The sequence below is a fragment of the Serpula lacrymans genome (genome assembly GCF_000218685.1).
Source record: "Serpula lacrymans var. lacrymans S7.9 unplaced genomic scaffold SERLAscaffold_3, whole genome shotgun sequence".
Taxonomy (NCBI): Eukaryota; Fungi; Basidiomycota; class Agaricomycetes; order Boletales; family Serpulaceae; genus Serpula; species Serpula lacrymans.
The window spans coordinates 314,539-382,901 of NW_006763292.1; the positions used below are offsets into that span (position 1 = coordinate 314,539).

At 42.6% G+C, this 68,363-nt stretch overlaps 11 protein-coding genes across 11 annotated transcripts; 6 read left to right on the forward strand and 5 right to left on the reverse strand.

Annotated features, from left to right (window-relative positions):
• Positions 1–16,350: 16,350 nt before the first annotated feature.
• SERLADRAFT_445810 (uncharacterized protein) lies at positions 16,351–20,103 on the forward strand (the record flags this gene model as incomplete). The annotated part of the gene is made up of 14 exons (XM_007314335.1): positions 16,351–16,476; positions 16,615–16,751; positions 16,806–17,571; positions 17,636–17,762; positions 17,816–17,867; positions 17,918–18,051; positions 18,101–18,205; positions 18,263–18,334; positions 18,395–18,521; positions 18,568–18,848; positions 18,908–19,114; positions 19,165–19,231; positions 19,285–19,352; positions 19,411–20,103. 14 exons carry the CDS (start codon positions 16,351–16,353, stop codon positions 19,836–19,838), a joined length of 2,697 nt encoding a protein of 898 aa, XP_007314397.1.
• Positions 20,104–26,231: 6,128 nt separating this feature from the next.
• On the forward strand, positions 26,232–28,403 carry SERLADRAFT_434065 (uncharacterized protein; the record flags this gene model as incomplete). Its single annotated transcript, XM_007314336.1, has 3 exons — positions 26,232–26,525; positions 27,337–27,833; positions 27,911–28,403. The coding sequence occupies 3 exons, from the start codon at positions 26,232–26,234 to the stop codon at positions 28,401–28,403; spliced, it is 1,284 nt and encodes a 427-aa protein (XP_007314398.1).
• A 525-nt stretch (positions 28,404–28,928) lies between these two features.
• On the reverse strand, positions 28,929–32,550 carry SERLADRAFT_359763 (uncharacterized protein; the record flags this gene model as incomplete). Its single annotated transcript, XM_007314337.1, has 10 exons — positions 28,929–29,462; positions 29,516–29,706; positions 29,764–30,151; positions 30,204–30,404; positions 30,452–30,910; positions 30,958–31,182; positions 31,237–31,446; positions 31,499–31,753; positions 31,804–32,100; positions 32,151–32,550. 10 exons carry the CDS (start codon positions 32,493–32,495, stop codon positions 29,100–29,102), a joined length of 2,934 nt encoding a protein of 977 aa, XP_007314399.1.
• A 12,170-nt stretch (positions 32,551–44,720) lies between these two features.
• SERLADRAFT_405847 (uncharacterized protein) lies at positions 44,721–47,168 on the reverse strand (the record flags this gene model as incomplete). The annotated part of the gene is made up of 6 exons (XM_007314338.1): positions 44,721–44,780; positions 44,836–44,962; positions 45,289–45,801; positions 46,188–46,432; positions 46,617–46,670; positions 46,761–47,168. The coding sequence occupies 6 exons, from the start codon at positions 47,166–47,168 to the stop codon at positions 44,721–44,723; spliced, it is 1,407 nt and encodes a 468-aa protein (XP_007314400.1).
• Positions 47,169–47,910: 742 nt separating this feature from the next.
• On the reverse strand, positions 47,911–48,834 carry SERLADRAFT_434073 (uncharacterized protein; the record flags this gene model as incomplete). Its single annotated transcript, XM_007314339.1, has 6 exons — positions 47,911–48,160; positions 48,228–48,275; positions 48,321–48,529; positions 48,583–48,645; positions 48,697–48,721; positions 48,782–48,834. The coding sequence occupies 6 exons, from the start codon at positions 48,832–48,834 to the stop codon at positions 47,911–47,913; spliced, it is 648 nt and encodes a 215-aa protein (XP_007314401.1).
• A 2,070-nt stretch (positions 48,835–50,904) lies between these two features.
• On the forward strand, positions 50,905–52,291 carry SERLADRAFT_434074 (uncharacterized protein; the record flags this gene model as incomplete). The annotated part of the gene is made up of 6 exons (XM_007314340.1): positions 50,905–51,006; positions 51,046–51,465; positions 51,521–51,597; positions 51,653–51,860; positions 51,923–52,096; positions 52,157–52,291. 6 exons carry the CDS (start codon positions 50,905–50,907, stop codon positions 52,289–52,291), a joined length of 1,116 nt encoding a protein of 371 aa, XP_007314402.1.
• Positions 52,292–52,672: 381 nt separating this feature from the next.
• SERLADRAFT_434075 (uncharacterized protein) lies at positions 52,673–54,499 on the forward strand (the record flags this gene model as incomplete). The annotated part of the gene is made up of 8 exons (XM_007314341.1): positions 52,673–52,829; positions 52,885–53,151; positions 53,205–53,245; positions 53,301–53,675; positions 53,732–53,845; positions 54,133–54,209; positions 54,258–54,350; positions 54,406–54,499. The coding sequence occupies 8 exons, from the start codon at positions 52,673–52,675 to the stop codon at positions 54,497–54,499; spliced, it is 1,218 nt and encodes a 405-aa protein (XP_007314403.1).
• Positions 54,500–56,531: 2,032 nt separating this feature from the next.
• Positions 56,532–57,029, forward strand: SERLADRAFT_434076 (uncharacterized protein; the record flags this gene model as incomplete). Its single annotated transcript, XM_007314342.1, has 1 exon — positions 56,532–57,029. One exon carries the CDS (start codon positions 56,532–56,534, stop codon positions 57,027–57,029), a length of 498 nt encoding a protein of 165 aa, XP_007314404.1.
• A 2,320-nt stretch (positions 57,030–59,349) lies between these two features.
• Positions 59,350–59,790, forward strand: SERLADRAFT_434077 (uncharacterized protein; the record flags this gene model as incomplete). The annotated part of the gene is made up of 1 exon (XM_007314343.1): positions 59,350–59,790. The coding sequence occupies one exon, from the start codon at positions 59,350–59,352 to the stop codon at positions 59,788–59,790; it is 441 nt and encodes a 146-aa protein (XP_007314405.1).
• A 6,670-nt stretch (positions 59,791–66,460) lies between these two features.
• Positions 66,461–66,916, reverse strand: SERLADRAFT_338902 (uncharacterized protein; the record flags this gene model as incomplete). Its single annotated transcript, XM_007314344.1, has 1 exon — positions 66,461–66,916. A coding segment is annotated over one exon (456 nt), but the record flags the coding sequence as incomplete, so codon positions are not given.
• A 75-nt stretch (positions 66,917–66,991) lies between these two features.
• Positions 66,992–67,652, reverse strand: SERLADRAFT_346449 (uncharacterized protein; the record flags this gene model as incomplete). The annotated part of the gene is made up of 2 exons (XM_007314345.1): positions 66,992–67,293; positions 67,322–67,652. Coding segments are annotated over 2 exons (633 nt in total), but the record flags the coding sequence as incomplete, so codon positions are not given.
• Between the last annotated feature and the right edge of the window lie 711 nt (positions 67,653–68,363).

Genomic DNA, 68,363 nt, shown 5'->3' on the forward strand with positions numbered 1-68,363 from the left:
TGTTGAAAAAGGTTGAAGATATAGGAGATTTGGATTTTAGCACAGTTTGTGTCGTGAGTGATAAATTATGACATTTGTTTATAGTATGAGAAAACATGCATTGGCCAGGGCTTGAACCTGGGACTCCAGCTTTCATGGTCTGGTGCTTTACCAACTAAGCTACCAAGGCGTACTTGGAAAGCATACTGATTAGTTGCATGCCCAGAAGGTCCAGAATCACTGTACACGGGTGCGGATCCCATTGTGTTGTGATAGTGAGAATAGCTGGCTTCTTGCAAAATAGTCTCAAGCCACTCAGCTTATTGCAAGGATAATACTTGTATTCATTGGAAAGGCAGGTAGGGCCCTTGCTTTTGCCAGTAACTCTGGATAGGGGGTATGATTCAAGGTGATTAATACCCACTTTCCCTAGGGAAGCAGTTGTTACAACCAAAGTTTGATACTCTGGTGCACAAAGAAGACAAGCAGGAAGGGTGAGTGTAGGAGTAGATATGGTAAGACCAAGTTGGTTGAGGGTAATCAACAGGAGGACTTGCTGAGTAGTCTCCTTGATTTATTAGGGTATATATACTACTACATGTTATTTATATATGTGTACTATATAGTTGCTAAAAGTGGTGGCTGATGACCTTATAGGGTGCAGCCCTTGTGACCAGCTACACCACTGAAGAGAGTTGTATCTAAAAATAAGAGAAGGCAGTGCAGCATGAGAAAGTAAAGATACAAGTGGAGTCAGAAAATGAGGAAAGTGCCACATGGCACAAGTGTTCACAAAGAAAGTTAAAGTGGAGTCTGAAAGTTAGAAGTTGTCAGAATATACTCTGACATACCAATACTCCATAGGATAATACCTCTGATTTGTAAGCCAACCCAGTATGCAGCAGCTATACTGTGTAAGACGTCCGTGGTTGCATATCATGTTCAAAATCCTGTATTGTATAACCTCAGCCATTTAGCTCATTGGTAGAGCAGCTGGCATGTATCCAGAAGGTTCCAGGTTCAATCCCTGGTTTGGTTAATATCCAATTTTATCAGAAGTCCGGAAGTTTGTGTATCATAATACACTTATTGTGGAGGGAGGTATGTCAATGTCTGAAGTTGGTGGTTATAATGTGTTCACTGATTAGTATGATGGTTCATATTGAATTGTTTATAATTGTAATTTGAAGGACTTAACAGTTTTAGCAGTCTGTAATCCTGTCAGTGGGCAAACAGTAAGATGGCTGACTGTAAAGTGACTCACCATGGATTCAGACTCATCTCAGTCCACCATCATAGGTTTGGTTTTGTCAATTGTCCCACTGAAGGACGTGTTGAACACTTTGCAACTGGCAAGAGGTTCTAAAACATCTTAATGACCCTTTTCTTTCCTGTGTGCTGATATCTTTTGCTACTGATGCTATTGATCAGTATTATCTCCAGTAAAACACCATGGATTTATCCAATAGCTTACCCCACTGAAATAATTACACCACACAGTTACCCAGTTCTAAGCTTTCATATCACCCTCACTCAGCTCATGACTATGGCCAACTTCCAAACATAGTAGAAGAGATTAATGTGGAAAAATATGCCAGGAAATGCACACAATGTAGGTTGACCCTTTTGCACCCAAAAAGAATGGGAGTTGGCTAAATTACTGATAGAAATATTGAGCCAATTGTAAATTGGTAAGGTCTTGAAACTTGCCTGGGTTACTGTATGTGTTCATGATGATGTGTCAATCCTTCTGACAATCTGGTATTCACAGACAAAAAAACTGTTGAATTTAAGCTTTTTTTCTGCCTATTGCCTAATATTATTGGTGGAAGTGCTGCCCAGTGGACTAGTATGGAAGATGGGGGAAATAAAAGCTAGAAATTACAAGACAGAAAAGCTGATGATACTGTTATACAGGGATGGTTTAGAAGTTGTTAAATCACCCCTTGGGAATCCTGTCTTTGTTACGATCTCTATTGGACATTTAAGGACTACTCATTTCTTTTTACTCATTGGTTATACCATTGGACCAATGACTCATTTCCTTCACGTACACTTCTGTTCCTCTCGCATTCACAGTACCTATTATAGTACTTAGTCCTCAACAGACGGACCTGCCCTAGATAGGACCTAACTCCTATCACTGATTCCTTTCCATTATAAATACCATGTAACAGCAGTAGTATTCTCTAATACAATTCTATGCAGTTTACGCTTACAAAGCTAGACTCCTAAGATCAGACTTCTACTCAGAAGAAGACCAACTCCCATTGGAAAACCTCCACTCAGAACCACGTTCTCGAACCTGTCTTCGGATAAGTCTCTTTACAAACCTCGACAAACCCTCAGACTTTGTTAAGCACTTCGTGCGTAACAGTCTTTGCCAGACATATTATGCTAGGCCCTTACCAAGTCCATAGCAGCCAAGGTGAATGAGAATATGGCAAATAGATGACATATGGCTACACATGGGCTTTACAGGTAGCTTTATCTTGTTCTTATCAAATTATCATATTGACACAATATTAGAATGAGGTTCCTAAGGGTTCTACTCTTGTGGGGGTAGTTGGCACATCAGACAAAACCATGGTTACTTGAGGGACAGGAGGCATTGACATGCCCACTTTCTTAACACTTGCCAACATCAATTCAGATATGTGTATGAAGGCTACATTGCATGCCTGGTTTTGCACAGCTTTGTTGTCAGTGCCAAATTTCCTGGATTGTCATACAGAATACCAGACTCTCCTTAGAAATTATGACTGGCACATGTGCATGTGCATGGACATTGTTATCAAAAATCTGAAAGAAGCAACTTCATCAGGCATTTGGATGGCCAACCTAAATGGAATAGCTCATTGAGAATACACCCCATTTGTATTGAGGGCAAACCTTGAAGTGTCTAGCCACTTGCTGAGAGCTATCATGGACTGGAAACTAGAGTCCAATGTAAGTAACTAGAGAATAGGAAGCATTGGACTCTACAGTACTGTCCGAAGTTTTGTAAACAAAGGTAAAAAAAAGGAGCCACAAAGGCAAGATAACAGAGAACACAACCAGTATTAAATGATGTAGGAATAAGGAAAGGAATAAAAATAGGTAGAAATATGAATGGCACTATTTGGTGCAGATCATGGCAGAAAAAGACATCTGTAGTGGAAACAAGTAGATACTGTCTCTTATTGTGCTGATTACAATGTCATTGTTTTCATATAAAAAAGATCCTGAAGCCAAACATAATCTTATTGCCCAAGAGTTGTTGGTGCTAGAAGCATTAGATTTTGAAATGTGGTTAGCCCTAAGAAAATCTTTGCATTGTGCAGATACTAAGAGCAAGTTCAGATGGGAAGACACCCAGGGTTTTTGATTAGCCAAAAATACTGGTCTCAAGTTCTTTGCTGACAAATCAAATTGGAGCTTCAATGGTTTTACTCCCATTGTGATTCCAAATATGGTAAGTAATGCAATCATGGATCCTGAAGATGATGGTCAGCTTCAGCCTCAGCCTGAGCATAAAACACCTCTCTGCTAAGCTCAAGGCCATCTGTGAAAATAATGAAAGGATCAATCATATGTCCGAACTTGCTTTTAGCACTGCAACTGCAGCATTAATCTATCATGCCAAATCAATGTATAACAAGTAACCCAACCACATGTTGTTAGCATTATACATTCACATTTCTTATATCTTTCTTTCTACCTATGTTTGCAGACTTCATTCTATCCTGTCTGCTTTTCTATCATTACCTAATACATAATTTTCCCATGATTACACCAAAAATTTGTAGATTTCTATTCTAGAGCCTCAGTCTTTTACACACAGACTGAGGTATGTTATTTTATCAGTCACAACAACAGTTACTTACATCTATCATAGCATTTAACATTTTCCTTACAGGTAGATATCGATACAGTCTTTTACACACAGACTGAGCATTTAACATTATCCTTACAGAGTATATATCAGTTATCACATATCAATTCTTACCAGTGAAGTGTGGGTCCAGCCTGACTGTATTTGTAATAAACCTAAGTGAAACTCAGCTACTGCCCGAGAGGCTATAGAAACAACTGAGGTATTCCTATACTAAACCCCCTACTACTTATAGTCAGAGGTGCTACTTGCTACAGTATAATGACTCCTAGGAGAACAATGGTTACTCCATGGAGTGGTGGCTATGCTCCATGGAGAACAATGGCTGCTTCGGCAGAGACTGGGTTTATCCGGTTTTGTCACTCCCACTCAAGTGCAACCGTAGTCCCATAGCTTTAGAGAATTTCCAGTGTTTTTTGTGAGTGAGGGGTTTAGTGAGAATGTCGGCAACCATATCTCCTGTAGGAACGTATCTGATTACTGCCTCTCCCTTTGATACTAAGTCATCTCGGATAAAATGATATTTCCGTTGAATGTGTTTTGTGCGAGCACGGAACTGTGGATCTCGTGTACGAATGATAGTTGCTTGATTGTCACAGTGCAATGTTGTAGGTCCATTTTGAGCATGTCCAATTTCTTCAAAAAATGTCCAAAGCCATGCAAGGTGTTGTCCAGCATTGCTCAATCCAATGTACTCTGACTCCGTGGAGGATAAAGCTACCATGCTTTGTCTTTTGCTTGTCCAGGAGATTGCTCCTTGGATGGTGATAAAGACAAACCCTGATGTTGATCGAGATGTGTCTGGGTCTCCAGACCAATCTGCATCTGATTATCCATAGAAATCCATGTCCATAGAGACATCTGTGCCATCATATTGTAGTTCCATATCCCTGGTTGCTTTCAGATATCGGAGGACACATTTTGCAGCTTCCCAGTGATGGCTCCTTGGAGCTGAGCTATGTCTGCTTAGTATTCCAACAACGTAGGCAATGTCTGGGCAGGTTCCGAGCATGACATACATGAGGGAGCCTACAATTGAGAGGTATGACACTTGGCGCCCTTCAATATGCATCTCATGTTGCACAATATCTTCCCCTGGAGCGTTTGCGAGGAGTTTTGATCCATGGGCCATTGGTGTCCATACTGGTTTGCAGTTCTTTATTCCAGTACGCTCCAGGACTGTGCCAATGTATTGGTGTTGCAATAGGGATATTGTTTTGTTTGAACGATCACGTTGGATTTCTATTCTGAGGATGTATTTTGCTTCTCCAAGGTCCCGCATTTTGAATATGGATTCGAGTTTGGCTTTTGTGATATCCATGAATTTTCGGGATGAAGCTCCTAGGAGGAGGTCATCTACATAGGCAACAACAAAGCATATTTGTTTGTTTTCCCGGAATACATAGAGACATGTTTCTGCATTTAGTCTTGTGAAACCGAGCTCCTGGAGCTTGCGATCAAAAGTTTTGTTCCATGTACAACCAGCTTGTTTTAACCTGTAGATGGATTTCTTCAATCTCCAGCAGTATCCAGGTTGGATAGGAACACCCCTTGGAGGAAGCATGTACAGTTTTTCTTCAAGTTCTCCATTGAGATAAGCTGTGGATACGTCCATTTGATCAAGTTCTAGGTCGTACTTTGCTGCCAGGGCTAGAATAATTCAGATTGACTCTAAGTTTGCAACCGGAGCAAAAACCTCCTGGTAATCAATCCCCTCCCTTTGAGTAAAACCTCGTGCAACAATCCGGAGTTTGTATCTCTTAATGTTTCCGTTTCGATCAAACTTGATCCGGAACACAGGTTTTGATGTGATGGGTTTTACTCCCTTCGGAAGTGGAACAGTGTCATATACTGCATTAGTATTGAGACTTAGGAGTTCCTCCTCCAAGGCAGACTTCCATAATTCTCCATCCGGACGTGATAAGGCTTCCTTTAGTGTACTTGGAAGGTCTGTGTTAGATGGACCGGTACTTGCTATTCCAGCAAAGAATGTCTCCTCCGTATCAGATGTTTCTTCATGAACCTCAGGAGTGTTAGGTTTCTCCATGGAGTTGTCATGCTGCTCTTTTCAAGACTGTTCCTCATCTAGAGTCCTTTGATAATCTTGGTTTTTGTCTGCAGGACGGGTCTGGCGACTGCTTCTGCATACTCCTGGGACTTCAGCAGGCATGACTGCTCTTTTAGGAACTTGTGCAGGTGCTCCAGGGAGTAGATGCATTTGTGTATTTGTTGCCCCACTCACTCCTGAAGGTGTTGGATCACTCTTCAGAGGTGTTGTATGCCTTCCAGAAGCTGATCCAATGGACAGGCTGTCTAGCTGTATTCGGACTTTTTCCACATCAGCTGGCTGTATGTTGAGGGGCTATCCTCCCACTGACTGTAACTCTACTTTGGCTTTCCATTCTGAAGATGGCCAGTGTTCATGTCTTGGTTGTAGAGACTGTTGTGGAGGGTATCTTAGCTGATTAGGTGCTCCCACTGCTCTTGGAACGTCTCCACGGAGGTATTGCCCCACTGCTCTCGGAACATCTTCATGCTGATATGGTTCCATTTGTAATTCATTTGGATCTCGGATCCAAGGGTCAGGATCATCCTCCTCCAATGTTTTTTGGTCTGGATAGTGAGCATTCTCTGGAATGAGTCCCTCCCACTGATCTGTGCTAGTATCTGTGTTCCAGGGAGCAGTGTCGTCCTTTTGTACCTTTCTGGATTCATTGAATATGACATGCCGACTGGAAAACACAGTTCATTTTTCAGTGTCTAGGAGTTTGTAGGCTTGCTTTCCATGTGTGTAGCCAATCATTATGGCTTTGATATCCCTGTTTTGGACAATTTGTGGACAGAGATGAGTGCTAACATGAAGTTTGGCACAAGTAAGACATTTGACAGTGCAATATTGTAGTCCTTTTTGCCAATAGTTGCTTGTAGGATTACTGTTCCATCGCCAATGGCATTTACAGAGGATTCATCCCCAAAACTGATTGTCCTCGGAGGATACAGAACATGGTATGTTCCTGGCTCAAACCAGGAGCGGTGAGGGACCATGTGGGATGTTGCTCCGGAGTTAATAATAATCGTTGTGTTGGTCTTATCAGGTTCCGACACAAGGTAAGCTTGAATGTGTTTAGCAAGTGGCTTGGAAATATGTACATGTTCCAATGCAATATGACTTTGTTCCTCCTCGGAGTCAGATCCAGATGATTGCTCCGCTGTATTTGCCTTTTCCTTCTCTTTTCCTTTATCCTTGTGTCTTTCCTTTCCCTTCTTCTTTTGACCTTTTTCAGCTGACTGAAGTGTTCGACACTCCGAGGTGTTGTGTGATTTGGCTTTGTGGAAGTTACACCATTTTTCCTCGGATTTGAGTGCTGATTTGGAACCTCCAGGGGCCTTCCCTGACTGTCGTGCAACTTCTGCAGTGATCCGGATCTCAACTGCATCAAAGGTAAGTTTATTTTCTTCAATCGTGTTGATTACTGATGACTGAAATATTTGCCATTCAGGAGTGCATGGGAGAGATTGGAGAAGAGCAAAAGCCATGAGTTTGGTATCAACTCCTAGTTTCATTCCGGAGAGGTGTGAATCAATTGTCCGGATTTTTGCAATGTGGTCCTGGATAGGTGATGTCCTATCCCAGGACAATTTGGTGAGTTGCTGGAACGAATAGAAGGCCGAGGCAATATTGGACATTTGATGGAGTGAGACAAGTTTATCAAATAACTCCTTGGAGCTGGTAAGGTCTCCAGTCCTCATTAGGAGGGCATCAGAGATGTGGTCCTGGATGATTCCATGTGCCTTCTCATCCTTAAGTATCCAGGTGATCTCAGGATCCTCCAAGGAGGTAGGTTTTCCTGGTGAGGGCTTAAGCTCCTCTCCAGTAACAACCCGGAGAAATTTTTCCCGACGTAGCTTTTAGATAATCCGGAGTTTCCATATCTGAAAATTGTTGGGTCCAGTGAGAACTGGACATGCAGATGTATCGTGTGCTGTGGTCATGGTTCCGAGGTTGCCGTTTCAAATAAGAATTATTTCCTGCGTAGCTTTTGCGCACCAGAGCTCATAACCTAATAATACTAAGTGAAACTCAGCCGCTGCCCGAGAGGCTATAGAAACGACTGAGGTATTCCTATACTAAACCCCCTACTACTTATAGTTGGAGGTGCTACTCGCTACAGTATAATGACTCCTAGGAGTACAATTGTGCTCCTAGGAGAACAATGGTTACTCCATGAAGTGGTGGCTATGCTCTATGGAGAACAATGGTCGCTTCGGCAGAGACCAAGTTTATCCGGTTTTGTCATTGGGGAGATCTCTCAGTGCCTCCAAAGCATGTTGTTCATCAGCCGTCATATCTCATTCAGGTTAGTGTTGCTCTACCCTTCAGGTATGTCAATCACTCACCTTGCATGTGAATCCTATGGCTTTTGTATGATTTTGCGGCTCTTTTTGTGGGCGCTTTTGGGCCCAAAACCTTGTGCACTGGCTTGATTTACACATCATTCTTGTTTTGAGTCCGTCCTACATGTCGTACCTTCCCACTTGATAGGCCAGTCTGATTTTGAGAGCTTTTTGTACCAACCATAGCTCAGGAGATTCTTGAGGATCTGGGTCATTGATACCACCGTGACAACACGTGACACTGGCATGTCTATCTCAAGATCATGATTGATTCAGAGATAGAGATGAGGTGCAAACACCTTCAAACAGCCCTTTTTGCCATTGTTGACTAGTCTTGACTCCTGTCATGACCCGCATCCACCGATCATCTGCAGATGTTAGTGCTATTCCGACCTCTTCGATTTCACTTGGACAACCGCGCAGTCACTCAGGTCAGCTTTCAGTAGATGATTTCTTACTTAATTGATTGTTTATACCTACAGTGCAATGCTCACCTCTCACAGAGATGATCAAGACCACTCAAACCACCACAATCACAACAACAACAACAATTACAGTGTCTATCTCTTTGGCAGCCCCCCCACAAATGTCTCTCCAGAGAGCCATGGGAGGATCCCACAACTCGGATTGGCTACAGTCACCCTCCACCATCAGAAATAAGTCATCTGCCCAACCTTCTACCAATCCGCTGGTGTCACTCACACCAAAATTCCCTCATCCCGACAATATTTGGCTACCTGCTACAGGTATCACTCCAGAGGGATACTACATCGTCTGGGTTGGTCAAGAGGTAGGGATCTTCTACAACTGGTGAGTTTGACATTTCTTGCGGTTCATTTTTACTGAGAGAGAGTCAGGGACGACACTGCTAAGAGGGTATTAGGTGTTAGTGGCAATAGATTCAAGAAATACAGCAGCTTTTGTGAGGCTGTCAGGAAGTATAGAAGTAAGTATGCCATTTGAGCAGTCCCAATCCCTGGCAGTTGCTTCTGGCCAGATGTCCTCCATTCCAACAATGAGTATTTGTCCTCTGATTTGATGGAGCATTCTTGGGATGGAGTTGAAGCCTTAACTGATCAGCTGAGCCTGCTATGATGATGGTGGGTGATTTATTTGATGTTTCTCAATGAAAGTTGACTAAAAAATTGACTCGCTCCTGTGATACCTTTATGATAGTTTTTTTGCACCATTTATCTAAATGCTAATATACCAATTGTATGGAGTGTTTGAATCTCACCCAAGTGAAGTGAACCTAGGCCAAGATTCTTACTCCTAGTCAAAAGCCTAACCTGCCAATGCTCGCAGGTGGTAAGCACATATATAGCTATAGTTTTATATTTCAAAATATATAGATTCACAATCAGAATCCTCTACTATAGTGTCCAAAGATACCAGCTAGGCAAATTCGCTATTGTATACTACATGTATACAGGGTACATGAAACTGTGCTATTGAATTGTCTATTGCATACTGGATACTGTGTTTGCTATTCTTTCAAGGCAGCATCATTTCTTCAAGCTACATTGCCTTGGTCATAAAAATATTTCCTAAAAATACCCTCACCAATACACTTGATGAAGAGGTCAGACTCTAACTAGTTGAAACCAACATCATTTTCTATGGCATAGCAAATGTATTTGCTATGCTCTTAAGTGTTCTATATTACAAATCACGCATAGTTAAGTTTTTTGACTTGAATCTCACTTCCTCAAGGTATATATGCACTAGTTTACCTTTCCGTATCATCACCATAGCCAGTCTCAGATCCATGGTTTCTACAAAAAGAACTGATCAGCCAATGCCAGGTTGCAGAACAATGGTTATCCAAACCTCAGTAAGTCTTCAAGTTCTCCTTTTGTAAATCCAATTGTACCATGCTAACTGGAATTTTACTACTTATTAGAGTTTGTGAGGTGCAACAAGAGAAAGCTCGCCTTCATTCTGCTAGGTGAGAAACTCCAAGGACTGAGGTTGTTGTTATATCCGTACCGGAAGACAGAACTCCAGCATCTCCAAAGGAGTTGTTCTCTGAGTCTAAAACCCCCGAACCATTGGTATACTTGGGATTATGTTCCTTGTGGTCTGCCGGTTGGCATAACTCTATGTTACGCTTGGAATGTACAAGCCTGGTAACAAGAGGGGTTTCTGGCAATGAAGCGGTTCTGATAAGCCCGTAGGTAACGAGTTTGAGACATATTCTGATGAAGAGGATTTTACTGATGAATACCAAGTTGCACTGTTGAAGCGTACAATCATATTGGAGATGTTTACTATAATACAGCACTTCAGTCAACCTCTTTCCATGGCCTCTTAGGTTGATCAGTTTCTGTTATTTGATGTGCCTAAGAGGCCTTTATCCTGGGATTATCCCATAAGCAGTTAATCCATACAGGACTATCTTGAGCTAAGGTCATCTAGGAACAATTTGAGAATCCTGGGAGTTCCAATTGGTGGCAAGGGTCCTAGCATTAATTAAGAATCTGAAAAATGTCCATCCTATATTAATATAAAGTAGGACTATTTTAGGATGTACTCAAAACTAATATTTATATTGCTTCAATGGCTATCTAAAATATCCCTACTAAATAGATATGCTCTGTGAGTATCAAGTGGTGTCCAAAGCATCCAATGGGACTACTTTGACTACTTTTGGGTACTACTAAAGTCCCACTGGGTATCCCAGAAGATCTAGTAGGATGTCTTTATTGTATCCATGTGGTATCAAGAAGATTCAATGAGATTGATATATATACTGCTGGTATTCCCACTAGTTATGTAGGATATCTTTTGGAGTACTTGTATGGCATCCACAACATCCAATGTGACTACCTTGGGTACATCTTATATTCTACCAAGTATCCCAGATGCTCCAGTAGAATGTCCCTACCTTGCCATAGATGTCCTTCAACAGCACTCAGATATTGTCCAAGAGATCCAATGAGACTACTGCTGATATCCTAATGGTCCTCCAGAATGTTCTTATTTATACCCAAATACCCTTTAAGAGCACCAAATACTAACTGGGAGATCCAAAGAAGCTAATATTTGTGCTGATGGTTTCCAAATGGTCATCCAGGATGTCCCTATTATACCCCAGATGTCCTTTGGGGTACTTGTATAGTGTCCATAACATCCAATTAGACTACCGTGGGTACTCCCACAGGATATTCTATAACATAATTAAACTAGTCAATACACACCTTAAAGTGAAACACTTTGATTTTGGGTTATTCCAGGATAGTCCTGCTTTATATTGATATAGGGTATAGGATTTTTGGAATTAATTAGTGCTAGGACCCCTGGCACCAATTGGGACTCCCAGGGTTCTCAAATTGCTCCTGGATAACATTAGCTCAAGGGAGTCCTGCATGGATTACCTGCCTATGGGATAATCCCAGGATAAAGGCCTCTTAGGCGCATCAAATAACAGAAACTGATCAACCTAAGAGGCTATGGAAAGAGGTTGACTGAAGTGTAATAAAGGCGTCTATATATACTGTTCTACTTTAGGGTAGGTGTTTGTGTTGAACAAACAATGATGGGTGAGAAACCGTAACAGGTAACTAGTGTGGGAATAAGAATGAGTAGCGGTACATAGCTACTCAGAGAAGAAAATAAACTCCATAAGAGGCATAGTTCATAACACTCTATGCTCCATTTCCACATGGTACTCTGGTTTTCTGCTCTGATACTCCTGCACCAAACTTCTAGTCCGCCATACACTCTCCTCGCATGTTCTAGGATTCCTCATGGAATCTGTAGTTAGACCTTATAATACACTCCTCACACATACAGTTTCCTCTCGCTAGATAATTGTCTGCATGGAACTTTGTACCTACATTACAAGTTACTCCTTACAAGCTCCTGCTTCCCCAACAGTATATAAGTTGTAACTCCCGTACCCCGTTTCTGCAGTTCAAATATCAACTAGATTCCCTTGCCTTCTTACCAGTCCTTTTCTAAGTCCTTTTCCGATCCTTCTCCGAAGGATCTTTACTCTGCTCCTCCCTATCCTCTACTTCTCCTCCATCCACTTCCAACGAGCTAGGGACCAAGGTCCATGGAAGGGCCTGGCACATGAGCTAAGCCAATTCCCCATCTTGCCCCTCATACTCTGTTACTCCACCCCTGTACTCTGCAGCTCTGTTACTCCAAAGAGGCCACAGTTCTGACAGTTGTGCCAAAATGTTTTACAGCCTCTGATAGACAAACATTGCTCCAGGAAACATTCAAATTATATCATTTCATCTCATTGGAAGGCTGGTGCACCCTAACTAGACTACAGAAAGAAAGCAGAGAAAACCCCTAACTCGGCCTTGCCACCAGCATCAGTGCCAAACCTGCCATCCTTGAGTCAAGTTTTTGATTGTGATGGCAGCACCCTCCTGTCTGAGGGTCCAATAAAAGCTGCTGATTTCTCCACATTACGTTGTGCGGTCATTGAATGGCAGGTAAACTTGGGGCCTGAAGGATTGTGTGGTAGGTGGCTCAACAAAGAGTTGGGGAAGGCCAGAGAGAGAGGGCGCTGTGTGATCAGCAAGTTTTTTGAAAGATGGGAGAACCATGCACAGGAGGGATGAGATATGGCTCTGCAAGTGTACACTTTAGCATTGACAGTTATGGCTGAAGTCAGATTTTTCAAAGTGAAACTTGATGAATATGCACCTGTGGTACCTCTGACAAAAATTTCAGAATTATGTTATTATTCTGGATTGTAAATAAAGTTGTAGAATGTGATGACAAGTTGATTCACAATTCCACTGTAATCTTATCATTACACGACTCTGTTGTGGTGCAACTCTTTATCTTACATCTGATTGGTCATCCAAGTCCAGTCATCCACATGGCTTGCCGCCGGGCAGATGCTCAACATTCATTGATCGAAGCTCCAAGTCAGACACATTGATCACTCTCAGACTCAGGCTGGAGCCTGCAGTTCTCTGTTGTCTCTAATTTGCTGAGGCTCAGAACTGCCTTTGTATCTTCATGGAACATCTGTACATTATTCTTTCTCACAGCAAATACTCACTCACATGTAGTTTAGGTGGTCCATGCTCCTATCCTTCCTCAGTTTTAGATTAACTGTCACACTCTCAGGCTCACCTCCTGCCCTGAAAATGTTGTATTTGCATGTTTACGCTTGGGTGGCTTATAAGGTACGGATGCACAGCTCACTTATAATGTTACTTAGAAACATTGCACTAACTACTGCTCTTCCCAGATCTCATGTCCGGGATCAGGTGTTCAACGTCCTGCATGTTGATTCCAATGGACAGAAGGTATACCTTTGTTTTATTTCTCTACACATGTCTATCTAACCACCTTCATCCCCACCCAGACTCAACAGGGGTAGTCAATAACTATGAAGAATTCTATCCCTCTGGACAATGGAAGGATCCTGTGTCATACATGGGCAAATTTGCACCTTTCAGCATAGCAAGCAGGCGACCCTGGATAGTGCAAATAGCCCGTTTGTTGTCCCTGCCGTTGATCCCTCTTTTGATCAAATCCTTCAGGATTTTGGTTCTGAGGTTTCTCGACTTAAGGGGGAATGTCTCTATCATCGGTCCGCTCCTGAATTTGCACATGCTGGGATTGCCCATTCTTCCAAATCTTTTTCCTCTCAGTCAACCCAGCCCCGCATTCACAAAAACAACCCCTCGGGGCTTCCCTGCTCGAACCCAGCTTGCGCCTCCAATCCTCGTCAAACTGGACATGACCTCTTGCACTGTTTTCAACCCGGCGGTGGGATGGCCGGTCAGGCTCCTTGGCTCCAAAAACCATCCTTTCCTCTCTCTGTGACAATGTCTACCCTTCCTATCCCCTCGCCAGTTGTGGCTCAGTTGGCAGTCATCTCCCCTTCCCCTCTTCCTGCGCACTTTGGTGACCTTTCCTATGCTGTCATTCAGTCCTTGGATTCCTCTGTACTGCCCTCTTGTGCAAGTACCATCCTTGATTCTGGCACCACGTCCACTCTGATCATGGATCACTCTGTTTTTTGGTTGTATGAGGTTGACCCATCTATTAGCATCAAGACTGCCAATCAGGGTACCCTCAACTCAGCTGGTCGGGGCAACTGCTTGGCCATACTTACCTTGAACGGTACCCGTTATCATTTACGCCTTTGTGATTTCATTCATGCTCCTGGTGCCCTGATGGATCTCGTATCCGTCGGTCGCTTGCTCAACAAGGGTTGGTCTTGCATTTTTCAGGGTTCCCCCAGTCAATGTGATTTTTCCTATTGTTCTTCTCCTCTCGGGTCCCTCCCAATGACGGGCAATCTTTTTTACATGGACTTAGAATTCATTCCACCCTCCTCTTCTTATGTTATTCCCTCCTCTCCTACCGAAATTACTGCGTTCACCCATATTGTCCAGACTCACAATCTCTGGCATGCTCATCTTGGCCACATTGGTGGATCTGCGGTCTTGCGCATTCCTCACTTTTCCACTGGTGCCTCCATTTCCTCTGCCCTTCCTCTCACCGCTTGCGAGTCTTGCATCCTCGTGAAACACCCTCATCGGCCTCACCCTATTCCCTCCTCTCCCCCTGCTTCCCATCTCTTGGGTCTCATCCATTCCAATGTATGCGGCCCTTTTCCATCCACCACTCCTCATGGGAAACTTTACTTCTTGATTTTCCTTGATGATCACAGCAACTGGCTGTGGTTGTATCTTCTGGCCTCAAAGGGGGAAACTCTCGAGCAATGGACTGCTTTTTGCGCCCGTGTCGAGAAGCAGATGGGGTGTTCAAGCAAAGTCCTACGTTCCAACAATGGGGGTGAGTATACTGGGACAGCTTTTTGCAAGGCCCTTCGGGATGGAGGTATAGTGCACCAGTTTTCTGCGGCTTACTCGCATCAACAGAACGGCAAGGCAGAGCGGGCTATTCACACTATCGAGGGTTGCCTGCTTGGTATGCTGAAAGGTGCAAATTTGCCCCTTACTTACTGGGGCGAGGCTGCACTCACCGTCTCTTACCTCTGGAATCTGAGCGAATCCCGTGTCTTACTTCCAGGTCAGACCCCTCATGAGGTTGTCCATGGTCGCAAGCCCGACATTTCTCACTTGCGGGTCTTTGGTAGTCGATGCTTTGCCCGCATCCCTCCAAAACTATGTCCCAAGCTTGGCACTCAATTACGTGTGGCCCTTTTCATGGGTTATCCTTTGGACATGAAAGCCTACCGCCTGCGCGATGTGGTCACCAGAACATTCTTCAACTCATTTAAAGCACAGTTTTGCAGGTATCTCTGATAATTGACAGTGTCTGATTGTTGCTGTTTACCCCGTTTCTGCCGCACTTAGTTGTAGGTGCTCCAAAAATTGTATGTCAGGATCTGGCTCTGTCTGCTACCACACAAACCACTATGTTGAATGGAAAGCAAAGGAAATGAAGAGGTGACAGACAGTATCAAGTCATATGAATTGCTTACAAATGAGAGGGCAAGTCATGCAGATTGGTACATAAGAGGTATAAAAGTTCCGGGAAGAAAAAAAACTTCAATGTCGAAATGGAACCTCTGGTCCAGGAACTGATACCAAAAGGCCCATCCCGGTGCTAGAAAATTGCTACAACAAGGGCGCAGAGCTTCAGGGCAAAGTTTTGTCTATATACACATTAGTAGTCCGTGAAAGGCGAACGGATTGCCTCAATACGACCGACCACGCCTTAGAAGACAACCATAAATACTATCATACGATGGGCTTGTACGTGGTCGACTGACTGAAGAACGTGATCAGTCAAAAAATAGTCTAGCATCCCACAACCGTGCTGCAAAGGGAACCACGGTTGGCAAAGACATAGGAGCCAAACCAAGTAACGAGAAATGAGAATTAACCTACTCGATGAAAGGTTCCATGGATAGAGAAAGTTAAACGTGTCAGATCATGAGGATTCAGATGCCTCGTCGTAAGACCGCATGGACGGTCAAGAAAAAGAGCAGTCCTGGCCATCACAAAGTTGGTAATGTATTTGGCTCTATTTGTGTCGCCACTGCAAGATCAAGTCGACCCGCTCAGACTCTCCAAGTACTGTCTCTCTTCTTCCACTTTGTCCTCACTCCATCCACACCCGGTTCAGGGAAAAACAAAGGATCCTTACCGATGGATCCAAATCACCCTCCAAACACTAGCCATGTAAAGAAACAGGAAGACCAAGACGGTCCCAACGATACCAGTAAAGCTGCGGAGAAACGAGATCCCAAGCCAGTAGTAAAGACTTTGAATAGAGTACCACGTATGTTTGCCTTATTTTCTCTCCGCTCTCTCATGGATGCTGATCTACAGTTACGCTGATCAGGTGCTTGTGTGAGTATCATTCAGACAATCAACCCAGGCTACGGTCTCTCATACTTCATGTAAACCTAGAATGCCTGCAGAAAGCAGAAGATGCGATGTGAAGGGGCGGACAGCCCCCCTTGTAGGCGTTGTCGCCATGCTGGACTCGAATGTTTATTTGAAAAACCCTCTAGAGAAGCCACGCTCACGGGAGAAGCTGGTCTGGAGTGAGTCTTATCGTAAGATATAGCATTTCATGCTGCTAATCGGTGATGCATCAGACGTATTCGGAGTCTCGAAGCACATGTCGCGGATATACGGGTTTCGCAATCCACTATACAGAATACTCTCCTGGAGATCGTCTCTCACTTAAGAAATGGCATACCTTTTCATGCCCGATCTCCTTCGACATTTTCACAACCGACTTACCACGGTCAGTCTCCTACAATACAATCAATAGGATCACCACCTCTGTCTGCGGGTCATAACGGACCAAGTGGCCCCCATATGACAGACCCAATGTTACATAATATGCAATCTCAGCAATCTGGTCCGCCACCTCAGAATGTATACTCATCCCCCATGATTAACCAGCCTGCCCGACAACCAAGAGGGTCGATATCTCTCCCATCGCCGGTACAGCCGCATACTGCCAGTGAATTCCATCCTCCTCAATTACCGCCATCATATGTAAACTCGACCTCTCCCGGTCAACAATATGGGTTTTCCGGAAGTGCTTCTGGTCCTGTGCTTCCACCATTCTCTACCATACAGGCTATGGGCAGTGGAAACCAACAACAAGGAAATATGGCTCAACGATACAACACAGTTGATGCAGTTCAACAACATCAGCGACAGGTTCTAAGGACTTTTAGCGTCCCGATACCTTCAAGCTCTAAACGTACGGCGCCTCCATCTAACGTCACCAGTGCAGATTCTACGGACATAGAAGAAGACGACAATGGTGAATTACCGGCATCCGGTCTGGTGGCACCATGGGAAGTTTTAAGAGGCCTAGCAGATGTTGCTATTGAGCGGGCCGCCAAGGTTTGTCGGCCATTTACTGGTTGCCGACGTCGTGCAATTTATTGAAATGAAATCTATGGTATAGGAGAATGGTGAAGCGAGTAGTGAACCACAAAGCAGGGCCAGAACCCCCTCGCCAGAAAGACAGTCTAGACCTGCGAAAAGGAGAAAGATTCGCCACAGGGGTCCCCGAGGATTGACTTTCCCTGACGGTAATTAATTTCCCTTGAATACTTGAATATGTGAATCTTAGTTGCATCAATAGTTGTCACCAAGAATATTATACCAGATGCTGAAGCTCGCGAGTTATTCAGAATGTAGGCTTGTTTCGCGTCTGACCGCTCACTTATTGACCATACTGGCGAAGATTTTATCACGGGTGTTCTACATTCCTCCCCGTATTTGATCTTAATGTGGATACATATGACGCTCTTCACGAACGTTCCCCTTTTGCTGTTGACGCAATCTGTATGGTTGCTTCCCGAGTTCGAGATGGAGGAGGTAAGTATAAGGCTGTATATCGCAAACTATCTTGATCAATGTCATACAGGCAAGGCAAGCGAGACTTACACCAGATGTTTGGAAGCGGTGCAAGCTATATCATGCGCCACTCTATTTTCACCTGTTACTCGAGCAGAAGCTGTACAAGCTATGAGTGGGTAACATGTATCATTTTCTTATATAGTTATATATAACTAATGAGGGCATGCAGTTCTTGTCTCGGGCTGGTCTGATAATGGATGGTTGAGTGGGGGCCATGCTGTTCGGATGGCAATGGAACTTTGTAAGTCAGCGATACCAATCATGTTTTGGTCGTTATTATACTGATACCTTACATCCACAGCCATGCATAAGGCATGGCCCAAGTTGCTTAGACGTATGCAGAACAAGAAATTGTCTGATGGCTCCGAAGATCAAGAGTTGGTGATCGCTTCGCGCACCTGGTTTTGTTTATACTTATTTGAACATCAGTAAGTTGATCCTATGGGCTTTATCGTTCAGTTCTGACGATCATAGATTGTCATACGGCACGGGCCGTCCTGCTATATTGAAAGATGACGAAAGTATTTGGCAGTGTCGTCTCCTCCTTCAACATCCACTTGCTATCGAAGATGATATGCGTCTCGTATCCACCGTCGAGCTAATGGCTATTCGTGAAAGAGTCCACAACAAACTATCTCCTTTCGATAAGCCTGTCAGCGACACTACCTTCCAAATCCTCCAACAGGCGGATTCCGAGTTTCAAAACTGGTATAAAACTTGGGATCATGCATTTTCTCAGAAGTACGAAGACGCAGGTAAGATTGTCCCACCATACTTGACTCGATCTACATTTTTAATCAAAATCATTGGATAGCATTTTATCGCCAGAGTTTGCAGATCCAACATCTTCATGCTGAGCTATTCCATAACGCTACCGCATTAAGAGGAATAAACGGCCCCGAGGACGTTCAGAGGATGCCTGCGGCGCAGAAGGATCTTGCTATAAGATCAATAAAGATAGCCCGTCAGGGCATGGACATTACTGTCAATTCCCCTTCATACAGTGAGGGAATGAAATATGGTACGTTGAGGTGCAGACATTTATTCACAATTGACTAATAAATCTTATAGCCGTACACTACACTCACGCGACCGCCACCTTTGCTGCATCCTTTTTACTGAGACTGTCCCGTCTGTTGTGAGTGGCCATAGAATCTTTCATCGCCATGACTCTTCTGATTTTTGCACCAGTCCTAATGATTGCGATGTGCAGGAAATCAGGGCGCATGTTGAACACCTCGCAGGTTTGATGGCTCAGAGTTCGTGTCACTTCCTGATGTTGCTTTTTTCTGGTCTCAAGTTTCATTGATATTCTAGTCCCTGGAAAACGATACGCGATAACGTTGCAGCTCATGCTAAAGAGGGCTAAGAAGAGGAAGACTACTTCACATTCTCGCTCCCCTAAGCTCAATAGAGATCATCGGCCTATGTCAATGATGATAAATTCTCAACCAAACATGCAGATTCCTCATCCGAATAATCCCGATACTTTCTCCCCAACTTATGATCCCTCATTTTCGAGCCCTGAGAACTCTATGCCCGGAGTCTCACTGGGGATGATGGCCCCGCAAACGCATGGTGCAGACATTGACAATATCTGGAGAGGTTTTGAAATGACCTCGAATGAGCAATTACCGGTCTGGTTGTCAGACCAGAGTCTGGGTGGCAACTCTTTCTCCCAGCAAGGCATGGATGCATTCTTACTGCCCAACGATTATCTGCCCCCCGCACCTCAAATCTGGTGAAATATCTGCCGCCTCAACTTCCACCTACTCGGTCAGCTATAGCGACAAATTTTCTTTTCTTTTCTTTTCTTGTATATGTGTGGAATATAGTCCTATATCAATATGCCTCTTTGTTACTGCGTATCGTTAGTCTGCAAGCAGATTGCTGTGTCCAGTGTCCCTGAGATGTTACTGCGTATCTCTATGTATTATTGTCTGCAAATGCGAATGTTGTTAGAGCACATTAGTACTCAATTCTTCATGTGCAAGATTCTGGCTTACGAGTAACCGAGGGAACTTCTACTATCGCCTCCAGAGGCTCAACGATCACTGTACAGGTAGCTAGAAAATTGTCAGATGTAGAATAGAGTATGACAAAACCGGATAAACCCGGTCTCTGCTGAAGCAGCCATTGTTCTCCATGGAGCATAGCCACCACTCCATGGAGTCACCATTGTTCTCCTAGGAGTCATTATACTATAGTGAGTAGCACCTCCGGCTATAAGTAGTAGGGGGTTTAGTATAGAAATACCTCAGTCGTTTCTATAGCCTCTTGGGCAGCGGCTGAGGTATGTTACATTACATTTATTAGAGATCACCTTAAACTAACATCCATTGTAGTTTCACATAGGTAAATAATGAAGTCGTTTCTATAGCCTCTTGGGCAGCGGCTGAGTTTCACATAGTTTTATTAGAGTATAGAGAATATAACTGTCAAAGAATTTAGTGAATAGCTTATCTGTAGCAACAACGACAGACCTGACACTACGCTCTTGAACTCCAGAAGTGTGAATTTTAAGGGAAAGATGGCCAGATTGACCAGATCTCGTGCTGGGAATATTGCAATATCTTTGTAGGAAACATCAATTGGTAGGCCCCTACAATGCCAGATACTTACTGAGTTGATTGGGGCCTCAAAGCATCTGGAGAAACAAAAACAATGATGAAGTTGTGACTAGGCAACCAAAACAGGCAATCATGCACCAAGATAATCAATCAAGGACCACTAGCACCAGCATCAGGACTTGGTATGACCTGGCAAAATTTACCTGGTAAGCTCCACCTGATTTGGTCTGTGAGTGCCGTTGTGACCCAGTGTGACCAGAAATTGCAGAACCATTCCAAAACATGTGTCGTCTTTTTGGTTTTGTTCCACTGCTCCAATGCTTCAAGTTCTTGCTTGTTTTTCTACATAGGCAGCTAGAAAACTAAAAATTATATCTACTGGTCAAGTTCCAACAGTCTCAAGCTTAACGACTAGTGAGTTATTCAACTTCTCCCCAGACCAATTGCACATATTGTCCAACGATAGTAGCATGAAAGATCAGAAAAGTCTGATTGGACATTGCACCTAATATTGGGTGAAAATCAATACAAATAGCACCTTTGTTGGGGTTTATATACAGTGTAATGCTGGTCCATGACACATCATGGTTCCTAGACACAGTGTGATATAAGGAAGTACTTGACAATGAGGAGAATTTTGGCTCTCCAAAATTTCTTTCAAAATACATTAGAAAACTTAATATTTTATTCAACATTTTGGTCTTCGTGAAAATTTAATTTTCCTCTTGCCTCAAAGGCTTATTGTACATGATTTATTCCAGTGGTCCTTTTGGCAATATATTGAATCAACGCTGAGCAACAACGTGGGCCTTTGAGTAGTTTATATGGAGGAACGGATGGGGGAGCAACCTTGACTGTGAGAAGGGTCTTGAAAGGCATCCCTTTAGATGCGAGTTCTAATGCTATGTCCTCAATTTTAGGCCCAAAGCTTCATTGTACACACTCTAATACAGTTAATGCTTAACTCACGCAAACACCCCACCCAGGCGCTGAGGCTGTATCACAAGGCAGGAGCAAGAAGTTCACTTTCTTGATACCTGATTTGTTCTTGAAGTGGATAGGATCAACCATAAAAGGAAATTTGTGGGCTCAAATGTATTCAAGGCAAGATGGAATCATGTCCCAAATAGGTGGCAGTAGATCTTGTGCTTTCTGATATTGGGGGCAAGATAGAAATACAGATGTAGAATAAACTGCAGGTTCAACCCAGCTTGGTGTTCCGTCTGGAGATATATCTCCAAAGATATGTTTCACCTCAGACCACTGAATCATATCAATCATCAGATGTTTGCCAAATGGGAAGCGCTCTGTAGGGAGGAAGCCGGATCTGTACTGAGGGGTATCAGACACCTGTGGTAAATTGTGTTTCATATGGGTGATCTGATGTTTGCGAGCGGATGATAAGTCTTCACAGAGCATAGCCTTGGACTTGGCGCAGTATTCTGGCCACATTGGCCCTCTTTGGACAAAAGATTGCGGGGTATCCAATAGTACACCTGTTACAATAACACAATGTTTGGACCTTTAAAATTCATTCTCCCCTTCAACTTTCTTTTGTAGTTTTCACACCCTGTGCCATGCTGCATTTTCCATTATTGTTCAAACTCTACTTCTCGCGCTGCACTGCCTTTTTCTTGTTTTTAGATACAAGTATCTCACGCAGTGGAGCTGGTCACACGGGCTGTGCCCCATGACATCATCAGCCACTGCCTTCATCAACTGTACAGTACACATGTACAAACAACCTGTAGTAGTATATATACCCCAATAGATCAAGGAGACTCCTTAGCGAGTCCTCCTGTTGTTTACCCACAACTAACTTGGTGCTATCCTAAGGGTAACCACTCCCCTCACTACCTTTATAGCTTTGTCTGAGTTGTGCACCAGAGTAACAAACTCTAGGTTGTTACATTGGTAAAAATAAAAATAAAAACATAGAAAATATTAAAGTAGAAAAACATGTTTCTCTCAATTCTTCTTCTTCTTTGTGGCCACCCTTCCCCGGAATCCCAAGGCGTGTATTGATGCACACATATTTATTCCAAAAGGAGATCTGTTTAGATGTTGGTGTGGAAAACCTTGCCCGGGGCATAAAACACCCAACCAGCGCACTGCTTGATTCAGGCGCTAATGGAATCTTCATAGATCAGGTCTGGGCAGAGTAAATTGGACTCCCCCTTTTAAAATTAGATGGATCTATTCCTGTCTATAACATTGATGGTACACTTAACGCGGGTGGCTGCATTACACACAAATGTTCTTTTGTTGTCAAGTACCAAGGACACAGAGAACAAGTCACCGCCGAAGCTACCCAACCAGGGAAGATTAATTTGATCTTAGGTTGGACCTGGCTATTTAAACACAATCCTGAGATTTACTGGCAGACAGGGGTTGTCACATTGTCACATTGCCCTCAGGAGTGTGAGGACTTGGTTAAACCGAGTCACATCCGTCAAACAGAGCTGGATGAAAGGATAAACACTGGTCACGTTGATGCCAAGCTCCAATCTTTAGATAAGGTCAATGATGATAATGACAAGGTAAAACCTGAGGAAGAGATCAAGAGGCTGGTACCTTCAGAGTACCATGACTTCTGGAAAGTCTTTTCTAAACACAAATCAGAGCGCTTCCCAGAGGCTAAGCCTTGGGACATATGGTCATAATGACACAAATGATGCAGATGCAATGAATATTGACGCCCCTCCAAATAAATGGGGACCATTCAAGAATCAGCTGAACTGGAAATTTGCACAGTGGGCTGTGAGAGAAGGTATTAGAAAGAATTCACTGGATAGGCTGTTAGATATACCTGGAGTTTGTGCTCTATCCTATTTCTCCGGTTAGAAATTCTGACATTATATTGGTAGTTCACAGAAAAACTAGGATTATTATATCATCATAGTTGTAGACAAAGAAATTCCTGAAAGAGCAACTTGGCACACAAAATATCTATATTTCTATAATTGACCTAATGAAAAACATTTGATTTAATATTAAAACCCCCTTGATGCCATATCCACTTTGTTTGGAAATACTTCACATGCCAAGAACATTGTTTGCAAGCCCAAGAAGATTTTCACGAATGCAAGCAAGGAGGAGAGGCATTATAATGAGATGTGGACAGGAAAATGGTGGCATTCTGTACAAGTTTGTTGAAATTTTATTTATATGATTCTGTTCAAGTTCCTGATTCAGTCCACAAACTTTAGGCACTCCTTCCAGATGGTGCATCTGTGGCCCCTGTTATTATTGCAACAGACAAAACTCAATTAAGACAATTCTCAGGCAACAAAAGTGCATACCCTGTATATCTTACTTTAGGCAATATACCCAAGGTTATCAGACGCAAACCATTTCAGCATGCCTGTATATTGATAGGCTATCTCTCTGTCACTAAGCTTTCTAAGGAGGGTCTGACTGCCACAGAGAAATCTATACAGATTCAAAGGCTATTTTACTCATCTATGTGTATGATCCTAGAGCCTCTCATTAAGGCAGGAAAGGAGGGGATTGAGATAACAGGTGAAGATGGGGCTATCAGAAGGGTCTATCCTGTCTAGCTTACTATGTGGCTGATTATCCCAAACAGTGCCTTTTTTCTTGCTCAAAGTATGGGACATGTCCTGAATGCCATTGTATGACAGATATTTTGGAGAACAGGGAGCCTGAAGATGAAAGGACACCTATTGGAACCCGGGATGCCATTTGTACAGCCATGGTAGCAAATTCAGTATTGTTGTCCTATAAGGCATGCATGGAGAAGGGTGTATCCTGTGTTGAGCACCCTTTCTGGGAAGGCTTTCCTTACACCAATATCCACTGTTCTATGACACCAGATATTCTGCATCAGCTCTACCAAGGGGTTGTTAAACATATCATAAAATGGTGCCAAGAACTCTTCAGAGGTGAAGAATTAGATCAATAAATATGTTGCCTCCCCACATAGTATAGTAATAACCTTCCGTCTTAGGTGGGGCATTATTACCTGATAATATTACTATATACATGGGGCCAGGAGAGTCTGGTGGAGTGTGCCAGCCGGGCCATGTTAGACGTGATATTATTGTGCCCATCATCGACGACCCGACTGGGTGAGATGCTGCCCATCCAAGACGACCTGGCTGAGTGAGAGGACACCCATTTTAGAGGACCCTAGCTGGGTGAGAGGGTGCCCATCTTAGACAACCAGGCTGGGTCACAGGGTGCTCGTTGATGACGATCCAGCTGGATCAGAGTCTGCTCATCAAAAACCTGTCTGCCACCTTGTAAGCATTGTTTTTTCTATTTGACATTGGATATGCAAATATAATATCTCATAACTTCCAAATCTGGTGGTGTCTTGTTGTTGGGAGGCTCTCTAAGACTGTAGCGCTTACATTATAGATACATGGACATGTTTCAATTGACTCAAAATCTGCACTTGAACGGAAAAAAGAAAGATAGTGCTCATCTTCAAACACACACCTCAATTTTTTACCCGTACCACATTTAATCATGCCTGAAATACAGTTTAATGACACCCAAATTGAAATACTCAATACACATTTGGAAGAGTTCCGGGATGCAAATTCTCTACAACGAAGACGTGTACTTGATGATACCTGGAATGAAGTCAGGGAAAATTTGGGAGGACATTGTCAGAACTGTGGCCTCTTTGGAGTGGGGTGTTGGAGTAACAGAGTATAAGGGACAAGATGGGGAATTGGCTTAGCTCGTGCGCTAGGCCCTTCCGCAAACCTTGATCCCTAACTTGACAGAAAATGGATGGAGGAGAGTAGAGAATGAAAGGGAAGTAGAGTAAAGATCCTTCGGAGAAGGGTCAGAAAGGACTTAGAAAAGGACTGGTAAAAAGGTGAGGGAATCTATTTGATATTCAAACTGCAGGAACGGAGTACAGGAGTTACAGCTTATATACTGTTGGGGGAGCAGAAGCTTGTAAGGAGTAACTTGTAATGTATGTACAGAGTTCGATGCGGACAATTATCTAGCGAGAGGAGAATGTATGTGCAAGGAGTGTACCATAAGGTCTAACTGCAGAGTCCATGAGGAATACTAGAATGTGCAAGAAGACACATATGGCGGACTAGAAGTCCAGTGCAGGAGTATTGGGGCAGACAACCAGAGTAGCATGTGAAACTGGGGCGTAGAGTTATGCTGACTGGCAGACCATCAGGAATGTAATCCTGAGTATGCCAATGATCCAAAGGCTTCGGACTCGGAGAGTATCTCCTTCAGAGATGCCAGAGTTCTGTCTTCCGGTACAGATATGACAGATGTGTACTAATCAACATCAAAAATTTAACAGAAATGAAAGAGGTATGATCACTCTTGATTGTCAAAGTATATCATCATGTTTACAATTAACATTGCAGTGGGTCAGGCGTTGGTTGTACAACCACAGTGGTAACAAAGAGCCTGGGAACAAGGTTGCCAGGCATGGAAAGTATTCAAGTCTGAACCAAGTGCTCAACTTAGTGAAGAAGAAGGAGGTGGAGAAGAGGATGTGGGACCTTTACGGAGTCAAGGCGGGGAAATCAGGTTATATTGGTAAACTGCAGAGAGCCCTTCATGGCTGTAGAAATACAAAATGCACAACCTGGAGAGCCCATTCAGCACACAGCACATCATGATCTTGAGTCCTTCTACTACATTATTTTAGCTATGTGCATTCTACTGGAGCAGCCCTACCAATTCAAGGACGAAGTGTTTATGGAGCGGAAGGTAATCAGGAAATGGCTCAATCATGAATTCGACACCAAGTTCACCTGTGCAGATGCAGCGCATCACAAATTCACAACATTTGGCAAGGCTGATAACCTCCGTAGTTTCCTTGACGGACATATCGATGTTCATTCCCAAGAGGTTCATCAAACTTGGCCTTGCCCCCTTCCTGGTGTTGACACCCACCACCATGACTCCATTTTGCAGATCTTTCATGATGCTCTCAATGTTATACAAACTAGCAGGAAGAAATTGACACACCTGAGACAGCCACTGACAAGGCCAGAGGGATTTATACCTCATTTGGATCTCTGGCGCTCAAGTGATAATAGATTCAAATTATATGCTCCGCTTGTGGTCACACACATTGAAGGGACAAGTAGTGGGGGGAGCATACCCAGGTATTCTGCATCAGTCAAACCTTCCAAATCAACTTCATTGGATGTCATGGGGACAACTTGGGCACGTACTCGGACACTTAATGCTCTTAAAAGAAAAGAAAGTGTTCTGACTGCTTACAGATCTAGCTTCCCACACTCTGCTCATCACAAATGCCAATGCCATGCTTCTTAAATTGCTTTTTATCTGTGTTGAATTGTGTTCTTTATACTGGTGGTTGTTTTCTACTTTGTATCTTCTATACTTTAACTAGCACATGAATGGACAACTTATGACCGTAACTGCTGCATTGCCCCAAATAGCAAGACCCATTACAGATTTATTTCATCAGTGACTTGGAGCACCATTATCATTAAGACTTCCATTTCTTCTATTATGTCCTTGCCTATATATCATCATCGTACATTGGTTAACAGAGATACTCCCTATATGTGTCCTGCTGGATGTGGAAGGTCATTTTCAATAGCTGATGCTGTTAACACACATCTTGGCTCTGCAAAAAAAATGCCTGTGGTGCCGCAAAGGAAAGTTACAATCACTCACTATCCCGCAGCAACAAGAAGATAATAGAGAAGAAGCTAGTGGATTAGACATGTTAATAGATGATGAGCATATGGAGGAGGCAATTGGCAAAGTACTACAGGAGTTGCAAGAGGATCTTTTTTCATTCATTCCAATCGCACATTCTAATATTAATGATGATGGGGAAAACACAGCAGGCCCATCCCTTCATCAGAACTCAATAGTCCTAGATGACAATGAGGATGAACGTATGGAACATCCCACAGCTGGCAAGGTCATAAGCATGGACGAGACTTTACATCAGAGGTGGAGAAGAGAATTCATTGCAGCAGGTGGGGATGGTGAAGATGTAGAAATGGGTGAAGCTTTAGACCCCAAGTTCTTCCCCTTTGCCTTGGAGACGGATTGGAGAGTAGCATGTTGGGAAATTCAAGATGGTATAGGACACCAGTCTTTTAATCAGCTGTTAAGTATCCCAGGTGTCAGTGATTTCATGATTTTTATGAATCTTGCTTATACTATTGCCAGGTCAGGGGGAAGCTGGGGCTTTCTTACCATAATATATGTGGATTACACAAGATTGTTGACTACAGCATACTGTCTAGGGCTGAATGGAAATCAACTATGATATCTTTTCCTGATACTCTGAATGATACATACCTTATCCAGTATAGAGATATACTTTCAGCCATCACGACTCTCCTTGAGAACCCTGCACATGCCAAACATATAGTCTATAGCCCGAAAAAGATTTTCACCAATGTGAGGAAAGAATCAAGGGTTTATCATGAAAGGCAGATGGGAAAATGGTGGCATGCTATTCAGGTGAGCATGATTCTGTATCTCCCACTTACAGTGACTTACAAAATCTTTGGAATAGGCTCATCTACCATGTTCTTCCATCACCTATTTCGGCTGGAGGATGAGCATGGATATCGGGCACAACGAACACAGAGACACTCACAGATGTTGGCAGCTTTCCTGAATGGATCTTCGGTATCCCATCCCATAGGCGAAACGGTTGAGCTAATTTATCTAAATGCTCAGCAGACTCCCTATCGAGCAGGTATTAACCCTGAAGATGATGAAAACACATAAGATCAATGAATCTGAACAGAATAAAGCACGGCAGGCCAGCACTCACTGCATGGGCTCTAAAGCACATTGTGGGGATTGTTCGGCCTTCAAGGGAGAGCCAGTTGAAATTGTTTGGTGCAATGGGGTTTCTCGACATTAGACATATATGTACAGAGCAATTAGGGGCACGGTTTACAATGTACCACTGCGATTTGTCTAATTTTTTTTCACCAAGTCCCATGCCGACTATGGCGCTGCCTGCCGCCCAAAGTCGTTCATGCCGTCTCATGCCATCTCAGACTTGATGTTCAATGACTCGGATCAACCTCAATATACACCGAACAGCACCCTCCTGCACGCCACCCTTACTTTGGACAAGACTAGTACGAGCCTAATATACACTTATCATACCTTCACCAATTTCCAGATGGGTCTTCTGCCGCCCGTTCCTTAAGCCTCTTTCCTTAATCCCTACCTACCTTGTATCTACTTCAATATACTACCACGTTCCAGGGCTTAAAAAATTCTTTCGTGCTGGTATATCTTCAACTGTAGATGAATGAATATTCTACTTTTCTTCCAAGGTGAAGATCCTTTTGTCGATATATATAGGATTCAAGAAGTTGAAGATATATGTGTAATGCACTAGATATTGATCATCGAAGTCATGATAAACTATCAAATGGTTCTTCACTTTATCAGCATACCACTCCTAAGTCATAATCGTAAACTAGAGATCACTCTCGACACCTCATCAACAGATTCGTCGTCTCGCGAACGACCTGCACGAGACGGCCTCGATGGAACATAAACACTAGGAAATGATGGTGCGGTCGCTGACGTTGGACTGGAGTTGCCACCTGTCCCTCCTGTTGACGTCGCCGGGGAATCAGGAGGAGGAAGTCGACTCGATGCCTCATTTATGCGGGATAACGAATATGTCAAATCAAGTGATTGTGCACGATTCTGGAGAGATCGAGGCTTTAACATTTGTCCTTTGAGCTTCGACTCCAGCAAGGAATCAGATCCACGTTTGAAAGCATCGTCAGTGTGCCTTGCACGTGCAGGGATTCCCGATCCCTTCATAGCATTTAATAAACATAAGTGGCTGCACGAGACGACCTCGAACTTACAATTGGAGACAACTGTTTGTTCCAATAATCTAGGCCACTATTGTGCACATAACTTGCTTGTGTCTCTTCATGATCTTCGACGTCGAAGATATACGGAGGGGAGTTAAACAGTGCCTTTACATCAGGCGATGAACTGGCAAGTCGGAGACGGCGTTCGCGAAATCCCTCAGGTTTCGATAGCTCAACAGATTCTGAAACATTTAATGACTACCGTTACAATTGGGGAATAGTTCATGAATGAAACTGACCGTGTCTCCTAGCTGTGGAAAGAACCTTGCTGTCAAAGTGAGGAAAAGCCTCTGCAAAAGAATCTCCTCCTTTATGGCTAGGAGCAGTCGATGACGGATAGACATGAATCTTATTGTTCAGCAAAAACTGCTCCAACATCTCCCGCGCCGCTGTGAGAAAGTCGGTATTACTTCGCTGACAACGGAACTTGAAGGTACAATCGGAGGATGCTTCGCTACCGGAAGACCCTACGCCGTTACTGATAATGTTTTGGAGGGTAGGTGTGATAGATACTTGAAGTTCACTTTTAACACGTTCCACGAAGGCCGCGAAATCAGCAGATGCACACAGCGCGAGGATATCAGCGCTGGGAGGTACACTGAGGTCAGCTTCGAAAGGTACGTATTCCTGAGTAAGGGTTAATGAGTGTCCCTGTCACCTGAAGAACGGTGTTTCCTACCAGTAACATAGTAACTGCTATTTGAACCTGATTTTCAGGACCAAATACAGTTACGACGTCAGAAGCAGTCTCTTTATCAGGGAATCGGACTCGAGAGTTGGTCTTCGATTCGATGTCATGAATAAAAATAGCCTTCTCGCCCAATAAGATTCGATGATACCGGCGTGGAATTGACACCGTTTCGTTGACATAATCCTTATCCTGCAAGTATGTCAAGCCCATGTGTCTCATCCGTGAAGTAGTATTACCTTAGGATTTACGATTTCCATAACAGATTGCTTCAAGTTGTCCAAGTTGGTAGAGTTTTTGGATGGAGTCCTTGCCACCACGTTATCTTCGTTATCATGATAGCCTCCCAGAGCGGCAAACTCTTCGGCATTCGAAAATTTCACGTAGACTCCATACTTCTTCATAATGCGTTGTATGTTACGCCCCCCTATTCCGATTATCCGTTTATGATAGGCCTCCGGGACGTGAAAGGAAATCTCTGCAGGAAGCTCTTCTTGGAGCAAGGATAATCCTTGCAAAACAGACGAGTCATTGCCTGCAATATCAATGAGGAAATTGTGGTCATTAAAGGTCTCGAACTTGATTTTGACGTTAGAAGCCTGCATTATCTTATTAATTTTACCGTTCTTCTTCCCGCTGATGAATTCCCGATGTTCATTAGCGAGTTCGATTTGGAATCGAATTTCGTGATGAAAAGCCTGTTACGACATGAGAAGAACACTGACATTGGTAAAGAAGGATCTACCTTGATAACATCAAGATCAAGAATCATGGTGACAGCCGCACGAACTTCATACTCGAGACCGTGCATCTCAAAACACATGCTCTTGAAGACAATCTCTGCTCCAGTTGTGATAGATATCTGTTTGAGAAGGGTGTTGACTTGCGAGGCATTGAGCGTTGTTGGTGGCAGTAGCGCATTGAACTGAATGGGCAACAGCCAGAAAGACGCAACATAATACTGGCAAGCCTAGGTAGAAACTATTACCACCCGAGTGATATCATAGAACCAGATGGCACCTACTAAATGCATGATCGAGCGTATAGTTCGCTGAACATTCACTCTTTGATCACCATAAACTGTAATTAGGCTGTTTGAACTACCGATGGGCGGAAGTTCGACATGACTCGCGTTGTCACTCATTATAGACTTCAGATCCTCAGCGTGCTCCAAGATCATCCAGTCTAATTTTCGGGGTAAAATAGCGCTGTCTCTGGATACAACGGATTTGCTCTACGAGTATGAACATCAGATACGAACAAATGCTTAGATCATCAAACCGAACCTTATTGGCTGAGAGTTGGAGTAACATGTCCCGCGCCCTTTGGACACCAAAAAATTCCCCGGTAACCCAGATGATGTGTCTAGCGGAGGCTCCAGGTTTCTCGTTTTCGGAGCCAACTAGACCTTGTAAGGGAGACGGTAAATATATATTTGTCGCCGTTTCTTCTTGAATTGATTGAAGTATGCTACGCTTTCGACCAGCTATAATAGCATGTAATTTATGATCGATTTCGCATAGTTCTGCGTGGAGTCCATTCTATATCGTCATTAGTGTTACACTTGAACTCCACTGCTCAGGACACTTACCAGCTCGTCGAGCATGACCAGTAGCCGGACACGAGCCAGCTCAACGGCGTCACCTTGCCCCGTGACTACAAGCTCACAAACGCGTTCAGTGTCTAAGCCGGACCACCCTGAGCTAGTATTTATACCATCTGGAGGCGCTTTGTTTGAAAGTGAGAGGGGACTATTAACAACTGCGATGTGTGCCATGGTTTGCGAGGCAATTTCGTCAAGCCTCCGCCGTACGTCAGGCTTCAGGACAGGTTTTGAAGATGGAGAATCAAGTATATCTGAACGCGGGACCTTGATTGCAGCGCGATGCTGAATAAGACGTGAAAATATATCTTGAAGGGGGGAAAGAAGGTACAAACGTGAAGAGGACAATCTTTGAGAATCATACCACGAGCCATCATGACTTGTTGATATAATCCAGTGATATAAAAATTCCATCCCCTTCCTTGATCTACCATGAAAGATGAAGCATGACAACCATGGACAGACATAGCCATGACGGTCAGCTTGTGTATAGATTCACTGTCAGAAGAAGCATCTGGAACTGCATTAACATGATTTTCTTGTATTTGATGTTCTTTATGCATTGCTGTCAAAGATTCGGACTGAGGAAAACGAAAGTCGCCTCCGTGCAGATCAAAGCTTAAAGAGGAGTAGTGTCGCATCCTGCGAGGATGCGTGAAGGAAGTAGAGTAAACATCCATTTTGGAAGGGAAGAGGGTAGTGGATAGAAACAAGATGAAAAGTCAGCGGTGTGATAAAGATCAGGGGTATGGAGCGGATAGGGGGTATGAGTATGGTATGGGTATTGAAATATTGCGAGACCACTGGTTTGTTAGCATGAAAATGCAGTGCAGTAACCCGTGGGACTATGCCCTCCTATTTCGGGACTCGCCGTATAGACCTTACACTTCACAGTGAGGATGATTTCGTCGTCCTAAAATGATATAGAAAATTATAAGTAAAGCATTAAATTTAGCATCAGCACTTCGGAAAGAAAGAATGTTGAGCGACATCTAAATACTAATTCAAACATCAAATTTTCATGGAAATTCCATGGTTATTGAGGAGCGGTCGGCGTACAGTCACTTCAAATTGTTTCAAATTCGACTAGCTCCACATAATTTCATATTTTAAGGAATATAACTGCAAAACCAAATTATCTTAGTTTCTATTTTATTTTCCGATATTCAAGTTGGAAAAGTAGGTATTTTAATGGCCGTTTAAGAAAGGGCCAAAATAAGATATTTTGAACGCATCACCCACTCGAGGACCCTTGATAATTCCTATGGAACCTTGATTTGTTGCTTTGGATTTTTGTCCGGACACGACCTCCAGAAACCCTCTAGAAATTGAACAAAAATAGTGAAATCCAATTTACTCTTTAATGAAGCCATCAATGACAACTGTTGATCCTTTCAAGTTGATTGGAATTTGCATCCAATTGCCAGCTCTGAGACTAACAACAAGAGTCCAATGATAGGTGGGAATGCTATCATAAAATCTCTAATAACTGTTTCCTTCAGGATATACATCTAATTGGACAAGCTACACTTGGTGTCTATGGCTAATCAAAGAGACGAGAACCATTGATCAAGAACTGCTATCTTCTGATCTGTCATCAGCAACAGCACCACATTCTTCACAACAGAGTCAAAACCCCTTCAAACATGAGTCCTTTGCAAGACCCTGATCTAGGGGACCTTTTTTTTGATGCTTCGTGAGATTGTAGCTGATGACATTACTCACAATGGTTATGGGCTTCTTCCAGATGAGAGGTGACAAAACCAGATAAACCCGGTCTCTGCCGAAGCAGCCATTGTTCTCCAAGAACAATGGTGACTCCATGGAGTCATTATTAATAAAACTAAGTGCAACTCAGCCGCTGCCCAAGAGGCTATAGAAACAACTTTGTAATTTACCTAAGTGAAACTACAATAGATGTTAGTTTAAGGTGATCTCTAATAAATGTAATGTAACATACCTCAGCCGCTGCCTGAGAGGCTATAGAAACGACCGAGGTATTCCTATACTAAACCCCCTACTACTTATAGTCGGAGGTGCTACTCGCTACAGTATAATGACTCCTAGGAGTACAATTGTGCTCCTAGGAGAACAATGGTTACTCCATGGAGTGGTGGCTATGCTCCATGGAGAACAATGGCTGCTTTGGCAGAGACCGGGTTTATCCGGTTTTACTCCCACTCGAGTGCAACTGTAGTCTCATAGCTTTAGAGAATTTCCAGTGTTTTTTGTGAGTGAGGGGTTTAGTGAGAATGTCTGCAACCATATCTCCTGTAGGAACGTATCTGATTACTGCCTCTCCCTTTGATACTAAGTCATCTCGGATAAAATGATATTTCCGTTGAATGTGTTTTGTGCGAGCACGGAACTGTGGATCTCGTGTACGAATGATAGTTGCTTGATTGTCACAGTGCAATGTTGTAGGTCCATTTTGAGCATGTCCAATTTCTTCAAAAAATGTCCAAAGCCATGCAAGGTGTTGTCCAGCATTGCTCAATCCAATGTACTCTGACTCCGTGGAGGATAAAGCTACCATGCTTTGTCTTTTGCTTGTCCAGGAGATTGCTCCTTGGATGGTGATAAAGACAAACCCTGATGTTGATCGAGATGTGTCTGGGTCTCCAGACCAATCTGCATCTGATTATCCATAGAAATCCATGTCCATAGAGACATCTGTGCCATCATATTGTAGTTCCATATCCCTGGTTGCTTTCAGATATCGGAGGACACATTTTGCAGCTTCCCAGTGATGGCTCCTTGGAGCTGAGCTATGTCTGCTTAGTATTCCAACAACGTAGGCAATGTCTGGGCAGGTTCCGAGCATGACATACATGAGGGAGCCTACAATTGAGAGGTATGACACTTGGCGCCCTTCAATATGCATCTCATGTTGCACAATATCTTCCCCTGGAGCGTTTGCGAGGAGTTTTGATCCATGGGCCATTGGTGTCCATACTGGTTTGCAGTTCTTTATTCCAGTACGCTCCAGGACTGTGCCAATGTATTGGTGTTGCAATAGGGATATTGTTTTGTTTGAACGATCACGTTGGATTTCTATTCTGAGGATGTATTTTGCTTCTCCAAGGTCCCGCATTTTGAATATGGATTCGAGTTTGGCTTTTGTGATATCCATGAATTTTCGGGATGAAGCTCCTAGGAGGAGGTCATCTACATAGGCAACAACAAAGCATATTTGTTTGTTTTCCCGGAATACATAGAGACATGTTTCTGCATTTAGTCTTGTGAAACCGAGCTCCTGGAGCTTGCGATCAAAAGTTTTGTTCCATGTACAACCAGCTTGTTTTAACCTGTAGATGGATTTCTTCAATCTCCAGCAGTATCCAGGTTGGATAGGAACACCCCTTGGAGGAAGCATGTACAGTTTTTCTTCAAGTTCTCCATTGAGATAAGCTGTGGATACGTCCATTTGATCAAGTTCTAGGTCGTACTTTGCTGCCAGGGCTAGAATAATTCAGATTGACTCTAAGTTTGCAACCGGAGCAAAAACCTCCTGGTAATCAATCCCCTCCCTTTGAGTAAAACCTCGTGCAACAATCCGGAGTTTGTATCTCTTAATGTTTCCGTTTCGATCAAACTTGATCCGGAACACAGGTTTTGATGTGATGGGTTTTACTCCCTTCGGAAGTGGAACAGTGTCATATACTGCATTAGTATTGAGACTTAGGAGTTCCTCCTCCAAGGCAGACTTCCATAATTCTCCATCCGGACGTGATAAGGCTTCCTTTAGTGTACTTGGAAGGTCTGTGTTAGATGGACCGGTACTTGCTATTCCAGCAAAGAATGTCTCCTCCGTATCAGATGTTTCTTCATGAACCTCAGGAGTGTTAGGTTTCTCCATGGAGTTGTCATGCTGCTCTTTTCAAGACTGTTCCTCATCTAGAGTCCTTTGATAATCTTGGTTTTTGTCTGCAGGACGGGTCTGGCGACTGCTTCTGCATACTCCTGGGACTTCAGCAGGCATGACTGCTCTTTTAGGAACTTGTGCAGGTGCTCCAGGGAGTAGATGCATTTGTGTATTTGTTGCCCCACTCACTCCTGAAGGTGTTGGATCACTCTTCAGAGGTGTTGTATGCCTTCCAGAAGCTGATCCAATGGACAGGCTGTCTAGCTGTATTCGGACTTTTTCCACATCAGCTGGCTGTATGTTGAGGGGCTATCCTCCCACTGACTGTAACTCTACTTTGGCTTTCCATTCTGAAGATGGCCAGTGTTCATGTCTTGGTTGTAGAGACTGTTGTGGAGGGTATCTTAGCTGATTAGGTGCTCCCACTGCTCTTGGAACGTCTCCACGGAGGTATTGCCCCACTGCTCTCGGAACATCTTCATGCTGATATGGTTCCATTTGTAATTCATTTGGATCTCGGATCCAAGGGTCAGGATCATCCTCCTCCAATGTTTTTTGGTCTGGATAGTGAGCATTCTCTGGAATGAGTCCCTCCCACTGATCTGTGCTAGTATCTGTGTTCCAGGGAGCAGTGTCGTCCTTTTGTACCTTTCTGGATTCATTGAATATGACATGCCGACTGGAAAACACAGTTCATTTTTCAGTGTCTAGGAGTTTGTAGGCTTGCTTTCCATGTGTGTAGCCAATCATTATGGCTTTGATATCCCTGTTTTGGACAATTTGTGGACAGAGATGAGTGCTAACATGAAGTTTGGCACAAGTAAGACATTTGACAGTGCAATATTGTAGTCCTTTTTGCCAATAGTTGCTTGTAGGATTACTGTTCCATCGCCAATGGCATTTACAGAGGATTCATCCCCAAAACTGATTGTCCTCGGAGGATACAGAACATGGTATGTTCCTGGCTCAAACCAGGAGCGGTGAGGGACCATGTGGGATGTTGCTCCGGAGTTAATAATAATCGTTGTGTTGGTCTTATCAGGTTCCGACACAAGGTAAGCTTGAATGTGTTTAGCAAGTGGCTTGGAAATATGTACATGTTCCAATGCAATATGACTTTGTTCCTCCTCGGAGTCAGATCCAGATGATTGCTCCGCTGTATTTGCCTTTTCCTTCTCTTTTCCTTTATCCTTGTGTCTTTCCTTTCCCTTCTTCTTTTGACCTTTTTCAGCTGACTGAAGTGTTCGACACTCCGAGGTGTTGTGTGATTTGGCTTTGTGGAAGTTACACCATTCAGCATGAAGATGTTCCGAGAGCAGTGGGGCAATACCTCCGTGGAGACGTTCCAAGAGCAGTGGGAGCACCTAATCAGCTAAGATACCCTCCACAACAGTCTCTACAACCAAGACATGAACACTGGCCATCTTCAGAATGGAAAGCCAAAGTAGAGTTACAGTCAGTGGGAGGATAGCCCCTCAACATACAGCCAGCTGATGTGGAAAAAGTCCGAATACAGCTAGACAGCCTGTCCATTGGATCAGCTTCTGGAAGGCATACAACACCTCTGAAGAGTGATCCAACACCTTCAGGAGTGAGTGGGGCAACAAATACACAAATGCATCTACTCCCTGGAGCACCTGCACAAGTTCCTAAAAGAGCAGTCATGCCTGCTGAAGTCCCAGGAGTATGCAGAAGCAGTCGCCAGACCCGTCCTGCAGACAAAAACCAAGATTATCAAAGGACTCTAGATGAGGAACAGTCTTGAAAAGAGCAGCATGACAACTCCATGGAGAAACCTAACACTCCTGAGGTTCATGAAGAAACATCTGATACGGAGGAGACATTCTTTGCTGGAATAGCAAGTACCGGTCCATCTAACACAGACCTTCCAAGTACACTAAAGGAAGCCTTATCACGTCCGGATGGAGAATTATGGAAGTCTGCCTTGGAGGAGGAACTCCTAAGTCTCAATACTAATGCAGTATATGACACTGTTCCACTTCCGAAGGGAGTAAAACCCATCACATCAAAACCTGTGTTCCGGATCAAGTTTGATCGAAACGGAAACATTAAGAGATACAAACTCCGGATTGTTGCACGAGGTTTTACTCAAAGGGAGGGGATTGATTACCAGGAGGTTTTTGCTCCGGTTGCAAACTTAGAGTCAATCTGAATTATTCTAGCCCTGGCAGCAAAGTACGACCTAGAACTTGATCAAATGGACGTATCCACAGCTTATCTCAATGGAGAACTTGAAGAAAAACTGTACATGCTTCCTCCAAGGGGTGTTCCTATCCAACCTGGATACTGCTGGAGATTGAAGAAATCCATCTACAGGTTAAAACAAGCTGGTTGTACATGGAACAAAACTTTTGATCGCAAGCTCCAGGAGCTCGGTTTCACAAGACTAAATGCAGAAACATGTCTCTATGTATTCCGGGAAAACAAACAAATATGCTTTGTTGTTGCCTATGTAGATGACCTCCTCCTAGGAGCTTCATCCCGAAAATTCATGGATATCACAAAAGCCAAACTCGAATCCATATTCAAAATGCGGGACCTTGGAGAAGCAAAATACATCCTCAGAATAGAAATCCAACGTGATCGTTCAAACAAAACAATATCCCTATTGCAACACCAATACATTGGCACAGTCCTGGAGCGTACTGGAATAAAGAACTGCAAACCAGTATGGACACCAATGGCCCATGGATCAAAACTCCTCGCAAACGCTCCAGGGGAAGATATTGTGCAACATGAGATGCATATTGAAGGGCGCCAAGTGTCATACCTCTCAATTGTAGGCTCCCTCATGTATGTCATGCTCGGAACCTGCCCAGACATTGCCTACGTTGTTGGAATACTAAGCAGACATAGCTCAGCTCCAAGGAGCCATCACTGGGAAGCTGCAAAATGTGTCCTCCGATATCTGAAAGCAACCAGGGATATGGAACTACAATATGATGGCACAGATGTCTCTATGGACATGGATTTCTATGGATAATCAGATGCAGATTGGTCTGGAGACCCAGACACATCTCGATCAACATCAGGGTTTGTCTTTATCACCATCCAAGGAGCAATCTCCTGGACAAGCAAAAGACAAAGCATGGTAGCTTTATCCTCCACGGAGTCAGAGTACATTGGATTGAGCAATGCTGGACAACACCTTGCATGGCTTTGGACATTTTTTGAAGAAATTGGACATGCTCAAAATGGACCTACAACATTGCACTGTGACAATCAAGCAACTATCATTCGTACACGAGATCCACAGTTCCGTGCTCGCACAAAACACATTCAACGGAAATATCATTTTATCCGAGATGACTTAGTATCAAAGGGAGAGGCAGTAATCAGATACGTTCCTACAGGAGATATGGTTGCAGACATTCTCACTAAACCCCTCACTCACAAAAAACACTGGAAATTCTCTAAAGCTATGAGACTACAGTTGCACTCGAGTGGGAGTAAAACCGGATAAACCCGGTCTCTGCCAAAGCAGCCATTGTTCTCCATGGAGCATAGCCACCACTCCATGGAGTAACCATTGTTCTCCTAGGAGCACAATTGTACTCCTAGGAGTCATTATACTGTAGCGAGTAGCACCTCCGACTATAAGTAGTAGGGGGTTTAGTATAGGAATACCTCGGTCGTTTCTATAGCCTCTCAGGCAGCGGCTGAGGTATGTTACATTACATTTATTAGAGATCACCTTAAACTAACATCTATTGTAGTTTCACTTAGGTAAATTACAAAGTTGTTTCTATAGCCTCTTGGGCAGCGGCTGAGTTTCACATAGTTTTATTAAGAGGGACGGTCTAGATGATGAACCCATGTTTGAGGTATTGCAAGCTAGCTGGCAACGTACAAAAGAGATTTATGTATCACTGTCTGATAGCATTTGGGCTGAACAGGCAAAACTCTGGTGCCAAGTGCACTGCTTACTCATCATTTCTGAAGGTACTTCACACTCGATGCAGATTAATTGATACATGCATGATGATGCCCTCCTGGATCTTTATGACTATCCTTAGTTTAGTACTGGCTGTCTCAATTCTCATAGCCCTATTTTGCCTCAGCTATTCCGTCATCGCAAATCTTGTATTTTATGTGCTTCTAAGCTATTCTGCTGTCTCGTGTCATACAGTGCCCAAAGTATTCCGCTGTTGAAAAAGTGCAAACAGAGTGTCATAGTTTTGTGTTTGGTTCTATTGGAGTGCCTACGGGTTTGCATTCTTACATTCCAAGTTGTGACAATATAGGGTTGATATACTGGCATTGAGATAGCAAGATGGTTTTTATGTGTGGCCTTGAACTTAATGTCAACATATATTGCAACAGTGACTATAGAGTTGCCATTTTCCTTGTGAAAAATAGCGTGATCTGACTCACATTGCTTGAAGCTGAGATGTTCAAATTCTGATCAAATTTTCTTGTACCATGCTTGTCCAGCTTGTTTTAGCCCGTAGATTGACTGCTTTAGTTTCCAGACTTTGGCCTTAGATGTAGCAAATCCTGGGGGACATTCCATAAAGACATCTTTGTCAAGATCCCCATTTAAGTAGGCTGCCTTTACATCCATTTGATGTATCTCCAAGTTTTGCTTTTCTGCTATGGCAAGTAAGGTTCAAATTGAGGCAAATTTTGTTACAGGAGCAAAAGTTTTGTTATAGTCTATGCTTTCTACTTGTGTGAAGCCTTTAGCTACAACTCTTGCCTTGTAATTCTGTACTGAGTTGTCTGGTCCTCTTTTGATGCGGTATACCCATTTTAAACTGATAACTTTTTGTCCTCGCGATCTTTCCACTTCATTGTAAAGGTTGACTTTGTTGAAAGCAGCCAGTTCTTCTAGCATTGCAGCCTGCCAGAAAATTGTGTCAGGACTGTTTTCTGCTTGGTTGTACGTCGTGGGTTCAGTGTTTGCATTAGACACTCTGTATGCATGTTCATCATGTGGTGAGTTTATCTTCTTACACTCACTTTATACTTCGCTGATACTGCCTCACCTGTTGCTCTCTGCCTCATTTTGCTCGACTTCCCTGTACTCCTTCCTCTCCAACCTTTTTGGTTTGTATGCATTCACAAAGTAGCATTGGTCGTTGTCCGGCACTGGGCCTCTTTAAATAAGGGATGAGCATTGGATCACTAGGGGAGAAATTGGAAGAGGATAAGGGACTGGTGGTCCTTGGGATGTGGGACAGAGTCCTGTTGGGAGGCATTTGGCTCTGACTGGAGTTTTTGGATTGACTGCAGGTGTGTGGCCTTTTGCTGATTGGTTAGCGGTTTCAGGATTGACTGCAATATTGTAGACATTTGGTCTGTGGAGGTGAGCTTTGTACTTGCTTCTTTTGGTTCTATAGCGGGTCTTACATGGATTTTGGTTTTGGTTTCCCTGTCACTAGATAGGCTTTCAGTGTCGGAGAGGATGGAAATGGATTCAATTTCTGGGACTGGATGAGTCTTTGTGCAGGTGTTATGATACACAATTTTTGGAACTTTAATTTTCATTCTCCTCTTTAACTTTCTCATGTAGTTTTCACACACTGTGCCATGTGGCACTTTCCATTTTGTTCAAAATCCACTTTCTCACGCTGTGCTGTTTATCTTTATTCTTAGTTACAAAGTCTCTCACGCAGTGGAGCTGATCACACAGGCTGTGCTCTATGACATCATCAGCCACTGCTCCCATCAACTGTATAGTACACATATACAAACAACCTATAGTAGTATATATACCCCAATAGATCAAGGAGACTCCTCAGCAAGTCCTCCTATTGTTTACTCACAACTAACTCGGTCCTATCCTAAGGGTAACCACTCCCCTCACTACCTTTATAGCTTTGTCTGAGTTGTGCACCAGAGTAACAAACTCTTGGTTGTTACAGCAGGTGAGTCATTTGGTTTTTGACATTTGGACTTTGATTGCCTTGACTCCTGCTTTACAGTACGACACAACTATGACCTGAGGTGTCTTTCTCATCATATACAACATCTCTGGACTCTATGAGGCAACCAGACCCTTTGCATATCCAAGGTAGGTGCATTCTAGTGTTTTTGTATTGAGTTTCCCTCATTTTTCATCAGGTATGTGAATAAACACTTTACATCCAAATATTTGCAAATAGGATATTGATGGCTTGTTTCCAGAGTATAATTTGTGAGGGGTCAAGTTCTCTTGCAATGTGCGTGTGGGAATATGGTTTATTATGTGTGCTGAGTGCAGTACTGCATATTCCAAGTATGATTTTGGTAGATTAGATTCTTCTGTTATACTGCAACCCATTTCCATGATGGTTCGGTTCATACATTCAGCAATGCCATTTTCTTGGAGAGTGTAAGCATTAGTCTTTTTGTGATGTATGCATTTTGACTTTAGGTAAGTTTCAAAGATTTTTGACACATTTTCCCCCCTCCATCACTCCTGAGGAAATTGCCACGCTGCTGGTTTCACATTCAGCTCTTTCTAGGTAGCCTTTTGTGCTAGCAAAAGTCTCGTCCTTTATTGTTAGGAGCTTCACTACCAGTTTATGCAAGTGTCCATCTATGGATGTGATGAAATTTTTTTGTCCTGAGCATGTGGATACTGACATGGAACCACAGATATTTTAGTCAGTTCTGTGCAGAACGCGGGGATTTTCCACTTCAGACTTGAATGTAATGATATTTTGGGATTTTTTGCCTGCTAGGCAGGATGGACATTGGTATCTTTTGATATCCTCTTCCCCAATGATCTCTAAATCTTTGACCATCCCGTTTTTTGACAGTTTTTTCAGAGAATCTAGATGGATGTGGCCTAGTCTGTTATGCCACATTCTAAGGGAGGCTGGAAAAGTAGTCAACATTGCTGACAGGGAAAATAGGTTCTCTATTTCTCGCATATCCAAAGGGATATGCCACATAGGCTTGTTCTGGTATGTAGGGTGTTGCCTCTAGGATACATAGGTTTTGGTGTTTGTGAGCTAATGCGGTGGTTTTCCCTTTTAGCTGGATTCAACAGGAGTTGTTTTTGAAGGTTACGCTGTAGCTTATATTCAATAGCCTTAAGACTGACAGTAGATTGCTGTTTAGCTCTGGCACAAAGTACATGTCCAGCAAGATTGTTCTTTGAGTAGCCTGTTTGCCAACAGTTATGTCTAACCCAATGCATCAGGAAAAACTCTTTTGCTGTGTAGCGCTATATAGCCACCACATGTATATATGTATGCTTTTATAGCAACTATAGCCCTATAAATGCAATTATAGCGCTATACAAATATTGTTATAGTAATTATAGCCCTATCAATGCAATTATAGCCTTTATGGCACAAAATTTAGCTAAAAACAAAACAATAATATTCATAATTTGAATTTACCATAGTGTCTGATAAGTGTATTTACTACTAAAATTGTTGAGATAAAATTTTGTACAAACATCCAAAACATTACTGTGAGTCCAATTGAGTGGACAAGTATCTCTATTTCCCCCAAAGACTGGAATCAAATGACAAACCTGTCTAATTGCAGAAAGGGGTATAATATCACCAGGCAGGTAGCCAGAAGCATTAGGCCCAGGTTTGGTAACAGAGTACATCATATGGTTGTCTTTAGCTGTTGGCCTTAGATAATTAAACCATTTAATATAAGCCAAATGATCTTTGGGCCAGTTAGAAGGGGCACTATGTGTGCCATATAAAGTTGTAGGTAACTTGAAGATCACTCTAAGACATCCAATTCTTCTGCCTGGTACAACTTTTAAACAGATAGTAGATAGAACTTTATATTATAGAACTTACCTGTTAAACCTGTTAATTCACAGTCATTAGAGTTCATCACTATAATAGTATCAAACCTAGGATGCTGTTCACCAACACTTGAGGGTTTTGCCTTTACAGCATCCATTTGGTCATTAAACAAGTCCACATCATTTCCAAGAGTCTCAAGGGAGAATTTGAATGAGTGGAAAACATCAAGGTTTTGAAATGGAAGAGGATAAGATCTCGTTTGTGCTCTGGAATTGGGCTGTTGTAATTTTGAATTAAGATAGATTTTGAGTATATCCTCAAAGCCCGGGCAGGAGTGCTTCTCCATGATAGATATAAGTCATTGTTGGGATTTGCTTGGATTCTTTGTAATAATGATATGACAATCCTGAGACTTGGCACAAAGGAAAACATCTTCATCGTCTTTTTCCATGCTCATTTTAAGATAACTCTCAAAAGCAAATATTTTTTCCCTACACAGCAGCCAGGTGATCATTTGAGGAGCTTTATTCCTCTTATTGGAGGCCCTCCATCCATCTTTAGCAAAGTCTATATGAAATCTTTCAAACATCTCCATATTGTAGTTGTTGGTGGTGCTAAACCATGTGATAAACTCCTAGTAGTGTAAGAGGGAATGAAATTTAGGTATGTTGAAATGGTCCATGACTCCCGGACAAATAAGGATATCTTTGTGTTGGTGAAAAATATTAACTGGTGGAGGACATCAGGAGTGATTGCAATATGGGTGTTACAGTGAGGAAACCCAGTCCAAAAAGGCTTGTAGACGGATCCAGATACTAGTTGCTCCTTGCACCTCTCTTGAAACTGATAGAATGGATGTATATCTTCCTTAGCCTTGTTGATTACTGACTCTGTCCATTAATCAGTATGTGGCTCTCCTGCAGTAGAGACTAAAAGCTCCTCTGGAGGTCGTTTGCATTTGGGGCAGGTACCATATTTTGAGCATGTCACCAGATACTGCTCTGGATAATCGGCCACATAGCAGGCTAGCACAGGGTATACTCTTCTCACTGCTCCATCTCCTCCTACCACCTCTATTCCATCCCCCCCAGCTTTTTTTAATGGGTCCAGATAATCTTCATGGACTCATGAAATAGTCTCTGCACTCTGTATGATTTTTCTCTCAAAGTGAGTTGCATGCCTATGATTTTGCTTACAGACAAGTAGCCAATTAAGATACAGGCATGCTGGCTTGGCCTCCATCATATTGCACGTGGAATATTGCCCAAAGTTAGATACACAGGATAGGCAAATTTGGAATCTGAGAACTGCGTCAATTATGTTTTGTCTGTAGCAATTATGACTGGTGAAAGAGCTGCTCCCTTAGGTAGACGTGCCTGCACACATAAGAGTCAACATTCAAATAAAATTAATATCCAGTGTAATACTGACCTGGATTGCATGCCACCACTTTCCAGTCCACATTTCATTGTAAATTCTATTTTCTTTCTGTGCATTACTGAATATCTTCTTAGGTTTGTAGACAATGTGTTTTGCATGGGCTGGGTTGTCAAGGAGGCTACAAATGGCAGAAAGGACATCATGGTAATGGATTAGATGCTTGTCATCAGGGGCATCTGGGAATAATAGTTTTTGACGTCCAATCAGCTCTGGATGGAATACCAGAGTCAACTATCTTGTGTAGCCCTTTAATGTTGTGATAGGACAATCCCTGTCTCTCTTTAACCTGAAACAATAGCTTATTTAAGGAGATCCAGGAAGTGAATAGAATAAAGACATATCCCTGGAATAGCTAACAAATGGTCAAACAATTTGTGACCTATTCCATCCTAGATTGCCCAATAGGCAACTTGCCAGTCTGTTTCTGATGCAAATAGAAATAACCTAGCATCCTGTGGTGCAGAGGCAACTGGGAAATTATTATCCATATCCACATCCCCATAGTTGTCTTCAGCCCCTCTTGCCCCTTCAAACTCTTTTCTCCATCTCTCATACAAAGTATAGTCCATACATATTATCTGACCTGCTGTAGGGTGGAGAATTTCTACATGCTCATCATCATTATCATTCAGAGAAATGGCATTTGGATGATTAGAAGGACCCGCTGCCTCCCCTGGCTCCAGATCCTCCTGTTCAGGTTGCTTGAGTGGGATAAATGCAAATAGATCTTCTTTAATATCTTCTATGGCATCTCCAATGGATTCCTCCTGGAATGGATGTGGAGGGCCATAGGGGTTATCTAGATTTTCTTCCACTAGCAATCCTTGCCTCTCCAAGTCGCCATTCTGCTGGGTTAGGATCTCTCTCAATTTACCCTTGCGGTACCAAGCACAGCTTCTTGCAGAGCCAAGGTGCGTATTGCGGCACGGGTGCTGGAAAAAGATCTGCCACATGATGCTAGGCATGGGTGAGGAGTGTTACGGTTGACAAGCATTTTGTTAGGTTGGAGAATGAGGAACAATGAATGCTACAGAGAACTCAATTTTACAGACATCAAACAAGGTCACATTACAAATACATGACTATTTAGTACGAGGGCACTTAGAATCTGCAATATCAGAAGCAAGAAACAAAGACAAGGCATTATGACGGTGTTTAAGAGATTGGAGAGTAACAGCTTGCAGACGATTAGATGCCTTGACTGCCTGAAGAAAGGCCTCCTCAGATCCTTCCACCTTCCATTGAGTTGAATTTCCTCTAGAGCTTCCCTGAGGATATTGAGAACATTGTCATGGGAGACATGCAACAATACAAAGAATGGTGGTGGACCTGCCTCTACAAACCTCTTTGAGAGGAACAATGTGGACCCAAACCAAACCTTGCAGAGGCGCTTGAAGTAAGGGATCATAAAGGGAAAGTATTCAGATACATTGTTTTCAAGAAACAAGCTGAGACTATCGACTCTGCCAAAGGTCTGATACTTGTGGAAAGCAGCGTCAGAGCGGGTTAACATTGAAGTGAACTCAGAATTTAGCCATTTCTTGATGTCGTCCTTTTCTTTAGCATCTGCATCTTTCATCTCATACGGCTTTACCATCAAGACACACATGGCCAGCAATACGTAATAGAACAATTCCAGGTTATGATGGGCAGTGTGTCAAATCCAGTCACCAGGCTGTGCATTTTGCACTTCCACCGCCATAAAAGGCTCTGTCCCCTGTAAAAAATACATAAAACAAAATAATTGAATGATGGCCAATATAAACACTTACTGTATGCTCAAGAACATGATTTCTATTACCAACCTGCCAACCCTCCTTACTCAACTGTTGTATAACCTAATCAAGAGTACCCTTTGCAACATCTAACGTCCACTCAGGTTGATTATGATGTAAAAATAAATCCGAGGAATAGACACTCTGGTCAGAGCGGATTATTTCTTCCTCGTGGTTAACAGTGGATAGCATGGACTTCACCAACTCTTGCAGCTTCTGGACATCACCAGGATTCAATCCAAAATAGTGGTCATCCTGGTCTGAATCTTCAGACACATCATCTAAATGTTCCTTTGAGTTGTTTGAATGATTATTTGAGTTGTCTGAATGCTCCGCTAACTCTTCAGTATCTTCAAATACAGCTGCAAATCCCCAGTCTGCAAGTAAACCCCTCTGTATGTGAGTATCGGGAGGTGCACATCCCTCTGGAGCTTTCAAAGGGGGCCAGTCAGGCAGTGCTTGATCCACAATAAGGGAGTTATTGATTGAGCCATCCTGGTGTAAGACTTTCACAGGAACTTGGCCTGAAACAGAGGTTGCCATTGCCATTTTGTGACCTAGTTAATGTTAGCATAGACAAATAAATGGTGGGTATGATACTCGCTTTTGATGAAATCAATGATCACAACAAGGAGCTCCTCTAGGCAATTAAAATCTGTTATAATTGCACCAGCAGGTGTAGTCATTGAACAAATGTGAACACGCAGTTGGTAAGGGTGGTGTGGATGAGCCAAAGCTCCGGCCTTCTCCTTGTCTTTCAGGGATAATGTGGAGCCAAGGGCATCACAAATATTGGATGTGGAATTATATTCTGGACTTTGGCTTGATTGATCATGATGGGCCCATTGCTTTGAGCTGCAAACTTTCTCTTCACAAATGAGACATGGGACTCCTTTTTCTCCTTTTACTTCAAGCAGGCAAATAATTATACCCTCAGTAAGATGGCGGCAAGTATCATGCCAAGTATCCTTCACTGTCAGATTGACACCTTTTAACCACAATATCTATGGGTCGTCTGATCTCCTCAATATAGGTATTTGTGCTCGCCTGACTACAGGTTAGCCCCAGTATTGTAGCCCAAACACTCGTCTGAGCCATGGAAAAATCCAAGGAGAAGGTGAAGGAAAAGTGTTGGTTGCTGGTGAAGATTGAGTTCAAACATAATGATTGAGCCACCCTGACCCATGTAGAGCAAAGTAAAGGAAGAACCCCATATAGAAAGACCTTAAAAGTGTATGAGATTAATAGGAGACTAGACAATAATGTAAGAAGTACCTAGAGTGTAGATATGTCAATCTTGTGCAGCCCTAACAAATGACAATCTTCCTATAAGCTGTTTGTGTACCTTGTCAAAAGAAGCTTTATTTTCCTCTTGGTCCTTGAGCTCGCCAAGACTGTTGGCATTTCTCATACTTGCAGGAGGGAGCTTAGGGGGATAAGACATATCACTGGAGGATATGAGTACAAGACCTGGGCGGCGCCTTCCACCAGCATCACCGGACTGCCTGGACAGCATACGCAGAAGTACACTATTTGGACCTCTTGAAGGTGCCGGAATCCACAAGCTGATCAACTTTGTGAACCAGATAGAAAAGAAAATCTGCATACTCTTCTTCTGAGCCAGGGCTCCATGGTTTAGTCAAATCCGGGCAGGAACTTGCAGCAGTCAACTTCCCTGACTCAGACGAGTAAAGCCCTTACTGTCGAAGGCATTTGAAGGCAGTAAACAAGGGGTTTTCTTGAGGGAGAGCACCTGGCGTAGATGGGAAGAGTTCAGATAGGGGAAATAGGATGTGGAGCATGTCTTCAAGGGCGCAGTAACTCTTCAAGGGAGCTGCCTCTGCCTTGATAAGGTGGTTCATAAAGGTGTGATAATATTGCTTAAATCCTTTAAATAGGAAAGTGTTGAACTGGAACAGGGATAAGTGAGAGAGAAATCAAGAAAATAATGGGATGGACATACTTTGGGTTTGGTTGGTGGGGTACCGTGGTGTTGGATGGGAAAACCTTCCAAAGAAGATGGGTGCTATTGGAGTATAAAGTTAAAAATTATGGTGCAAACTAACAATATACTTACATTAAGCATGGCCATGGCAAGATTCCTAGGAGAAATGTTAATGATGGGTGAGCAACACAATTTTGATACTTAGCAGCAAGCTGACCCTGACGGAGGCCCATGGAAGCCATACTTCCTTGAGCTGGAACTTGCAGGCATAGGTAAGTAAGGTGAGATAAAATAGCTATGTGCCCAAAAGTAGGAAGTGATCGCCTTGTTGAGCACTTCTTGCTTTTGGAGGGGACATGTGATCACACATTTTCCTAAAATGGAGGTCACTGGGATATTTGCACACCTTCCTAAAGAGGACGTTGCTCAGATGCTTGCACACCTTCCTAAAGAGGATATTGCTTGGATGCTCACATACCTTCCATTTATGGTCAGACCAAGAATGGCAGATGCTCAAACATCTGCTTAACTGCCTTTTTTGGTTATCCCAAAAAATGCTATCCATATCGGAATATGAGCTGCTGGCACGTGCACTGAGCATGCATAGGAATGACCTCATGCATCTGGTGGAAATACGCATGGTATCCAAGACTTACCTGAAGGCCTGGTCAACTTTCAGAGCAACTTATCAACATTTCTATCATACCCATTGATTTTGTCTGCATTGCCAGGTGAGCTTTCAAGTTTGATTTCTGATCTGGCTATCCTCAGCTGAAACTATATATTTGTCAGTCCTATCTGAATCCAAGTTATTGTCAGGTGAAACCTCACTAGGTATGTTTACATTTTTCTTTCCAGTTCCTCTTTGGAGAGCCAACGGCACCATCCAATACTATAACTAATTTAATAACCTACCTAAAAAGCAATCAGCACTACCAAACATGCTTCCCTGGTTGGACGAGTCTCATCTTTCTACTGGCACTGATACACTTCAAGATTCTGGCTCTGAATCAATCAACCTACCCAATACCAGCATTCCAAAAAAAACTATTATGGCTTCCAAACAAAGCAATCAAGGGAAATCCAGAGCAACAAGACAATAAACTCAATGACCTCAAGACCTGGCACCAGCTTCTGAGCCCCATTGCCCTTGTCCTAGGGGTGGTATTACTTTTGCACTGCAGCGTCAGGGTGGCAAAGGTACATGGCGACAATGAAGTAGTCCCTGGATCAACACAAGCGAGAATGTCAATGCCATCATTGCCACTCTTTCATTTGCTCGTTGGGGCTCTGACACGCACAACCCAGAAGCTTGGCTCCTGAACGTCACGTCTGCAATCCAGGAGGGAGCATATCTCGATGAAACACTTATGTCAGTTGTTGCTCGTTGCAAGGGACTTAGTGGCAAGGACATAGCCGTTAACTTTCTTCTGATGGTCAACCTTATGCAGCTTGTCACAAAATGTCAAAGGTAAGTACACTTGTCTTTCTCTCATATTCAATATTCTTCGCTCATATCTCAAATTGTAGTATCAAAATACGAATAGGTCTGTCTCTCAATGGAATATACAATCAAGAAATTGTGCATCTGTCCAACAAACCCAGCAAAAGGATGTTCTAAGACTGTTACAATAACACAATTTTCGGACCTTTCCTTTAATTTTCATTCTCCGCTTTAACCTTTTACTATAGTTCACACTCCGTGCCATGCGGCACTTTCCTTTTTTGTTCTAACTCCACCTTCTCGCGCAGCGCTACCTTTATTCTTCTTTTAGACACAAACTCTCTTACACAGTGGAGCTGGTCATACGGGCTGCGCCCTCTGACATCATCAGCCACTGCTTTTATTAACTGTACAGTACATAGGTACAAACACTCTGTATCAGTATAAATACCCCAATAGATCAAGGAGACTCCTCAGCAAGTCCTCCTGTTGTATACCAACAAACTCTCTACAGCTTAAGGAGTAACCACTCCCTCATCACTACCTTTATAGTGTGTTCTTGTGTGCGCCAGAGTAACTAACTCTTGGTTGTTACAAAGACTGGTATTCCACTAGAAGCAAGTTTGCAGCCCTTGCTGGTGGAGGCTCCATATAGTTATTAGTACTTATTGCCGGTCTGGGTCTTCGTGTTTCAGTTGCTGCCATGGAGGGCATTTCACCATGGGACCTTGAAAATTTGCTAAGAATGCCAAAAAAAAATAAGAATTAAAGATAGTCGCCTCTTGTACACCTCTGACAAGCTTTAAAAAGGAACCATTGAGGGAAATTTAATTATTGACCACATCATTCCTACTATCTGTCACATGTGCCTCTTTTTGCCCATTAGCATGGCATCAATGTCCTCCCCGGCTATACTTGCGGAGGATCAGCTAGCCAATGAATTTGATTGCACAAATATCAGCTCTTCAGACCATTTTTTTAAATTCTGTTATCTTCAAGTGCGTGCTATAGTTTTTAGCTTTATTGAAGTTTAATAGGATATCCTTGCTAATGACAATATACCTAGTAACTTTGTCTTACTTGAGCGTGACTGCGTTGCCTGGCAGTCTTGCTACACTTCCACTATTTACGCTGGTAATCCAGCTATCCCTCTGCACCAACTGGGTTACAACATGCTTGCACCACTGGAACACTCATTTTTGAGTAGGCCGTACAGTCTCCCATTGACTGACATCAATGAGGAAGAGGACTATCCTCTTCCCAACACCTATCTATCTTGCTTTCTCAGCGAGAAAAACACCACCACCATCCCTACATTGTATAATTATTCTTTGGCTGCAAACAAAGTCTTTCAGGCAGAACATGATTACAATGTCAATATCCTGTGGACTGAGAAGGGAAGGGAACAAGCAGTGAAGGGCCATGTAGCAACAGACACTAATGACTTGCAAACACAAGTATGTGGCTACACATTGGGAGCCTTATCCAATCATCCACCTGAGTTATTGCTAGCTTCAGTCTCTGTATCAAGACAGTGTAAAGGCTACATGTGAGATGTACCTGAGGATCCCAGCAAATATCATTTTGGGGTAAGTTCATTGTACACTCAAGTGTTCCGTGCCTTGTCAAACTTCTTGATATCAGCCAATCACTCAATATTTGCAACTCAGACGACTCCCTCATGGTCTTTGTTTGCACATCCCTCCTTGCCTATATCTGCTCATCACTACAGCAAAAGCTCCTGGCTGCATTTGAGAATAATCAGCTGCTTACTGAGAAGCCTGGTCAACATGATGAGGATGACATATTTGAGGCGCTACACTTTTCCTGGTACAACCGTCACTGCACAAGAGTAAGTACTGATACAGCCATGTTATTCCTTTCCAGCTGCCCGCTAACTTCCTTGAAAACCAGGGAGATGATGCTCCAACTGAAATTTTGCCTCTCATGTTAGAGAGGGAAGATGGACGTTGTACCAACTATTCCCAGATGATCCCTTACCTGTCCAAGGAAATCAAAGATCACAGCACTATTTACCAGACTATCAAAGTTGTCTTTGCAGACCTATTCTATTGGATCCATGATGTGGTAAGCTTCAATATAGTACATTATTGTGGTATCTAATCTAATAATCACTCTATTCACAAGATTGAGCTCCAGCTGCCTGAGGAGTATGAGCTATTGGCTGAAGTTGCATCAATTTTTCCTGGCAATAACTCATCTCCAATATTCCCCTTCCTTTCACCGGTGATTAACCTCAATGTCTCTACCAAAGGTCATTGAGATAGCAAAGACAAGGACTTCTGTCTTTTCCTTCCTATTGGTAATTTCCAAGGTGGAGCCCTTGTCATGGTTGAAACAGGTCTGGTCTTGGAATTAAGGCAAGGTGACTTCGCCATCTTCAGATCTTGCGATATTACACACTTCAATCTGCAATACCAAGGCAAGAGAGCATCTTTTGTTTTCCATACTGACAAAGAGTTCTCTTCATGGGCAAAGAATAGAAATGGATGGGCAGACAATGTAGTTTGAATAGCTTAGTTTTTTGCACGTCTTTTCTTTGTGAAGTTAGTATACTTTCAGATGCTCCCATGCCAAAATTTGATGTGTGGTAATTTAACCCTCCCTACAAATTGCAGGTCCATTATCCTCCTTATACTACTCATGGCTAAACAATCTGCTTCTAGTAAAACCAAATCTCAGAAGGGTAAGATTACCATAGATGCTGGGGAGTATGAGAGGCTTAAGGAAGTTGGGAAAGCTCAAACTAGGGCTGCCAGCAAAGCAGCTCAAAAGACATTTCTGGAGAGACAGCATCAAGGTATTTGTTTTTTTAAATCTCCCATAAAATACTATATTCTACTAATGCTATTTAGAAAACCTGAAATATACTGCTGATACTCTTGAGGAAGAGGATGAGGGGGAGGATGCCCCACTGCCACCCTCCCAAAAGCGTAGGCATAGGAGGGAGGTAGTAGATGACCAGGATGAAGAGAATGATAGTAACATGGTCCAGACTCCACCTTTAACTCAATATAGATCCTGGAGGCTTATAGATCATAAAGATGAAAACAGGGGTGGGGATGACAATACAGATACAGAAGAGTTTATGAACATTGTCAGAGGGGATAGTGAACAAGAAGGTATGATTCCTTTATCTTGTATATCAAAGTTGTCTTTTATATAACAAGTATAGAGGAGGATGATGGCAATCATTCCCAGATGCAAGGCAGAAAAGTGAGTATATCTATCTACTCTGAATAAAAGGTAACATCTTCACATATGTATATAGGACGCACAACAAGCTGGTAATATTGGTGAAAGCACTAGCACACCATCTTGTTTGCCATCTGCAGCTCTTTCTATTCAACCTTCCAGTCGCACATCAAGCACAGCAATGGCTAGTGTATCTTCATCTTCTGCTATGACTAGGAAGTGCAAACCTACACCAGCTCTTTTCCCTCCTTCTTTGGCACAGCTAGCTATAGAAGCCCATACTCATATCTGTCTTCATATTGCAACAAATGAAGGATTCCCGGCTTCCAATATATGCTCTGATATCTCATCACAAATAATCACCCAAAGCTCCAAGATTAGCAACAGCTTTGAATCCAAATTAAGGGAAGTTGAAGAAAATGAAGCTTTGGAAATCTTCATAATGGATTATGTGAGTGTATTCTTTCATTGCCGTGATTTGGTTTTAACTCTTGTTTAAATTTTTAGGTATGGTCTGCTGGGCCCCAAATACGGGGAGAGGTTGTTGCCAAGGCCAGACTCATAACCAATAGTGCATATGGTATCCCAGGGGATATGTCTCCTGAAGAAATCAAACTTGCTGTTCAGTGGTTGATTGATACATGCATGTTTACTGATGGGGACCTTGATATCAAAATGGGATTATTTTTTTTTCATTGTATTACAACTTATGGGTATCAGGGAAGAACCTATAACAAGCAAAAACTATTCTCAAGCCCTATTTTCAAGGATCTCATAAGGAAGAAAAGGTGAAGGAATTAGGTACGCACATATTTTCAAAGGTATTCCTCTGCCTCTACTTGCACTGGTTGCCTCTGCAGTATGACTTCTTCTTCCTACTCTTGAATATTTACTTACTTATGCACTAGGTTGAGTGTGCTCTTAGAGCCTATAATAGTGGTGGTAAGAGCTTACAAGATTTTTCAGAGAATATGTTCAAAGCTAGGTGAGTTCTAATCACATTTATAATAGTTCTGTCTAATCTTATTAGTAGATGGGGATTCTACTTTGAGAAGCTCTCTACACTCCAGAAGTGTTGCCCTGGTTGGATGACTCAAATGAGGAATAATCTTTACAAAAGCATTTTGTAAGTGATATATATCTACTGCCTATCCCTTAGCTAATGTGAAATATATATATAGACAATCAGCCAATTTTCAATATCTTAATCAAAAACCTCAAGACAAAGATTATGGGATTGACTTTGATGCTTTAGAGGAAACTATGGTAGCATAAGTACTCTGTTAGTAGTTAAGTCTATTCATAGTCTAGATTGTTTGATTCTTTTAATGATATTGTGCATTTTTGATATTGCTTTTGATATTACACATTTCTTGCATTACCCTTGAAATTATAATGGCAATAAATGTCCAAATAATTGATCCAATCTATAGGCACATATGAAACAAGGTGAAAGCTATAAGACTTGTATTATAGCTATTTTTTCTATTAAAACTATAAAACCTAGGCAAAAGCTATAATCAGCTGGCTTGACTCTAAAAGTAAAAAAAGATCCTCAACATCTATAAAAGGCTATAATAGTTTTTGGTCATCTATAAGAGCCTATATGTGGCTCTATAAATGCCAGAGGTTCTATAACAGGTCTGACAGTTATGACAACTTTATAAGTACCTATAAGCAAGTATGGATCTATATTTGCTTTATATAGCTACCCCCATTTTTTCTGATGTGCAATCAATACCTGTTGCCATAATTGTTTGTTTGTCCCCAAGGATAGCTCTTTGGGGGGGGGGGGGGGGGGGGGTTGGACACTATTTGAAGTGATAAACCAGTCCCAATAAGACATTATGTTGGCTGATGCACCAGAATCCACAAGAATCCACAATCCAGGAGTCATCGCTTGGCATATGAGGTGTGATGGGCACTGATAGCTTGGCCATAAAAAGGTGGAGAGGTTCTTCTTCTATAGTCTGTGCTATTTTGGCAGTGAGTTCATTTTTCTCTTTTTCTGCCATTGCTTTAGTTGCCTCATCTGCCTTCTTCTTTTGAAAGTCCTTTTCAATGTGACTTATTTTTCTGCAGCTAGGATAGGTGTATTTTTCTTTCTCTTTTTGGTCTCATTGTTTTGTTTAGATTTTGACAAGTTGGACAGTTTAGTTGCAAGTGCTGTATGGGTATTACTTGCCTTTTATGACTTCTCTTCTTTCAAGACCTGAGTTATGACAGTGTTTGTCAATAGTTTATCCTCAGTTGACATTAGGATAGTGTGGAGAGTTGAGAATGAGGCTGGAAGTGATATCAACATTTCTACTGCCACTAGAATGTTGTTAAGTGATTGCCTTAGGGAGGCTACCATGTAAGCTTTTTGTCTCATGCTCTTTAGTTGCAGCTCCAAAGCTGATTCTTCGGTAAGGTTTCCACAAAATAGTTCTCCAATAAGGTTTGTTGTTGTTTGTTTTCCTATACCCTTATACCGGTTATTGAGCTGGGTCCACACCTTCTTTGCATTTATTAGATACAAGGCTCCATTTAGCGGTTCTTTGTCCCTTTATTATGCTGTCTCCATCCAGCTTGTTCCATAAACACAGAGTCCCCTGGGTCCACATCTGTTCCTTCAATGATTCCGAGTAGTCCTTGGATATTTAACACCACTTGGATTTGGTACTTCCATACTTGAAAGTTTGATCCATCATTTTCAAGTGATAGGATATTGTATAAGCAACTTGATCCATGTAACATTTTATTTGATACACTTGCTGACAAAGTCATTGTAGTAGTGTATCCAGGTGAGGAAGTAGAGGGTGTGGGGTTAGGCATCTTTATTTTAGGAAATGATTTGCGATGAATGCTAATGAGCTCAGGTGTTTTAAGGTTGTGCAGGGCTCATAATCTATTGTCTGATAAAAAGAGACAATAGCTATGAAGTAGTCAGTAAACTAGTCTGTAATGTAGTTCTACACAAGTTACTCACCTCAGTCTGAGTATTTGGAACTGACATGGCAGCAAGTGATGTAGCTGAGTATATCTACTGTATTATGTAATAGATTCCCACCAATCCTTTTATGCAATGAAAAAAAAAAAGTAAAAAACAACAAGTTCTCATTGTAACTAGATCTTTATCAATTACAGGTCATAAGTCCTGCATCTGACAACAAAGAAACCTGTCACCTTGAGAAAGATACCAAAGCTAGAGGCTGATGGGTTGAACTGGTCAGTCTACCACACACACCTCGAGTAGGCTTTAGCAGATAGAGATTGTGTCAAGCATCTCTTAGGAATAGCATATAGGCCAACACCCACACCACACATGGCTGTGCAGAATGTGCAGGCCAGCCCTGGGATGATTGCCCCTCCCGTGTTGAGCAAAACGGACCAAGGTTCCCTAAATGCATGGTCAAAGAAAGAATATTGCGCAAAAAATATCCTGGGATGCATGGTTTCTGATTTGACACTGCAACAAATCCTCCACAAGGACACAGTGGTGGAAATGTGGGACCTAATCCACCAGGAGAACAAAAACAAAACAAAACTCATTCAAGCTGAACTACAAGACAAATTAGCTGCATTGCACTGCCCCAAAAAAGGCAATATGCATACTCACATAGACAAGATAAGGGATATGTGGGAGCAACTCAGTGCAGCTGGAGTGTACCTCACTGACAAAGAAAAGGCATTGAACATGTTGCGCTCCCTCTCATCCACTTGTGCAATATTTGTGTCCCAACTGTCTGTCTCAGCTCATATGAATGGCAAGAGCATCAATCCTGAGACCCTGATTGTAAATCTCCTGCAAGAATATGATTGACTCACTATATCGACCAAACAGCCAAACTTGAAGAGCACCAAGACAGCCATGTTGGCAACTACATTGTCAAAATGAGGACATTAAGGTGCTCAAGGTTGAGCGCAAAAGGAACGAGACTCACCTAGAGACAAAAAGGAAGAGGGAAAAGTGGGGGATGAAAAGGAAAAGAAGCCAAAGAAAGCAAACCTTACCATCCACGTTAAATGTGACAGTGCAAGTTTATCCAATTTCAAAGAAGAAGGTGTATGGAGTGCCCTCACTCACCAACTTGCTATGTCTGCAAGACCCAAAGGCTAATTGAACATTACAACTCCGGAAAACATGATGTGGCTATAAATACAATAAAGTGCAAGAAATATGCTATAATAGCAAAAATATCACTCAGGCCAGTTCAGATTATAGTATAGAAATTGCCTATAACATAAAAAGTAAAATATATCAAATTCACCCCAGCTATATATGACCTTGCAATAGATTGATATAATGACTCTAATTCCTCTATACACCATTGAAAGTTAACTAGATTAATCCAGAGCATCTCACTTCCACTCATCTTCAAAATGTAAAAACAGTCAAAAATATTAATGATTTATAAAAGCGAAATATATAAATGACAGCTACAAATATATGAGATTACTGCTTGAAAGTCCTGACTGCCTCCTCTAAAGCATTAAAGTCCAATATGAGATGGGAGGATTCAGACAAAGCCAAAGTACTAGGACCACCATGTAAAATTTGAGAGAACGAAAAAATAGAGCAAACAATTCACCATACAAACTCCCCAATATTACCAAACATATTTGTCAGATATATTGGGGACCATTCCCTGAACTCTTGAATTAGATTCATATAATGCTCCTATCTATAAATTAAATGAGACAAATATATAAAATAACCAGAAAACAAGTGGTACAGTATCTTGGAGCAAATGAATTCTGAGAGAATTCTACCCATTCTATTGTTGATAGTGCCAAGTAAAGCATATACAACCTAAATATATGGTTAAATTTATGAATAAAAGAGTGAGAAAAACCTTACAGAGCATGCTACAAGGGCAAGTGCAGGGGAATTATGGAGATATGGGTTGTCTTTTTTGCCATATTTCCTTCCTTCACCTTTAGGTCCCCACCACTGACTTTGAAAGAGTGTTTTGAAGATTTCATTTTTCCATGGATGTATAACATCACATGTTCTCTCCGAAATATAACTCCAAGCATAAAAAAGCAAATACCTATGTGCTTACAGGGGCATGTATTAATAGAGGAGATGGTGTCTTCAATGGAGTTCTGGAAATTCTTTTAGCAACCTGTCCCTCTGTCTTTTTCCAAGTCGCCCTAGTCACCTTAATAAGATGTTGAACAACATAGACAATTACAAGGGAAAGAACAGCCAATAAAAAAGCTAATAAAAAAGCAAAACACAAAGACTCAACACATAGACTGAAAAAAACAGCATAAACAAACCCAATATGGACTCACTCACAAACACATGTAGGCAGATGGCTATTTGGCAATTGTAAAATACCGCTCAAAACAGGAAAAAAAAAGTTCTAGCTGAAACTATGTGGTATTAAAGCAAAGTATACACTCCAGTTCATTTTGAGCCAAAGAAAGAAATGCTATGGAGACCGTTGTTGTGGTCCAAGTTGTTGTGCATGGCTAGAGGGAAGTTTCTCATGGTCTCAGTGTTGTGTGGCAAGGGGTGCAAGGTGCAGGAAACTTGCGCCATTAAAATAGTGAACATGATTTCTTGCGCTCTTTTTTACTCACCTGTGAGGCTACAATGCCTGCCTTCAAATATATGTTTCTGTAACCTCATGTTACAGATCTGCACAACTGATGCCTTTCAAATGGATCAGGCACACTAAAGACATACCATTGGCAGTATTATTTGTTACAATAAACATACCAGCACCTATTTTTGCTTTACTTTTTCTGTACTTTTACTTTTCTTTTTCTAAGTCATATGACTGATCACGTGACCATTTATTTTACTTTTCAGACTTTTTATAGTCACATGACCAATCATGTGACACATCACCTGACCAGTGTCTAGACTCACCACGTGACTGGTCACATGCTGGACATCAGACTTTAAACTACATTTACAACTATACAGTATCTCATGTATTATAGTATATATACAGGAGCAATACATGGGGAAGGACTCAGCGAGTCCTCCTGTTGTCTACCAACAACTAACTTGGTTGCACCTTGAGGGGAAATCCCTCCTTCTCTTTACTCTTTTGAGTGTTGTTTTTGTTGTGCTCTAGTGCCCCAAGACTGTGTCTTGTTGGTGTTGTCACATAGACATACCTGATATGGATGACAATGCACCTCATAATGCACCTGGCCCTGTGGATCCACCTGATCCCCAACATGATCCCCATCCTGCACAACCACCTCTGGTTCTTCCACTAATAGCCCCTCATTGCAGTACACGCCTTTGTCAGCCGGCCCAATATGTCCACAATTTGCTACAGGGAGAAGGATCAATAACTGGCACAAATCATGCACAAGCCTTACCAAAGGGAATGCAAAGGCCCACTAATGATGAGGTGCACAAACAGGCAGAAGTGCATGAACAGACAGAAGGTAGGATTGCAGATGAAACACTGAGGGAACTGGCAACCAATGTGGCTATGATAGCCCACATGGCAAATTTTGATGGCATTGAACCAAGGAATGCTGAAGAAGCCAAGAAACATCATGATTGGGACAAATGGAAAGATGCAATCAGCGAAGAATTAAACAGGCTTTAGACAGCAACAATGTGGGCTTACATTGATAAACCTAGAAATGCATATGTCATAGGGAGCAAATGGGTGTTCAAAGTCAAAAAAACACTGCTGGAGGCATCAATAAGTATAAAGCCAGACTTGTTACACAGGGCTTCAGTCAAGTCTAAGGAGTCAACTATTTTGACACTTTTGCACCTGTCACAAAAATGGCCTCATTGTGTATTGTACTAGCAACAGCCGCACAACATAACTGGGAGATCCATCAGATGGATGTAAAAAGTGCTTACCTAAATGGTGAGCTTGGTGACAACAAAGTCATCTACATGCAACAACCTCCTGGCTATGTCATGCCTGGCAAAGAATCCCAGGTCCTCCACCTCAATAAAGCACTGTATCATCTTAAACAGGCAGGACAGTGCTAGTACCACACACTGTGTGACAAGCTAAAAATGATTGGTCTCACATGATGTGAATCAGACCATGCTGTTTTAAATCAACAAAAAGGGAATTAACTCACCATACTAGCAGTTCACGTTGATAAAATGATACTGATAGCACTGACACTAATCCACATGTGAGTCCTAAAAAGTGAGCTAAATAAACTATTCAAAGTTTGCAATCTTTGAGAGTTACACTGGATGCTTGGGATGGAGATTAAGAGGAATTGACACACCCAGACAATCCAGCTCTCCCAATAATCTTATCTTGATGCAAAGCCGTTTTCCATACTAATAGTTGCAAACAGCTACCTGACAAAGGAGCAAGCACCAAAAATGCCAGAGGAGTACTCTGAAATGCAAGATGTCTCTTACAGAGAAGCAGTCAAATCTCTAATATATGCAGTCATCACCACACAACCAGATATCCCACATGCTGTTGCCATAGCCTCCAGGTTTGTCAAGAATGTGGGTAAAGCCCACTGGGAGGCTGTCAAAAGGACAATCAGATATCTAAAAGGGACACATGAGCTGTGGTTGTCTTTTGGACCAGAAATGAGCGAACTTACTGGATATTGAGATGCCGATGGAAGCATGAGTGAAAACCATTGTTTGATCTCGGGTTACACTATGATGTTAAATGGTGGGGCCATTTCATGTTTTTGAAACAGCAAAAACTTGTTGCACTCTCAAACACTGAAGCGGAGTACATTGCAGCCACCCACACAACAAAAGAGTTGCTATGGATCAGAATGTTGATGGGTGAGATTTTTGGAAACAACTCACCAATACCAGTCCTTTTTTGTGACAATCAATCTACCATTGCTCTGTCAAAAGACAGCCAATACTATGCTAGGACAAAACATGTTGATATTTGATTACACTTCATGGTATCAATATGTTCACTAAAGCTCTACCATCCTCAAAGGCCAAACACTTCACTTTGGGACTTTTATATGGCTTGAGGGGGAGTGTTGGAAGAAGAAGATGCAAGGCCTTGAATAAACAAGCCTCCTACAAAGAGGAAACAGGTGCAGTTTCCAAACTAGGAGAGAGCTGTAGATTAGCTGGCCTGTGTGCTCTGATGGAGAAAATTTACCTTAAGATATACTCCTGTTCTCCCCTTTTAAACCTTTGTAGTTACTGTAGCACACCTTAGTCTTTCCCCCAAAAGCCAAGGTGAAAATATTTTGACAGATTAACTGTACTTACTTGTACACCTAGTTCTTGTTGTAACTAGATCTTTACTGATTATATTTTAATCATACTCTTCTCACTAGGTCCTCAAAATTCTTTGGAGTGAGAACAGTAGTGTGAATAAAGAAATCCTCAACTGTATCCCACCATACATTACAAGGTGTCATTTATCACGGGTGAGTATAGACAGACCAAGGAGCTTCTGCTGTAGAAGGCAGGGTCTTTAAAGTAACAAAGAATTTCTACATGTCCATACAATAGAGAACAGTGCATGAGCTGTCCATTCCCTGTCTAGTTAAGGATATAACTGCAAACTACAACCATCAAACTCTATTGCACTTTACACCCATTTTTCTTGATACACGTGAAACTTCTTTTTAATTTAGACTTTAGACTTTGGACTTTCTTCAACTCATACTTAGCATTTCACTAATTACTATTTTGACCTCAGTCTCTATTTACAAGACTGAGTCTTTTTTTTCATTCACTAGAAATACTGACTATTGCTAGCTCATCAGGTTATGAGCCCTGGTTACACCTTGGAAAAATCCTCACAAGCATCTCCATCCCCAAACTCAATAACAAGGGTACAAACTGGAACTCGTAACTTATTTTGAGTCTATAATTGAAAGTAAAGAATTACTGAGATTTCTCCAAGGAACTGCCAAACCAATACTAGACTTTAAAACTGACCCCTATGGAAAGATATTTCTAAAACACAATGGAAGTATAGCCACAGATGATCAAGTCGAAGCTAACAAGGAAAAGGTTGACAAATATAAAACAAAAGTTGCAAAAATCAGGAGGCTCATCATTCACTCTATTTTGGGTGCAATGCTAGGAAGGATAAAAGCAACAGCTAAATTCTTGGAACCCAAGAAGTTGTGGGTAGAACTATACAAATCACACAAAGGCAAAAGCAATATTGTCCAGTTAGACACATGGCCAAAGATCCAGAGACTTAGAGCCACAGATGAATCTGACATCCACAATCATGTCAGCACTATGCTTAGACTCAGGTCAGAGCCGGCATAGGAGGGTCTATAGCAAACCCACAATTTGCTGCCATGCTAATAGCATCACTGCCAGACTTGTACAGACTAATGCTCACCACAATCATGACCAATGTTTGTACTACCAAACAACCCCTGTCACCCAGTGATATTATCACCCATATTCTTGAGGAAGGCAACTATAGAAGCAGCCAATCCTCCATTGTGGATTCCCAATCAGCCCTCTCTGCTAAAGATAAGAGCACACGAGGCCAGCACAACAATTCTTGTTGAAAAAACCAAGTTGAATGCTCAGGCTGTTACAATTGACATACCAGCACCTACTTATGCTTCACTTTTTTGTACTTTTACTTTTATTTTTTTCAAGTCACATGACTGATCATGTGACCATTTACTTTACTTTACATGCTAGACATCGGACTTTAAACTTTATTTACAACTGTACAGTACCTCATATATTTTAGTATATATACAGGAGCAATACATGGGGAGGGACTCAGCGAGTCCTCTTCTAGTGTCTACCAATATTAGTATGGCAAGTTCCCTCTCTTATTGAGTTGTACACTTCCTTTCCTCCATTGAGTTGTAGTTGTTGTTGTGCTCCAAGTGCCCCAAGACTGTGTCTTGTTGGTGTTGTCACACAGGCTGTGGAAAGAAGGGATATATAATTGAGGATTGCTGGGTGAATAAGTGATTGGGTACTCAGAATAATGGAAACAAGAATAAAAACAATGACGGCTCAGACACTGAAGTCCCTAAAACATCCAAATCCAAACAAAAAGTGGCATTTAAAGCCACCAAACAAGAGGATTTGGATGACCCATCCGGAAATGAACTGTATGCACTAAAAGCATTAGATTATACCCATGCAAACAAAATGCATGCACCAGGCTTTCCCATAATAATTGACAAAATAGCCAGGGGACCTCCTCTAAATGCCCTTGGTAAAGGAGAAGTCATGGTCAGATTCCCCAATGGCCATAAACATTCAACAATCACTCTAAGAAATGTCTACTACACACCTGGAATGAATACCATTCTTGTGTTAGCCAGTCAAATTGATAAAGCAGGATATGGCATACATATTGAGAGAGGCAGTTGCCGGATTGTATCCCCCAACCCCAAACACAAAGTTATTGCTCTTATTCCAATAAAAAATGGCCTATATCAAGTTGACGATGTTTTGCCACTAAAGACTCAACTACATAGTGCAGAAAAAACTGCTGTAGTTATCAAACTTAATATTAACCAATTACATAAGGCAATGGGACACATTACTCACAGTTCCGTAAAACACTTAATAGATAATGGCATGGCCCTGGGTATCAATCTAGACAGATCAGTAGAGCAAAAGCAGTGTGACTCATGCTTGAAGGCCATGCCACCGAGAGTGCCATTTCCTAATGAGTCATATACAAGAGCAAAAGTGTACAAATATAGGACTTATGGGGACCAGCATCAACTAATGACATATCTGGAAAGTCATATATGGTCACTTTCATGGATGATTACACCTGCAAAGTTCAATCACAAATGCCATCAAGCAAAAACCAAACAATAGCCACATATGTACACTTTGAAAATTGGCTTTTCAATCAGAAAGATGGAGCCAAAATCAAAGCCTTACGCTCAGACAGAGGTGGAGAATACACTAATAAAGAGTTCAATAAACATCTAAAAGATAGAGGAACTAGAAGAGAACTCATGGTACATGATTCTCCACAACAAAATGGTGTAGCCAAATGTCTTAATCGAACTCTTATTGAACACGCTAGAGCCAACCTCATCAAATATAAACTCCCAAAGTTTCTATGAGCCAAGGCCGTCAGACATATTATTTAGTTGAAAAACCGCTCACCAACCCAAGCTCTCGAGGGCAAGACTCCCTATGAAATGGTCAATAATAAGAAGCCTGACTTATCTGATCTTCATGAATTTGGATGTAAGGCATTTGTAAAAGACAAGAATTAGACCCACAATTGAAAAGAGGGAGATTTGTGGGGTATGACACCCAAAGTCAAGGGTACCATATCTATTGGCCACAAAAAAAATCAATATCTGTTGAAAGAAATGTGAAAATCACATCTTTTAACAGAGATACTCCCATCAACTTAGCTCATGCGCTAGGCCCTTCAGTGGACCCTGGTCCCTAACTTGTCAGAGTGAATAGGTGAGAGTAGAGGATGAAAGATGGAGTGGAGTAAAGATCCTTTGGAGAAGGACCATAAAATTTAGAAGGAGATTTGAATCAAGGTGAGGGGAACTAGTTGATATTCAAACTGCAGAAACGGAGTATAAGAGCTACAGCTTGTATACTATTGGAGGGATTGGAGTTCATAAGGAGTAAGTTGTAATGTAGGTATGGAGTTCCATGTGGACAATTATCTTGCAAGGGCAAATTGTATGGCGGACTAGAAGTCCAGTGCAGGAGGATTTGAGCGGATATCCAGAGTACCATGTGGAGGTGTGGTACAGGGTTATGCCAAATGGCAGAGCACAAGGAGTGTAATTCTGAGAGTACCAAAGATTTGGCGGTTCAAGCACAGTGTGCATCTTCTGGTTCCACATTCTGCCTCTCTGCTTTGTCCCATAGATGGCCTTGTCCAACTAGCGAACAAGATTGTGAGGACCCTGATGGAATCCCTCTAGCTGATGCATGTAGACCTTGACATCCATGACTCCATTCAGGAATGCATGGGAAATGTCAATGGAACGCAAATGGAGGTTGTGGATGGCTGCAATGGCAAGGACAACTCTGATAGATGATATGCGGACAGTAGGTGCAAATATTTCGAGGAAATCAAAGCCAGGGCGCTGGTTATAACCTTTGGCCACATATCTGGCCTTGTAGCGCTCAACAGTGCCATCTGAGTTGCGCTTGATCTTGAAGACCCACTTGCCACCAATAGCCTTGACTCCAGGAGGTAGTTCCACTAGTGACCAAGTACCATTGCGCTCATGAGCTTGAAGCTCTTCCATGGCTGCCTCTCTCCATTTATCTGCATCAGGACGCTTCATTGCATCTGCAAATGACCTAGGCTCAGCAGAGTCTCCAAAGTGTGCTACTTCATCATCAACTGCCTCAGAATCACTGTCATCACTCTCAATGGCAGGAGTAGGTTGTCTGTGTTGAAGCCACCATGGTCTAGGTGGTCTCCTAGCCCTTACAGGGTGTCTCAGTGCAATAGGCAAGTCAGGAGAAGGTGAGCGATGAGGAGGGTGATTTGGAAGCTCAGGAGGTTGATTCACAGGTGGTTTTGCATCAAGGTCCAAATGAGGCCCATTGTCAGGCAATGGCTGAGGCTGCTGAAGTGCAGCTGGTGGGCCCATATCTCCCCCTGGACCTGGTGCAGGGACATCCTCAATCAGGCCCAATGGCATGGATAGCGAAGGTGGAGTGGGAGGTGGAGGTGGGACATTGTCAGAAGACCTCTTCAAGCCAGGGAAGTAGCGCTCATCAAAATCAGCTCTCTCAGAGATAACAGTGCGCTTGGTGGTAGGATTGTAGAATTTCCATCCCTTGTACCCCTCAGGGTAACCAATAAACACACATTTCTCCATATGAGAGCCAAAGACGCCTCTTTTGTCCTTTTGCACATGCACATAGGCAGTGCAGCCCCAAACGCGAAGGTGAGACATGTCAGGCTTGCATCCATACCACAACTCAAATGGAGTGGCATGGGCCACTGCATCAGTGGGACATCTGTTCCAGACATGCACCAAAGTGGACAGACATTCACCCCAGAAGTTGTTAGGCAATGCAGACTCTGATAACATGGCAGTAATACGCTCAGTCAGAAGTCTGTTTGCTCGCTCTGCCACACCATTCTGCTGAGGACGATTCCTGGTGGTATGCTGTCTGACAATCCCATGGTCATCTGTGAATTGCTCAAATTCCTTGGACATGTACTCTCCCCCTTTGTCATCGCGCAGAGCCTTGATTTTACGCTCCAATTGAGTCTCAGCATAAGCCTTGAATCTCTTGAAAGCATCAAAGACATCTGACTTGGCCTTGAGAGGCACAACAACACGGAATTGACTGTGATCGTCAATGAAGGTGACCCAGTAGCGATAACCAGAGAATGTGGGGGAAGAGACTTGGTGTACATCAGAATGGATGAGGTTCAAAGGATGAGCAGAGCGAGTATCAGATGAGGGGAATGGATTGGCATGCATCTTGCCAGACAAGCACGGTTCACAGACAGGATCAGGAGCAGCCTTGGATTCCAGTGTAAGCCCAGTGACCAGATCTCTCTGTATCAGTCTCTTGACATCAGCATGATGGTAGTGAGCCAATCTGCGATGCCAGAGCATCAAATCAAGTGGTATAGTCACAGTAAAATGTCCCAATTCAACACAAGCAGCAGTAGATTCATCAAGGAATGCTGCATTGTTGTCATTGATAGTTGCAGTGAACAAGAGAGTGTTGTCACGCATAAAGGACATGGAATGAGACGAAATAGTGACATTGAAACCACTTTGACGAGTTAAATACAAGACTGAGAGGAGATTATTTTGAAGATCTGGTACATGGAGCACTCTAGAGAATTCCACAGCCCTAGCCACTTTGCCATTCATCACAGGATTAAACACCACAGTACCAACACCAGCTGAATAGACAACAGTGTGATCAGCCAGCTTGATTGGTACATGATATGGGGTATAGTGGTGCACCCAATGACGATGAGGTGTCATATGAGAAGTGGCGCCTGTGTCTGCATTCCAATCAATGTCAGCATCAAGTTGGAGAGGGCAATGAGGATCAGAGGGATGAATGGAACGAAGACTTGCATTTCCAGCTGATTCAGTGACCACAGTAGATGAATTGGCATTTGTTGGGTGAAGATTTGGGCTGCTGAGAGGTATTCTGAGAGTTGCTGGAGCCTGCCTGAGCCTTATTGCCACGCTTGTAGCGATTCTTAGCACCCTCCACTGCCTGTTGGCGACTAGCAATGTATCTGTGGCATTTGTCTTGGGTATGACCAAGTAAACCACAGAAATCACACTGAACGCGAGTAGAGGTGGTGGATTGGTTGCAATGATGGCAGTTAGGATGGGTGCAGGTGCTATTGGCAGTGGTAGACGAAGAATGCAAGGCAGAATCGACTTCAGCATGACGACGGCGATTGACCTCTTCAGCAAGGAAAGCATCCCTGAGCTGGGTCTTGTCCAAGGTGCCCAGAAGTAGTAGAGATGAAGTGAAGTGGGCATATTGATCAGGAAGCGCCCTAATCATGGCCATGCATGTCAATTCATCGTCCAATTCAGAAAATGAGAAGCCAGTAGGACGAAGATTTTGAATCTGATGCATGCCTTCGTCAATTCTGGTCATGAGAGACTGCAGGGACTCGTCCTCCTTCTTTCTGATAGAGAAGAAGTCGTCATAGGCATTAAATCTCGTCCCAGGCTTCTTAGAGACGTGCACAATTGCCAGGATCATCAATGATGCCATCAAGATGAATGCGCTGCTCTTTGGTGACATTGAGGTATAATGCACCAGCAGCCTTTTCAGCTCTCAACTCCCATTTCTCTATTGCTTCAGTGTCAGTCCCAGGACACTTTTCAGCGCCAGAGACGAGCCTCCACAGTCCCTTGGTCATCAACCAAGCTTGCATTTCACCACTCCACTGGGGGTAGTTAGTGCCAGACAAGGGATGGAACTTGGGATCAGAGTCAGACATGATGGGTGTTGTATAAGACAATAGAGCAATGATAAATGATGTAGGAGACAGCTATAGGCGATGGAATAGTGGCAAAGACAATGGGCAACAGTAGGAGGCGAGCAGATAAGATGGTGAGGCGGTAGAGAGAGGATATGGAGAGGGTCAGAAAGCGCAAGGATAGGTCCAAATAGGGTCCAAAAGCAATCCAGGAGGGTGCTAAGGCTTCCTAGTGCTGCTACAGGGTTACGCCTGTGTTCCCCTTTCAATTCCACACTGATATTAAC